The sequence below is a fragment of the Pteropus medius genome, unplaced genomic scaffold (assembly GCF_902729225.1).
Source record: "Pteropus medius unplaced genomic scaffold, Ma_sr-lr_union100, whole genome shotgun sequence".
In the NCBI taxonomy this organism is placed as follows: Eukaryota; Metazoa; Chordata; class Mammalia; order Chiroptera; family Pteropodidae; genus Pteropus; species Pteropus medius.
Genome location: NW_024349519.1, coordinates 3597756 through 3669844, shown reverse-complemented (window position 1 = coordinate 3669844; position 72089 = coordinate 3597756). Strand labels below are relative to the sequence as shown.

The 72089-nt window shown below is 38.0% G+C and overlaps 2 pseudogenes; both read left to right on the top strand.

Annotated features, from left to right (window-relative positions):
* Window positions 1–14646: 14646 nt before the first annotated feature.
* On the top strand, window positions 14647–41787 carry LOC120618592 (piggyBac transposable element-derived protein 4-like; annotated as a pseudogene).
* LOC120618824 (uncharacterized) lies at window positions 28417–28535 on the top strand (annotated as a pseudogene).
* Window positions 41788–72089: the final 30302 nt, after the last annotated feature.

Sequence of the window (72089 nt, the reverse complement as noted above, 5' to 3'; positions counted from 1 at the left end):
ACAAGTGATAACTTATAAGTGCAATTTGATTTTCTCCATAACTTGTCTCATCAACCAAGACTGTTCACAAAATAAAAAATTAAATTTATAAGCTAATTTTCTATAAGATATGACATCTAAATTCACTAATTCATGAGTAGGCTACCTTCTAAATATTAACCAGTTTTATCTAAGAGCTACTGTCACATCTTTTTTCATTTTTCAAAAGTCTGGCCTCTATCTTCCTTTTTGTTTTCATATAGTCCTCTGTTTTGATAGAAAAGATTAAATGTCATACTTAATTTAAAATCAATATTTTCTGAGGCCGTGTTGTAGACAGATCTGGACCTGGACTTATAGTACAGCATTTAATAAGAGCATCCTTCCAAATATGCATCTTCAAAAATAATTTATCATAACCACGGCTATCATAACAGTTTTGTTAGCATCTGTGAATATTACATGTCAAAGTCCATCGATTTTATTAGTCAAGCCAGGAGAGAATGTTATTAAAGAACTGATGAAGATATTTATAATAATTGTAACTGGTAGAAATGGCAAAGCTCTGATTCATTTTGATCTTCATGTAACCATATATATAGTAGGAAGTCTGGGTAATCTTGTCTATTTCCATGGTGGTAAGGATAACAACATTATCTGGTGTTTTTTTGTATTTATTTTCAGAGTAAGGTAGATCAGGAAATACAAGGAGAAAATAGTAGTAACCAGAAGCTTTTAAAAAATTCTGTCAAGTAGCCTGGCCTCAAAGGAAAATGCCCAGCCTGGTTCATAGACATCATCATATTCTAATTGATAAACCAGTGAAGATTAAAAAAAAAAAAATCTACTCTGGGCATGAAACAATTTTTTATCTACATATTCCCAGGCCCTCAGAGAAAATTAGAAATATTTTCACGATAATCATCTACTATAAAATTAATAAAGTTGTAACCTTATTTTCTACATTTTTCATAAGAATCTATGCTGGAGAGGACATTCTTGATCATTTGCTACAGCTGGCAAATGTGCCTGAGGCCCCCTGAGGCCCTCATCAGTAAAACACTATCTGATGAGTGTGGTATCCGTGAGGCCTGTGTCTAGAGGTCTGTGAGTCTTACATCATGTCCTCAATTCCACACGTAGGTGGGCATGACTGGAGGACATCATTACGTCTGACTTTATGAGTCAGTTCAAATGTTCCAGATGTATAAGGAAAGAGGTGCCTTTCCAGAAGATTCTCATTTTCCAGATGCTCAGCATCTTAGGTACACCAACATCCTCTCAAAAATAAATGGCCTTCCCCTTACAAATCCTGGGATGCCACTTTTAAATTACCATTTCTACCAAAGATCTCAATCTCTTCAAACTCTAGAATTAACCCACTCACACTCCTCCCAGGCTCATTCTTTCCCACATCTTCTATGTAGTCTTCAGTCAGGTAGGGAAGACTGTTCTCTTAGACACTGCTTCCTCAACTTCAAGTGTGCACCCAAATCACCTGGAAAACCAGAAACTCACCACCAGAGATTCTGATTCATTAGGTCCAGTTTCAGGTCTGAAAATGTGCATTTCCACCAGCTCACAAATCATATTTCGAGTAGCACCACTTCGAGTCACAGTAAGAGCATCTGGATTGCCAAGTTTCGAATTTCCATTCCCTCAGTTACCATTTACTTTGCTACAGGAAGATAAGCCTTTTCTCCATCCATGATGACTCTTATAGTAATCAAGACAATGCAGTATTGGCAAAAGAATAAACAGATCAGTGGAACAGAATAGAGAACCCAGGAGTAGATCCGTATACATATAGGAGCAAGGAGTAAGGTAATACAATGGAGCAAAGATAGTCCTTTTAAAAAATATGCTGGAACAACTGGACATCTACATGCAAAATAAATAAATAAATTTAGACACAGTTCTAATACTCTTCACAAAAATAACTCAAAATAGATCATAGAAGATGACATAGGAGAAAAACTAGATGACCTTGAGTATGGCAATGACTTTTTAGATATAACACCAAAAGCATAAATTATGAAAAAAATAATTGATAATCTGGACTTCACTAAAATTAAAAACTTCTGCTCTATGAAAGACAGTGTCAAGAGAATGAGAGACAAGATGCAGACTGGGAGAAAATATTTGCAAAAAACATATCTGATAAATGACTGCTATCCAAAATATACAAAGAACTCTTAAAACTCAACTATAAAAAAAAAAAACCCATTTGGACTGATGCTTTCTGTTTGGGGAGATTAGTAATTATTGATTCAATTTCTTTCATAGATATAGGCCTATTAAGATTGTCTATTTCTTCTTGTGTGAGTTTTGACAGATACATCTTTCAAAGAATTTGCCCATTCACCTACATTGTCGTTTGTGGGCATATAGTTGTTCATAGTATTCATTTATTTTTCTTTTAATGTCCATGGGCTCTGTAGTAATATCTCCTCTTTCATTTCTGATATTACTAATTTATGTTCTCATTCTCTCGTTCTCTCATTCTCTCTCTCTCTCTCCCTCCCTCTCTGATAGTCTGGCTAAAGGCTTACCGATTTCACTAATCTTTTCAAAGAATCAGCTTTTGGTTTCATTGATTTTCTTTATTCATTTCCTATTCTCAATTTCATTGATTTCACCTCTGGTTCTTATTATTTATTTTCTTCTGCCTACTTTGGATTTAATTAGTTCTTTTTAGTTCCCTAAGGTGGAAACTTAGATGATTGATTTAGATCATTCTCCTTTAACTGCTGTTAATTACCCTCTAACTACTGCTTTTGCTGCATCATACAAATTTGATCAGTTGTTTTCATCTTCATTTAGCCTAATGTTTTCATTTTTTTTCTAGATTTCTTCCTTGACCTCTGTGTTATTCAGAAGTGTGTTGTTTAATCTCCTCCTATTTTGAAATTTTTCCAGTTATCTTTCCATTATTGATTTCTAGGTTAATTTTATTGTCATCTGAGAGCAGATACTGTATAATTTCTATTCTTTTAAATTTGTTAAGGTGTATATTATCTCCCAGAATGTGGTCTATCTTGGTGAGTATTCCATGTGAGCTTAAGAATAATGTGTATTCTGCTGTTTTTGAATGAAGAAAAGATATCTATTTAGTTGATTGAGGGTATTGTTGAATTAAACGATGTCCTTACTGATTTTCTGCCTGTTGTATCTGTTCATTTCTGATAGAGGGATATTGAAGTCTCCAACTATGGTAGCTAATTCATCTATTTCTTCTTACAGTTTTATCAATTTTTCCCTCACGTAGATAGACAGCCTATTATTAGGTACATACATAAGGATTGTTATGTCTTCTTGGAGAAGTAAATTCTTTATCCCTGATAACTTTCCTTGCTTTGAAGTCTACTCTGTTTGAAATTAATATAGCTATTCTTGCTTCCTTTTGATTAATATTAGCATGGCATATTTTTATTCACCCATTCACTTCTAATCTATACGTGTCTTTATATTTAAAGATAGTTTCTTGTAGACAACATATAGTTAAATCTTGTTTGTTTTTTTTAACACACTCTGACAATCACTGTCTTTGAATTGGTGCATTTAGACCATTGATGTGCAAAGTGATTATTTATATAGTTGGATTAATATATACAAATTATAGTTCAGATTTTCCTACCCCAGCACTGGTTCCTGTGGCAGTTTCCACTTGTGAGTCTCAGCTCCAGTGAGCCACTTCTCCCTATTTTTATCTGTCTGTCTCTCCAACCTTGAGGCAGAAGTTTGCCCTGTGTCTTCTTTTCTTATAGATCCTAGAAGAGTTATGAATTTTCAATGTGTTTTTTTCAATCTGCTTTTTACTTGTGGTTAGAATAGAGTAGTGACTTCCAAGCTTCTTACATGTGGAACTAGAAACCAGAAGTCTTTGTTCTGTTTTTGAACAAAGAAACACAGAAGTTCAAGTCTGTAGTAGACACTTAAGCAAATAAGTTACAGAAACAGGCCAAGGCAGCCATGCTGGTCAATGTGCGAGATAAGTAATAATAGGAGTAGGGGAAGGTGGTCGATTACAAGGATGGATCAGATAGTGAAGTTCCCTGCAGCAACTGAGAGAATAGATTTCAGGTGATTTTGGACAGGCGGCCTTGGGCAGGACCCAACCAAGTCAGCAGCACTGCCAACACAAGTTTTTTTGATGACAGGACTATAGGAATAGGCTGGGAATACTTTGCCAGTAGATACATATTGAGATAAAAGATACTACTGAATGCAGAGAAATGTTCTAAGATAGAATTTAAGGAATGGCACAAGAACAGATACTATGGTTTTCCATAGAATCATAGGTTCATGGTTAAGGGTAGAGAAATGCATATTTGGGGAATCTGAGAATTATGGAATACAAACCAAGCCAATTTGTCCTCTCATTAAAGTCAGAGTTTTTTTTTTTTTTAAGTATTCTAAGTTACCTAAATGTTTAACAGTGTGTATAACCTTGACCTGTCTTTCACAAAAATAACTATAACTCACTCGTATGTATGTTTGTCTGAAAAGTCACCTAGTATGTGCTAGTTTCTGTTCTCTATGCTAAAGACACAATGGGAAATAATCTAATTTCCAATTTTATAAATTTAACTTTTCATCACTATATAAATAAGTAAAAACAATACGGAAAAACTAACACTAGGAAAGTTTTGTCTCATAGAATACAAGCTATAAATATGATGTGTTTCTTGATTTATTTGTACATTTTTTTCCTAATCCATATTTTGGTTCCACTTCCTTGTTGTCCTAGGTCTATTAATTATTTTAATATTATGCCAGCTATTTCAGAGTGAAGTAGAAGAGAAAGGTAAAACAAACAGTCATGAATTAGCTTCTAGTAATCATCATGCCCATTTGTGACTTTTCCTATAACAACCTTAGGGTATTCAAGAAATAAGGTAATGGCCCAGTGACGTTTATAAATAGCCATTGCATGCCATCTTTTAGATCTTAGGAATCAAGTAGCCCAGTAACTTTTCTTCTTTTGCCATAAAGATGAAAAAAAAAAATACCTGACAATTTTGTAGAGGGTAAGTTTTTTAAATCTTTAAGAGAACATGGTCTAAGGGAATTAACATATTTAAAGCTTCACAGAGAGGTGATCCATAAAATATGTCATCACACGCTGCTCACTGTAAATTGTGCTACTCTTTGGGATTTTAGAAAAGAGCTTTATGTGTGGATTACACTATAAAAGACTCTCTTTACAGCTGAAGCAAATGGAAAATTAATGTAATTCTTGTACCATATATTTTAAGAATTACAAAGTCAAATACTTGCAGGGGCCAGGCAGATAATGTAGAAATATGACAAGGGCCATTTTGGGACTCTGGCACACTGGTGAGCATGTGCCATGTGTATGGACTCCACTCAGCAAGAGCAACGGGGCCATCTAGGAAGATAGGTGCTGGACTCCCAGGGCATCCCAGTTTTCAATGAAAGATACAGATACTAATGTATAGTGTTTTAATTTTAAGTGTTACAAATTATTCATGAAACTCTAAACCTTTTGCTGGACAAATCAAAAGTATTCGGCAGATCAAATATACGCCACAGTACCATGGTCATCCAGTTGCAACATCTGATCTGGTTTATTACATCAATTTTCTGCTTCATCTGATCAAATTTTTGTATTGCTTCCTCTATGCAAAGAGAAGATAAGCTCTAGAGAGGAAGAATTGGAGAAGTGGGGAATTGAAGAGTCGAACTATAAAAAAGATTTTTAAAATCCACTGTGCCTTCAGAAATGATATAAAGGAAAAAGCTTTGACATCTGTTAGGATAGTAGTCTTCTTGACAGGGAATTATCTGCTCTGTTCTGTGGCACTTCAGTTATGCTAAAGTGGGTTATTCATTTGATATCCTCATCTTTTTTTAAAATTTGAAATCTGAGTACTCTTTCCAGAGTACCCCAGAGCTTAAGTCTAATTTTAACTAACCCAGCATATAGATGCTTGTTTTTTTTAGGATTCTTTCCTCATAATGAATATCTGGGGAATGGTTAATACTGTGTCATGTTTTTATAATTAAATTCTTATAAAGAGTGGTTAAAAGAAAAGCAAGTCAAAGTTTCCCTTCTTATACACAATCTAAAAAGATCTTCCTACAGACTACCTTTCCTCATCTTCGCTGAAGAGTCAGCCCTAAAACATGCCATTTGGCCACTCAGAGCAGTTTTCAGATGATCCTCATGGAAAGAAAAAAAACTTCCATACACTATGACTTTTCACAATCTATTTCCTTCACGTTCTAAATCATGTCAGATGTCTTATTGCCATGACACACAATGCCCAGTAGAGACAGTTTGGTATGGCTCCCATCACTTCTGATAACACATCACTGAGAGCAATTATGCATCAGCTTCAAGTGTTTTTTAAAAAGAAGTCTCAGGAAAACCACTTCTGTTCTTTCAACTCCATCTTTAAGTTGAAAATATCATCTATATCCTAAAACAAGACTGGCACTTATTCACTCATTCGACCTATATTTATTGAAGGCTACCATATTTATTGAGGCACTTTGCTAGGAATTAGAAACATAATGTGAGTCAAATAGACACAGTCTTGCTTTCATGGATCTCAGGTAGCAGAAATTAATCACACAAATAAGCATATAATCACAAACTTTGATAAGTGCACTGAAGGAAGATCATGAAATGATATGGGAATTTAAAACAAGGAACTTGACCTGATCTGGAGCTAGAGGGGAAGGCTTCCATGAGGAAGTGAGGCTTAAGCTGATGGCTCCAGAGTGGTTGAGTAGCAACATGGGGAAGAGGAAGTGAAGAAGAATGTTCCACTCAGAGAGAACTGCAGATATAAACGTCCAGGGAGGGAACATGCCCCTTTAAAGAGCTGAAATCTGGGAAGGGGGTGTGAAATGCAGTAGGCTCAATAGGTAGGCAGGGACCAGATCATTCAGGGCCTTCTAGAAAGAGCAATGAGAAGCTACTGATGGATTTCAACTGAGCAGTAAATGTTTTCATATTTGTATTTTTAAAGGATCTCTTATTCTGGTAGGGGAGAATAGTTACTCCCCTAGAATAGGAAACTAGTTAAGGGTATTTCTGATGTTTTGACATTTGGAGCCATGATGACCCTGGAAAGACTGCCTCTCACAGGGCTAGCCAATTTCTAGAGATAGAAAAGGACTTGGCCTACAAGTGCTCCTTTCATATGCAAACCAACCAATCCAAAATCCAAACCCCCAACGACCTCCTTTATTCAGGCCACTATCTACCTGCCCTAATTACCCCAGGGCCTGGTACCAAATAGCTAAGGACAGCCCCCATCCCCTACAACCCACCAAAATTATTCAATAATTATTCACAATTATTCACAATTATTCCTAAGCCTGCTTACACTGCCTCACTCATTCCTTCCCACAGAAACCACAGTAAAGACTCTTGCCCACATTTTCCCCTCACTCTCACCCTCCCTCTGCCTCCTGACCAATCCTGGTGCTTCCCATGTGGGCCCCTTGGGTGGTATGCCATGCTTCTTGTTTCTAGAGATCTATGGCTATAAACTTCTTCCTTCATGATAGTCATGTCAGTGTCTGCAGGTCTTACCATACCTAATTAAAACAAATCCCGGTACATTTTAAAACACAAGGCCATGGCGGTAAAACACGTGACTTCTGATGGTGACTTGAACTAGGATGGTCTCAGTGGCAAGGAAGAAAAGTGGAGAGTTACAGAAGAGGTAGGATGGATTAGATGAGTGGGTGAGGAAGAGGGGAAGCATCTAGGATGTCTGGGTTTATGCTTTGTTCAATTAAATGGACGATGGTTCCATGTACAAAGAGAGGAAATACAGGAAGAGCACCAAGTTTGGAAGAGGGGATGATAATAAAATGTGCTTTTAAGATAACCAAATGGAAATGTTGCATGGATGGTTAGATTTAAGCTCATATTCAGGGAATGGAAACCCCACACACTTGTCCATCTACCCACAGATAAGAACGCCAAGGCAGTACTATTTATAGACTGTGAATTTTCTCCCTAATATATCACATTTCAGGTTGATGTAAATGACACTTTAAAATGAGAAACATTACTATCTTTATATCTTACTGGTCGTGAAAAATTAATTTTCATATGCTACAGATGCTATCTGATACACATCTGTCTGCCTGCTGTCCTTGTCAAACTAAAATCCATTCTCATAGTGAAATATTCTCCAAACTTGAGCCAAATTGCTTTAAAGTACCCTTCATTCTATGAACCATAAGGATAGTACTTCCTTTAATGCGACAAGAAATCACACTGTCAGGTTCTCCTGACTCGCCCTAATAATCGCACTTACTTGACTCATACTGCAACACAAGCTGTTCTCAGACTGATCTCTAAATTTACGAGATGAAGAAGATAATAGTTATGGGGGGAAATTCCAAGTTTGCTGTTGTTTTTGTAATCGGCCAGTCTTTCACAGTTTCAGGATAAAAATAGGGAGACCAACAGGATGACATAAGATATTTCCCCCTCCCTTGAAACACAGACTACAGAGGTACTAAAATAATGGCTCTGCTACTGTTGTTATTACGGGGAGGTTTAAGGGTTGTTTTCTCTTTATTGGTGTTTTGAGAAGTTTTAACAAAAGTGACTTCTGAAGTTGTTATCTAGTTCAATTTTGCCTAAGGGGCTAAATTGAAAGAAGTCTATACTCTTTCAGAAGGAGGCAAGACTATTTCATGGTAACTAATCATACAGCATCCTGATCTTGGATTGTGTGAGAAGTTTAAACAGCCTATAAGCAGTAGCTGTTACTGAGGAAATATAGGTGTCTGAACGTGGCAAGATAAGGAAGGATGTAAGCAGTTTTTACAGTGCCCTAATGGGACATCAGCAGAAGGATGCAAATGGTGGTCACCTCCATTATGCATTAAGGACCTCAATGAAATCCTCTGACAGCTGTGAGGAAGCTAGAGTCAAAACAAGCCTGACATCTAATCCACAACTGGAGAAAGAAGAATTCCGAACGTGTTTTATCTTGTTTCTCACTTACTGTGGAGCAAGAAGGTGACAGCTACAACATCCTGTCACATTGCTTATTAATGATAAAATAATTAACCTCTTAGAGCCCTTACCATGTATCAGCACTGTACCAATGGATGTACTTAAATTATCTCACTTAATCTTCATCACAACCCGATGAGGTAATTACTGCCATTATCCCCATAAGACATATCCAAATATGTGTCTAAATATATTTTTCCCAAAATTATTTATCAGAAAAAAAGTTGTTTTATATTCAATTCTATAGAAAGTCCTCCCATATTATAAGGCACTGTTTTAGTTACTAAATTTTGAACACTGGAATATGAGAAACATATTTACCTGAAATGATTCTAATGTACTAGTTTGGGATGCTTATGAAAGTAATCTGGTAGAATTGATTTATAAAAAAAAAAAAAGAAGAAACAAAGAAATTTAACCCAGATTTATTATCCCAGGGTTGGGAGAGGCAGTTCATGATTCAAATCTTTTAAAATCACTTTAAGAGTTTATATCGTAAACAGAATGATTGTTCACCTAATGAATTTAAAAATCCACTTCCTAATGTTATACAAACATATACTTATAAAGTGGGATAAAATCTCTAGTGATGGCATCAATCACAGATTCAAAAGTTTAGATTCTCACATAATTTGGATGGATGTGAAGATATACTCCAAAAAACTGTGTAGTAACTGAGAAAGCAGCCAAAGGAACAACACTGATATTAAAGATGTTTGAGAAGAATCTGAATCAAAAGTATTTCATGAAGAATGAGACTGAAAAAAAAAAAAACACCCAATACTTCTGTTATTTCATATATAATAGAATTTTAAATATATACATGTGACTAAATGTGTAGATATTACAAATTATATTTTATATATAAATCTTTTTTCTTTTGTTTTTTTTTAAATTGGCTAAAAATTTTTTTTTGCATTCCTCTCACTGGAAATGTAAAAACTCACTTTATTTCCAGGTTGCCTAATTTGAGCATCTGTGGTATTTTCCTCAAAGACCCCTCCAACTTACCAAGGTGTGGAAGTGAGATTTGATCTCAAGTCTTCTGAATCTAAAATTTACCCTTATTCATTCTTTTTTATTACTTTGTATGTGACCCTGAGCTTTTTCTCTTCATATACTTTAAGACAATGCATGGTTAATTTTACGTGTAATTGTCTGGGCCACAGCCACGAAATATGTGGTCAAAGATGATTCTGGATGTTTCTATGAGGGTGTTTTTGGGTAAGATTAACATTTAAATTGGTGGAGTTTGAGTAAAGCAGATGTCTTCCATAATGTGGGTGGGTCTCGCTCAATCAGTTGAAGGCCTGACTAGAACAAAAGATTGACCTCCCCTGAGCAAGAGGGACTTGTACTTGAACTACAACAAGGACTTTTTCCTGAGTCTTCAGCCTAATGGATTTTGGACTTGTACCACAGCCATTGGCCCTTTTCTGGGTCTCCAGCCTGCCAGTCCATTCTGTAGCTTTTGGACTTGCTAGCCTCCATAATCATGTGAATCAATTCCTTAAAACAAATTTTATTCTATATATACACATCCTGTTGGTTCTGTTTCTCTGGAGAATCCTGACTCATACAGATAGAAAACAAGTTCTCAATTTCTTTGGGATTCTCTGCTTTAATCCTGTTGCCCCATAGTAATTTCTGAATATAAAAAGTATTCAAAATGTTTGTTTGTATAATTATATTTAGTAAATATTAAAAATACATTTTCTCTTAGACTACTTAAAACTTTTGTGATGCTGACTATCTACTCTCCTCCCTCTCCACAGGTATTTTTTTAAAAAGCAGTTTGGTTAATGCACAGACATGAACCTTCCTAGTTTTTTTCCTCCACTCCAAGAACACACCGGCTTGGTTCCCAAACCTGCTGGTTACTTATAGATCCAATAGAATACCCAAGACTGAGTTAAAAGAAGGTAGGCAATTTGAATCAGAGGATAAAAAAGGACTTTCAGGAGTTCAACACAGATTCAATTGTGTCCCACTCAACAAATATTTATGAAATTCCTCTGATGGGCAAGGCACTGGGGTAGGCCTGCCTATACAAGAGTGAAAGGCGAATAGTCAGGACATCATTATTCACTCAACCCTTTAAGTTGGATACCTGAGAGATTTAGTAAAAAAAATTTTTAAATGGAATTACACCCTTGATGCTAGGAATCATTCTATGTGCTTTTTGCTTTTTAATGTTCTTTAATTTTCAAAATAACCCTACGATGTATAAAAGATTACTAGTATCACTCCCATTTTACAAAAACTGAGGCTAATAACCTATCAAAGTTTACATGGTTATTAAATGGCCAAGTCAGGGTTCAAAATCCAGAGAATGTAATGCCCAAGTTCATGCTCTTTATCACTGAGCCACTTGTCTCTGTTCACTGTCTTCCTCTGCTATCCCTCTTCCCTGAGCTTATCTGTCCCCACCTTTCATAGAAAAGAGCCACACCTCCAGGAGTTCCAGCTAATCCATTGGTGAAATAGCAAATAGAAGTGTAAACAATTGGAGTATTAACTTTTATCTTTTCAACAAATCCAAACTTCTTTCAGTATATGGTGAAAACTACAAACCCTCTCCACAAGCACAGATTTTATATAAAACTTTAGGAGATTCACAGCCTATCCACAGATCAGCACCAAAAAATCCTCAAACCAAACAAGGAAGAGGAAATTCTGCCAGAAGACTGCCTTTGGACTTGAACTGCAATATCAGCTCTTCCCTGAGTCTCCGGCCTGCCAGCCAACCTGGAAGATTTTGAACTTTGGACTTTCCAGTCTCCATAATCATGAAAATCAATTCCTTAAAATCAATTTCTCTCTCTCTCTCTCTGGAGAACCTTAACTAATATAGGTGGTATGCTATAGAAAGATATTAAGACATCTACTTATATTTATTTGTTACTCTCATTTATAAAGAAATTATCTTAGTGCAACTTTTATAATGCATGTAATCTATTAATCTAGTTTATATGATATAATTTAAAATTAAGCATATGTGTGTGCTCATGCTCAAGTTTTTTTCACTAATATGGACACATGATCAAAGAAATTTGCAGATCACTGGTCTAAACAATGACTAAGTAATCTATGCAGAAAAATACATAACAAAAAGTATAGTAAATACTGGCAGGGAAGGGAGGTGGGGGAGAGAAGTTGAGACCAATGGGAAGGAAAGCAAGCTAAGGTATCTATTTTATTTTGAGAAAAGCTCATATTGATGAGCTTAAGACATTGATAGGGGAAAATTAAACTTTATCAAAATCTATATCCAATTCATTCTAAAGTAATTAATTTAAAGATTTCAATGATTTTTTTGCTTTATAAAATCAAAAGCTCCTTCAGGTATTGATAAATATGTATAGATGCCCATAAATGAGTCCCAGTGTTAACACGGCCACCACTGAAGTGGTTGCAAAATGAAGCATAAAACATTTGAGTGAAAGAAGGAAATATATAAACTTTGATTAATATTTAATTTTATCCCATATATTAAATTCAATCTTTGTGGGTGTTTTATAACATAAAACATTAGTAAAACAGAATAAATAGGAAATGTATTAATAAACATGCACATGTTTAAAGTGGGTGGCTTTTTGGTATTGTTTTTGTTTTGTTTTGTTTTGTCTTGTTTTGTTTTGTTTTGTCTGAAAGAGGTACATCTTTTTTAAATGTAGAGACTACTACTGCCTTGAAGAGGCTATTCCTATCCAAGTGTGCAACTCATTACATTTTCTTTTCCTGGCAAATTCTGACTCATCCTTTATGTCGGTGTAATGTAGGAGCTATGCTCGGTCATAGAAGGTCTCTGCCAGGAAACCTGGCCAGCAGGTCACTTCAATCCCCCTTTCCATTCACAGGGACAGGTTGCACAGCACATTGTGCTAGCTAAAAGGCTCCAAACACCTTGGTTACTGATGATTAATCCAGAACTTGATTAAATTTAAACCAAAGTTAGATTAACTAGATTCTGTCTCTCAGAAATTTTGATTAAACTCTTCATCAATAGAAGCAAAGACTTGCAAATTTGGGAACGATGGGGTAGGCCTCTTCTTCCTAGAACCAGGGTAAGAAATTTCATCTTTGCTTAGCTTTGCTGCTGGAGGTATTACTTTACCAAGCTTTATTTAGTTGGTAAAGAAAATTTCAAACACACAAAAATTTGAGAAAATAATACAATGACACCTGTATACCCTTCTCATAGATTGGTTTGCTACATTTGCTTGTTTAATCAATCAGTCTGTCTCTCTCTCATATATATATATATGTGTGTGTGTGTGTATATACATATATATATATATGTATATACACACACATGTATGTGAATAGATAATATATTATTTATGCATATATACATATGTATACATATATACAGATGCGTATACATAGAAATGCTGCATTAATTTCTAATGCAGCAATTCTAACGCTGCATTAGAAATTATAGTCATCCTCACATGTGACATATTGTCCCTAAATACTTCTGCATGTTTACCTTAAGATATTCTTCTTCATAACCCCACGATGCCATTATTACAACCAAGAAACTTAATTCAATATTATCATCTAATATACAGTCCAAATTCAAATTTTCCCACTTGATGACAAAATGTCTTTTATAATTGTTTTTAATTTTTGATCCAGAATCCAATCCAAGCTTTTAGCATTGTATTTGGTTGTTACATCTCTTTAGTTTAACATGGAATAAATAGCCTGTCTCTTTATTTTTGTTTTTCATGAGGTAGATTTTTGAAAAGAGCACAGGCCAGTTATCTTGTAGAATGTCTTTTCTACATTCTGAACTTGTTTCCTCATGATTAGAGTTAGAATAATGCAGTGTTGTGTATTCATTATTGTATCGCATAAAGTGAGCTTGTCTTATTAATGGAGATGCTAAATTTGATCCATTGTAAACGAACTTTTTTCATTTTAACTAATAAGTAATCTGTGAGGTGATACTTTGAGACTGTATGAATAACAAGGTCTCCAAAAACTTTTACCCAGTATAAGTTTCAGGATCTATTATTAATCCTTGCCTTAATCAATTATTAAATTGGGGGTTACAAAATAGTGATTTTCTATTTCCATAATTCTTTCTACACATTCTTGGCATTCTTCTTTAAAGAAGAGCTTTATTTTCCTTCCATCCCATCCCTGTTTATGACTCATGGATTTTTTTTATTATTATTATTCAATTTATTACAACTCATACCAACACTATGCTTTATGGTACTCGGAATGCCCCACATTTAGCTTGTATTATTGAATCACAAAGATGCTAGTTGTTAAACCAAGGAAGAAAACAAAGTATAATGGGCAGAACATGGGCTTTCAAGTCAAACAGCTCTCCAGGAAGTTGCCACTTACCAACAAACAACGTGGCAATAAGCAAGCTAACCTATTTCTCCGTTGCCCTGAGAATTCTCACTGGTAGCGCTTGCAGCTGTAGCATTTACCCCAAGATAACTCGCAGATTACAATCCTAACCTTACCCCCAAAGTTTGCCACAAAATAACTCACTTTTATTACTATCTTCACATTACTCTAATACATTGATAGTCTTTGGAAACAAATGATATTATTCTGTTTACAGCATTCCATTTTTAGTAGCAGTATTTCCACTTACAAAATATAGTAATTCTCGATAGATGAAAATGTCAAATCCTAGAAAACATACTGTTCCTATTCATGAAGTTAACATCATTCTCGAACAGTTGTTAGCCGAAGATTTATTTGATGAATCTGATTTTTCCAAAATAGACAATTCTGATGATTTTTCAAATAGTGCTTTGGAAGACTATACAGACAGGCCTTCGTCTGATTTGGAATCTGATGAAAATAGCCCTACATTAGCTAACTCAGGTTGCTCTCTGAAATGGTCAACTCGTTATGATTCTACATCAAAGATATGACTTTACTAGCACACCTGGCAGAAAAGTTGATATCAGTGATACCACTGACCCATTGCTGTATTTTCAACTGTTCTTTACTGAGGAATTCGTTTCAAAAATTACCAGCAAAATGAATGCCCAAGTTGCCTTGCAGGCTTCAAAGCCATCTGGTCCAAAAGGATTTTCACAAATGGATAAATGGAGAGATAATGACAATGACGAAGTGAAAGGTTTTTTTGTTTTGTTTGTTTGTTTGTTTGTTTGTTTGTTTCGCAGTAATCTTACTGCAAGGTATTGTGCAGAAACCTGAGCTGGAGATGTTTTGGTTGACAAGGCTTCTTTTGAAAATACTTTATCTCAGGCAAATTATGACTAGTGAAAGATTTTTATTTTTGCTTCAGTGCCTGCATTTTGTCAAAAATTCTTACATATCTGCTGTTCAATCAAAGGCCCAGATTTCTTTGCAGAAGATCAAACCTGTGTTCAAATTTCTCATAAGTAAATTTTCAATTGTATATACTCCAAACAGAATCATTGCAGTCAATGAATCACCAATGCCGTTCAAGGGGTGGTTAGCTACACAGCAGTACATTGCGATGAAATCTTTGTGGTTTGGTGTCAGGTACTCTGTGAAAGTCAATCTGGTTATGTGTAATCTGGAATGCATTTATTCACTTATTCACACAGGGTCCAAATTTGATTCAGTTGATGGCCTGAAATCATCACATATTGTCCTTACCTTGGTCAATGACCTTTTTGGCCAAGGATATTGTGTATTCCTGGATAACTTTTATATATTTCCCATGCTTTTCAGAGAATTACATCAAAACAGGACTGATGCAGTTGGGACAGCTCATTTGAACAGAAAACAGATGCCAAATGATCTGAAAAAAAGGATTACAAAGGGGATGACTGTAGCCAGATTCTGTGGTGAACTTATATAGCACTGAAATGGTGTGACTAGGAGGTGACAATGTTATCAACATTCCACAATGATACTATGATTGAAGTAGACAACAGAAATGGAAAGAAAACTAAGAAGCCACGTGTCATTGTGGGTTATAACAAGAATATGGCAGCAGTGGACTCGGCTAGTCAGATGCTCACTTCTTATTCAACTGAGAGCAAAAGGCACGAGTTTTGGTGAAAGAAATGCCTTTGCCACCTTCTAAACATTGCAGTGCTGAACTCCTGCATCCTAGTCAGGAAGGATAATCCTGAGTACACGATCTGCCATGTAAACTTCAGACTGATGTTGGTTGAAGGAATGCTGGAAAAGTATCCCAAGCCAAGGCAGCAACGTCTTCAAGGTCGTCTATGCTCTGATGATGTCACACCTCTTCGCCTGTCTGGAAGACACTTCCCCAAGAGCATATCACCAACACCAGGGAAACAGAATCCAACTGGTTGCTGTAGAGTTTGCTGCTCGCACGACAAGGATGGCAAGAAGACCCGGAGAAAAACGTGACATTTTTGTGCGGAATGGGATGTTCAGCTTTGTGTTGTTCCATGCTTTGAAATTTACCACACAAAAAAATTATTCGATACTGATCATCATATACATTTCCGTTACATTAGGATTAGAGACAAGTTCTGTTTAGAAATAACTCCAAGAATAGTTTTTATATTTTATTTTCACATTGAAAACTAGTCAGATTTTCTTCAGCCTCAAAAAGCGTGTTTATGTAAAATTAAATTAACGTTGACAGTGAATTGCACTTTTTTTTCTAAACAGAAAATGGGTTAAATCTATGGAGCTTCTATTTCTTCACTTACAAAATAGTACTAATAATAATTACTTCATAAGGCAGAAACCAAGTCTGTTTGGTTTACTACTGCATCCCCAATTATCTTAGTTATCTAAGAGACAAGGAATACCGGTTGACTGTGTAAAGCATCTAGAACAGTGCCTGCTATATCATAGTAGCACAATAAATGAGTTGTTTTTATTGTTAATTATTACTGTTGTTAATTTATATGATTTGATTTATTAGTTAACTATTACCGAGATCTTTTTATGTGTATTGTGCTGGCCAATCAAGAAAGAACTAGAGGTTGAGACTACATTCAATTCTATTTAGTAATAAAAATAATAATTATTATTGTTACAGTGATGACTGACATTACTGTGTGACAAGCAGTGTTCAAAGCTCTTAATTAACTTATTTTTTTCTCTCAATAACCATACGGGTTAAATACAATTATATTTCCATTTTAAGGCTGGAAAACTGAGGCCCAAAAGGAGTAAGCAATCTGCCACATAGCTAGCAAGTGGTGGGGCCAGGGTTCACGCACTGGAATGTGGAATCAAAGGTGTTCTTGCAGCCACTATGCTCTGAAAGAAAGAGAGAGAGAGAGAGAGAGAGAGAGAGAGAGAGCGCGCGCGTGCGCGAGCTTTTAAAAATAAGATGAATAAAAACAGGACAGTGTATAGTAGAGCACGACATTTATTTGACAAAAGACACACTTCGCTGGCACAGAATTGACCATGAAGATGTAAAGTCTACTAGCATCATAATTTGTTTAAAATGATCGCATTTAGGAAGATGCTGAGACCATTGCAAATGAAGTCCTCATTTCCAGAACTTAAGGAACTAACGGCAATTTAAGCCTTGGAAAATGAGAAGTAGATGCCAGCTCTTATCTTCATCTGGTGTTTTATGGCAGCCACTCAGTGATATACACTGTTATATCTGAATAACCCACCAGATGGTCCAGCTGTGAGAATGTTATTGTTTTCTACCAATTTGTAATATTCCCATGGTTTCACAAGTTCTAGTTCTTGAACCATCAAAAGATACCACAGCTTTTTCCTTGAGCTATGACAAAATAATAGATTTCCCAAATCTATCACAAAAGTTTCATCAGATCTGTAGGTGAATTCACAGGCAAATCTCAATGCTTTTTATAATCTCTTTAAAAGGCTGCATGATTAGTTTATAGGCCCTTTTCCTTACAAAAGGGACTAAAGATTTGATAGAAAGTTTTCATATGAGCAGGCCATGGGCCATTTCTACCACTATCAATTAGTTAATGCACTTTGTGAAAAACAATCTTTGTTTCTCAAGGGCCGTTTTGTTATTTCTCTTCACATTCTTACCTTCTTCAGTGTTATGTGGAATCGCTTGCCTAATGTTATCTGAGTGAGCATACTGGTCATTCACAGGCACTATATGTTCCTAGCTATCTGTATCCTACAAGAGAGATAAGCAATAAGAACTCACACAGTGTGAATTATAGTCTAATAATTAGTATCTTGTGCATTAGGAGATGCAGGGCTGAGGGCTATGCAGCCATTCAAACACTTAAGCATAAATTACAACACTATAATTCAGGGCCTGAAGCCTCTTCTATACATAGAAGCAGATGTCTCTTTTACTAGAAGAAGGAAACCAGTAGTAATCTGAAGGGGGAAAAAAGTATTTTAAAAAATGCCGGAGTGACCTCATTATTTCTATATTGTGCACCTAGAACTAAGGCATTTAATATTCATCTACCTCCCCCTGAAGCAGCCCTTACATTGATTCCAGCCTTTATCAGCCTTCCTGAGGTATGTGGAAGGCCAGCAATGGATTCCTACATTTATCCAGCTCATGTAATTACCTCTTGTACCAGCATTAAAAAGTCCCTCTAATAATAAAAACTGCAACAGAAACTATGACGTCCCTCCAAAGATTTTACTGGAGGCCATATTTGAGTGTGCCCCTGTGTGTATGTGTGTGTGTGTGCACATGTGTGTCCAACAGTAAGTCCCCATAGCATTTCAGGGAAGGTAGGCACTCTAGAAACTTCTTACCACAGTCTACAAGGTCCTATAGCATCTGGCCTCAGCCTGTGTTTCAGACCCCATCACCCTCCACTCTCTCTCATTGTTCCAGCCACACTTGCGATGTTGCCGTCTCTCACACAAGCCAAGTATACAAACATATACCAAGTATACGCTTCGGGGTATGTGTCCTTCCTTCTGCCTGGAAGAACCTTCAATCAGACATCTGCATGGCTGACTACCTCACTTCATTCAGGTCTCTGCTCAAATGTCAATCCCTTAGAGATGAAGGAAAGGAAAATAAATGAAAGCCACGGAATAAGCAATAGAATAAGGACTATGCTCAGAAAGAGAGAGAGAGAGAGAGAGAGAGAGAGAGAGAGAGAGAGAGAGAGAGAGAGAGAGAGAAGGCCTAGAGAGAGTCAGTCTTTTCTAGACCATAATTCATAATAGCTACTCATGCCATCTTCATTTGTTTACCTGAATTATTTTTCTTTCAAACGTGTATCATTACCTGGTATTTAATTATATATTTATGTGTTTGGGTCTGTCTATTTCACTATAACGTAAGCTCCACAAAGCCAGTTCCTTTATTGTTTTATTCACTGCTTTTAAGCCTCATCACCTCAGCCCTTAAAAAAGTGCCTGACACATAGTAGGCCCTAAAATATTTGTTGGATGGAAGAATGATTTAATACACTCCTAGTTTCGAGGATAGAAAGATTGGTATTTTCTTCTTGTTTTCTCTTAAAGAAGTAGAAACACTGTCCTTCAACTCAGCCCTGAGTGCTCTTCTAACACATACCCCCTTTCCACTTGAATGGCCACTAGTTTGTGATGTAATGGTGGGGGCATAACTTCAAGGATTTGCTCTAGAAATGGACAAATTTTTCTGGTGTCCCCTTCCACTTACAGAGACTATAGGTTGGCTGAGAAGCAAAAGTTCTCTGATCTGAGCCCTTTCTAAAATGCGATCTTGAATTGTGAGGTATTAAAGAAAAGCTGTCACTTCAAAGCTTCCACCGGTTCTTTATTGAAGTTTATGTTCCAGAATATAGTTTATCTTGATGAGTGTTCCTTGTGCAATTGAAAAGAATGTATATTCCGCTGTTGTTGGGTTTACAGTTCTGTAAATGTTAATTAGGTCAAGTCAGTTGCTCGAGTTCTTCAGGTCTTCTATATCCTTAATGATTTTTCTGCCACCTTGTTCTATCAATTATTGAGAGAGCAGTACTAAAGCCTCCAGCTATAATTGTGTGTTTGTCTAATTCTCCTTCCAGTTCTATCAGTTTTTGAGGAGGTTCTGTTGTTAGATGCATCTACATTTAGGATTATGTCTCCTTGGTGAACTGACCCCTTATCATGAGGTAATGTCCTTCTTTATTCCTGGTAGTAGTCCTTGGGCTGAATTTTACTTAGTTTGATATTCATATAACTACTCCCACTGTCTTTTATGCATGATATATCATTTTCCATTCTTTCACTTTCAACCTACCTATGTCATTATTATTTAAATGAGTTTCTTGTAGACAGTTAAGTCATTTTTTTATCCATTCTGCCAATCCCTGTTTTTTTAATTGGTATGTTTAGACCATTTAATATAATTAGTGGTATGACTGGGCTATAGTCAATAAGCTTGCTAGCTGTTTTCTATTTGTTCCATCTACTATTTTTCCTTTTTTGCCTGCTTTTTTCTTCTTGCTTTATATCTCTACTATTGGCTAATTTTTTAAAAATCTCTTTTTAAACATTTTTAGTGGTTACCCTAGAATTTATAATGTACTACTCCAAATAATACTACTTCATATTTAGTATAAGAACCTAATCTTACAAGTATATATTCCCAATTTCTTCCTCCCATCTTTTGTGCTATTATTTTCATATATCTTACTTTGATATATATTTTATATATCTATACGTGCTTTTAAACCAAGCTACATTGCTGCTCCTTTACAGACATTCACTTAACTTTTGGAGCAATTACTTACGTGGAGGCTGGCTTGGCAGAGGAATTTTTTCAACATTCCTGCTCCATCTTCAGCTTTATGTCTTACCTGTGCACCTGTACCTTAGAAAGAACCTGCTCTTCCCCCAAAATACTGCTGTTGCTTGTTATTCAGCTTGGTGAGAGTGAAGGCTGGGGACAAGGGAAGGACTGTCTGTGGTCTTAGCCTAGCCTCAGTCTTAGGTAGGCTCTGTGTCCGTTGGTCTCAGAGGTAACACCTTAATGGTCTTACCTCTCACCCAAGTGAAAAAGGTATGAGAGACTTCTAATGTCCTGGGTCTTAGATGGTTTCTTGTCCCACCTCCTGAAATAGTTTTTTGTTTATTTGTTTCCTTTCACAGCCATACCCCTCAGCCACACAGGTCTTCACAATGCATTAGGGGTTTCAGGGTTTGCTGCTCTCCCCTCAGTGTTGTAAGGCCTTCATTCTTCAAAGAAAAAAAGGATCCAGGCAAAGTTTCATGTCTCTTCCACAAAGGCAGTTGGTTCCCTCCTCTAAGCCTGTATCACTGAGGTAGGCTTTTGCTAGACAACCACCCTGCCCCAATCTTCCTTGTGAACATTGGTGAAGAAGGGCCTATGAGTAGACATGGATCTTCTTTGCGTGAGTGGCACCTAGACGTTATATATTCTCACTCTGGCCCACCCCTCATCTTCAGCAATTCATTGCTGAAAAAATTTATGATTTTGTCAGTTAAGTTTTTCTTGTCGGTAGGGAGGGAGCAACACTCTTTCCAGCTTTCCACATCCTGGTTGGAAACCAGAAATTCTAATATTCATTTCTGGATTGCTTCCTGTTCTAGGCTGTAATTTCTGACTGAGTCCTAACTTTCATTAAAAGTCTATTATATTCTATAGCTTTGTTAGAGAATCTTTTACAAAGGAGGAAAGAAGAACATCTTGGGATGAAACAGTAGAGAGATCAGTAGCTGGCAGATGACCACGAGATCAAGAATTGTGTTGACAGCAAATACTTACAATCAAGGATGACAGGCAACCACCTGGAAAATACAAGCACTTCTTTCCACACTGCGGAGAATTTGGGAAGGATCTTTGACTTTCCACAGTTATGTGTAAAGGAGAGCTCACCTAATTTTATGTAGCTGTTATAGGAAAGTGATTAGGCACTGCCACAGGACTTGGGCCATTCAAATTATAGGGATATAGGACAAATCACTGCAGTTGCTTGTCATCAAACCTAAGTAAGTGTGGTGTAAAGATGGGAAATTAAGCTCTTTGCGTAGAGAAAGCTAACACTGAACTCATGTGTTATCTGAATCTCACCACAATGGGGAAAAAGGCTCAGAACTTTTGGATGCCTTCTTTCACTAAAAGAAATAATACAATTTTGCTTCCTGTGTTACCCTATCTTTAGATATTTGGATAAGGGAACCCAAGGTTTAATTTTTATCATATCATGAGGGGAAAAAGGATCAAATTTTAGAGACCATCTCAGCACCTGAGTAATTTTTTTCCTGTCCAACAAGATCAGATAGTCTGATTTCCTTGTTCAGGTTGCCAGTAGAAAGGGTAATTTTCAAGACTGAAATAGCAATTTCTTAGCCATCACTGAGGCTCTTAAAGTCCATTTTTTTAAACTCCCATAGACTTCCATGTGTAAATGAAAGACGACTACTGGAAATACACATTTTTCTATTTTGAGAGATAGCTCACTCAAGCATAAAGTTAATACAATTTATTACACCAAAACTAAAGTCGCATTAGAGTGAGCTCATAACAGATGAGTAAACACACTTCACAAGAACTGTGTTGGCATGTCTGCTTTCCTGAGTGTGTCTCCTTCAGCTTCAATGCCTCTTTCAATATCTCATTCCTATGTCGGCCCTGCTGACACAGACAGGCCTGTCCTCCTTAGAGAGGTTTTTAAAACACCATTAAGACCCTTGAAACTTCAGAGCTAACCCTTAGATGGGTAACTAGCCTTTGATTAGTCTTAGTAAGACAACATATTTAATCAGTTCTCTAGAATGAAAGCGACAAAATCAAATTTAAGGGCTCCTGAGCCAGGCTGCTCAGGTTCACATACTAGATTTAATGAAAACTTACTAGCTATATGACTCCAGGCAAGGGATTAATTTCTGAGGCTCGATTGCTTCATATTAGGATGAAAATGATAACAATAGTGCCTAATTCATAGAGCTATGAGAATTATATGCAAAGCACTTAGCAGAGTGTCCAGCATGTAATATACATTCAGTAAAGGCTGGAAATTTATTATCATCATCATTACTACTACTACTACTACATCAACTACCAGGCCAACTTGCTACCCAACCTACCACCTTGGTTTATTCTTTTGACAAATTCTTGAGCATCAGCTGTGTGTCACGCTCTGCTCTAATAGCTTGTGGATAGTAAAATAAGAATATAGGTTTTGTCCCCTCTGTCACCTGCCAGCAAGACACTTCATATCCCTGAGCCTGGGTTTCCTATTCAATAAAATGGGGCTAATCAGGATCAGGACTAGGGTGAGGACTCATACAAACCTAATGATGAATATGCCTCCTTAAATTTTGTACTCAAGGCAACTTGCTTGCCTCATTCTCATCCAAGCCTCTAGGAATTAGCTACTTCACCTAGCTATTACAATAAATCATGAAGCTGAGGAAGCAGAAAGAGAGAGTAGATTATATTTGCCTGATGTGAGAGTGGGATTTGGGAAGCTTTGTCCAGTGAAGGGATGTTAAACTGAGCCGTAAAGAATAAGGTTTACTAGGCAGGCACTGGGTTGTTCCCTGTAAGTAATTAAAGAGTGAATAATAAGTTATCCTTAGAAAGGTCAATATAGCTTAGAAAGAAATGATGATGAGCTAAAAGTTATTATTTATTCAGTACCTACTATGTGTGGGATATGACTAGGCATTTTGCAAATTCTTTAATCCTCACTATAGCCTTAAAAGGTTAGTATCATTTATTCCCATTTTACAGTGTAGCCTTGAAAAAGCTAAGCCCAAAGAGGAAAAACATTATATAGTATGCTGGTTTTCTATTGCTGCTATAAAAAATTACCCAAAGTTTGGTGGCTTAAATAAAACAAATTATTATCTTACAGTTCTGGAGGTCAGATGTCTGACACAGATGTCACTCAGTTAAAATCAAGGTTAGTAAGGCAGTGTTTTCTTCTGGAGACTCTAAGATTGTTCTAGAATCCATTTCCTTGCCTTTCAACTCCTAGAAAGTTTGCACCTGCTTTGCAGTTCATTTTAACCATTCATTTATTCACCAAACATTTGTTCAGTGCCTACTACATGCCTAGCTATTGTTGTAGCACTTAGATGTATCAATGAACCCAAAACACAAAAATCCTTGCCCTCCAGGAATTTACCTCCTGGTTGGAGAGAAATACATAAACAATAATCATGATAAATAAGTAAATATAGAGTATATTTGAAGGTGGTGAGAGCTAGTAAAATGAATAAAAAGGCAGAGTAAGTGGTATCAGGAATACTGGGGGAGACGAGGTGGGTGCAAGTATTACAGGGTGGTCATAATAATTCCCAAGTAGGAGGTGATATTTGAAGAAAAATCTGTAGGAGGTAAAAGAATTAGCTGAAGGACATCTGGGGAATAGCATTCCTGGTAAAGAGCTAGTGCAGAGACATGATGGTGGAAGTGTGCCTGGTGTGTCTGAGGAAAAGCAAGGAGCAAAGTGAGCAAGGCAACAAGTAGGAATAGTTGAATCTTCCCCTAACCAACAGGAAGAAAATGGGCTGTCACAAGAAGGGGAGGGTGAGAGGGAGAGAGAGGGCAGTACAACCCCTGTGCCCGGTCACAGATGAAAATTGTCCTCAAGGCTCCACTTTTCCACGGTACGTACATGTCTGTTGAGTTCTAATTATATGGCAGACTCTACATGAATTAATTCATTTTATCCTCAAAACAACTTTATGAAGTAGATAGGATGATTAGCCCCATTTCACAGCTGAGGAAAATGCTCAAGATGACACAGCTAGAAAGTGGCAGACTGAGATTCAATCCTAGACAGTGCAGTGCCAGAGTCTGCTCACTTAGCCATCCCTCCCCAAAAGATGTCCTTTCTATCTAAAAACATCTCCTCACTGATCCCTAAAATCCCATCATTAACACTTCATGCCTGTCATAAGCACTGTCCAAAATTTAAATGGGTGCTAAGATAAGCTCCTTGTACCTTACAGTGAGTGAGTCCATCTATCCATTCAATAAGAGCTATTGATCACCTATTAAGGGTTAGGTCTCTGGGCTCAGACTTTTCTCCATGCAGGAAGGACTTGGCAGGGGGAAAGTGTATGCCAAAAAAGAAAAGTGGAGCCGTGAGGACAATTTTCATTTATTTGAAGTTTTGACTCTGAGAAGTCCCCATTCATCACTTAGTAACCATTAAGTCACCACCCGGTATGATGATGCTCATCCTTTCTGCTGGATAGCTCTCCCTCCACAGCTAATTGCCTTATATCTATAGTCTAGTCCTTGTCAGTTTTGTCACACTGTTATTACATACAGTAATGGTGTGTAAGATATTAGCCTGTCATTATATATAAATGGGTCTAAGGAAAACTCATTTCCAAGAATCATTTTCGAAAATGAATCCAGAAGAGAGGTAAAAGCTTATTTTCTGTCTCCAAGGACAACATAAAGTAACTCTGAGACTTGTACAAGGATCATTTAAGGTGGACTTTATGGCCCCTAGGAACACCAAAGCCACACATACACATTGTGGGTTTATGTAAAGCCCACGAAAGAGTTAAGCTGAAAAGTAGCAGCATTTTTCCTCTCCTGCTAACTGTGTCTGCCTTGAGGGTATGAACAACCCAGTCTTTTCTCCCCTCACCATTCCCCTATTTATTTTATTATGGTTAATAACACGTGACCAGAAAATCATTTTTATCATTTTCCCTCTGGTGTCATTAAGTTTAATTTCTTTGTTTTAATAATACAGCACCAGTGACTTGTCTGACATTAGAACTTTTCTCTTTCAGTTATCTATTAAAGTAACACTTTATTACAAAATATGCATTTCATACAACTCTCAAAACCCCAGGTTTGTGATATCCTTAAGGGTCGAACACTATCTGTGTCTCCAGTGTTTTCTCAATTTACTTGTTTCTGACAACTTTCACCACTGAGACATAAACTCTATGAAAGCCAAGACATCGTACGCTTTGTGTCCCCAGAACACTGCCGACACGTGGCAGGTGTTCAAGAAGGCACGTTCAATGATCAACGAAATGCACACCTTCTCTAACCTCATACCCTCTCACCGCTGACCATACACAAAACAACCAAACTCCTTTCCACGTGAAGAGTTTGTTTATGAAATGAAGTAGAAATGGTGTCTAACCACATTAAGAAAACTAATTCATCTTAGGATATCTAAAAACTTTAAATGCAACAAGTATGTGTCAAAGACCTGATTCTGGTGGCTGAGAAAAAAAATCAAGGTGCCTCAGACTCTGTGTTTGCCCACAGGGGCTCAGAGCCTGGTAGGGTCCTGATGATTACCTCAGAGAGAACCCAGAGTGACCTCAAGTTCTCAAGTCCGCCCCCTTAAAGCCCTCCGGTAGTCACTGGGACCCTTCATCTGGCATTTCCGAATGAAGATTCAGCCTATGGGCTCTGGAGCCAGATTGCCTGAGTTTAAGTCCTGACTCAATCAAATACTACCTCTGTGACTCTGGATAACTTATTTACCTTTTCTGTGCCTTGGTGATGATTAAATGAGTTCATGTATATAAAATGCTTAGAACCATACCAGGTACAAAGTAAGTATTCAATTAATATTAGCCATTATTTGGTTTATTACTTCCACTTTGTGACAAATTATATTTTCCATGGCTATCTTGAACTACTATTAATTTCTATGGTTGTGTATTTTAAATATCTTTATTGCTCTTTGAAAAGATATATGATCATTACAAAAGATTTAAATTATGTAGAGAAAGAAAACACTTCTCTATAGTCTTACCCACAAAGGTAAAAACATACTTCACAATCTGACAAAACTTCTTCCATGTGATAATTTTCCTACTTAAGAATGTATAATTATTTTCAACATAAATGTATTATGTTATACATATTGTTCCACCAACAGCTTATTTGTTAAACTCACTGTACTGAGATCATTTATCTGTGTCAATATATAAACATCTATAAATAACCATTACCTTTCAGCAAACATTTGGACCATTTACTGGTTATATAGTATTTATAAAGATTTGGGCTATACTCTTCAAGCTAAAGCTCATGTTTCTTAAAGGAAATATTACCGAATTCTCAAAGAGCTCTGCAGATAGAAACTCTTAAGTAAAATATTTATTTATTTATTGACCATTTTAGGAGAACTGAAGAAGCAGCAGAAACAAGCTTCAACTACAGAAAGTTGGGTTTCTAAACTCTTCTAAAAGTTCTAAAATAGATTTTGACTAGTACGATATAACTATCTATTTTTTGGGGTTGTTGTGAAGACAAGAAAAGGTCATGTATGTAAAGTACCCCATAAATGCTCAATAGATGCTGGTTATCATTGCTATTAGGATGGCAATTAACAAAGAGAGATTAGACACCATCTGTCTGGCAAGGTGAAACAGATACCTCTGGCAACCACCCTAGGTTCTAGGATTCTGTTCTTTAATAACTAAATTGTACCTAGATAAACTAGAGCATGGAAATAAAAACATAGACTAACTGCTCATCCTGATCCTTCCAGCAACTAAAAATTATCTCCAAGATGTCTGTTAATTTATAAGAAAGGTTAAAAATAGTGTTTATTAAAGTTGCTTTTTCTGTCTAATGACCTGTAGAAGGAGTGGCAATTTTGATTAGCATTTCATTACCTCATTCAGCTTGCCCACAGTTGGACACAGAAAAGGAACAGGAGGGAAGATGATTATTGAACAAGACTATTTCCGTTTTGTGTATCATATTCGGTGTTTCCCAACCTTGGCGTTGTTGACATTTAGGGCGAGGTGATTCTTTGGGTTTTTGTTGATGTTGTCGTTGTTGTTGTTTGTGGGGGAGGGGAGGCTTCTGTGTATTATAGGATATTTAGCAGCATCCCTGGCCTCTACCCACTAAATGCTAGTAGCATATTCTCCCACCAAGTTTTAAGCCCCTAAAATGTCTACGGACATTGCCCCTGGGGTTTGAGCAGCAAAAGCACCCCTAAATAAGACCCACTGATGAATGTGTATATATATATATATATATATATATATATATACACACACACACACATGTTCTGTATGGCATTTTATACTTTGCGAATTCATTTAATATTCACAATAGTTGTGTGAGTAGGCTGGGTGGATATTCTCCATTTTATAGATAGGGAAAAAACATCATCCTATAACACTAAATATTATAAAATCAAAATTTAAATTATGAACCACTGAGATGACATCATGGATCAGACCACAAAAAAATAGTCTGTGAGTTCTTTTTTTTTTAAAGTATTTTAGTAAAAATTCAGGGTTTTCCTCCTTACTGAGGACCACAAAAGAAATGATCAGGCAGCCAGCCTCAAAGAGGACCCTCTAAATAAAAAACAAGTGTGAGACAAAGCCATATAATTCAGAGTTAATTTTGGGTTCAATTCATTAGCTGTAGAGATAATGGTTTGAAGAAAAATTTGCCTTTTCCTGCAGAGATAGAAAATGGGAGAGCATGTGAATAAATGATTCTAATGGCTGTGACGATATATCTTTAAGAGGCACGAGCATTCCATCTATGAAGAAAGTCTGCCCATTAATTAAAACTGTTATGAAGAGACTACGGCCATGCTACCCTGAACAAGCCCTATCCCCTCTGATCTCGGAAGCTAAGCAAGGTTGGGCCTGGTTAGTACTTGGATGGGAGACCACCTAGGAAGACCAGGTGCTGTAGGCGTAAAAAATAAAAAAATAAGGGATTGTAAACTGACAAGGTCCTTGCAATCTGTGAGGTGAACCAAAGGTTGCCTCGCCTTAAAAAAAAAAATGTTATGGAGAGATACAAAGATTAGAATAGATAAAAACATAGCGCCGACAGGTCTAAAAATCGGTATCTTCAAAAATAAAGAAACTGCCTGAGAGATTGTGGCTGAGTGAGACAGAGGGCAGCAGGAGTCCCATATGACACTCTTTTTTTAAAAATAATTTTATTTTTCAATTATACTTGTCATATAAGATTATATTAGTTTCAGGTGTACAGCATGGTGACTGGACAGTTGTATGGCGTGCGGAGCCATCATCCTGATGAATCTAGTGCCCACCTGACACCATATCTAGTTGTTACAATATTGACTATATCCTTTATGCTATAAAAACAAAAGAAATCATCTGAAGACAGAGACTTACAATCTATAGACATTAAAAGAAGAGAGATTTCTAGATGCCAGGAAGAGCTGGAATCCAAAGGAGATGGGGAATAAGATGAGGAACCAGTGGAAATTCACCAAAGTCATCAACTTTCAAACTAAACCCCTAAGTGGCACAAGCAGACATCTATTAATTTACACATGTCATTTCACTGATTGTGTAGATATCAACCCAGCTGCTTATTTCTCCTTATGTCTGCTGAGGTTTTTTACTACATCAGAACTCAGGTTTGTAGACAGTGAAAATGTCATCACATTAAAAACAATCTGCTTCACATGTGTGAGATAATAGGCTTTGGGGTTAATGCGCTCATGTCTGGGACATCAATCCAAATGTAATTGGCCATCACTCAAAGCCAGCTTATAACCCATCCAGGCTATATGAATGGCATACTTTATTCATTGAAATAACTACAGAACCACAAAAACCAAAACTTGCTCACAGAACTGGCCAGTCTCCAAACAATATCTCTCCCTTCCCTTTCCCCTCACTCTCCTACTTTCAGTTAAACACTAAATTGCTTGGAAAATATAAGACAATACATAGGCCCATCATAAATTATTGGCCTGGCAGACCTCACATGTAGAACGAAACAGCTGTGATTTATGATATAACAAGAGGTCTCCTTGTTCAGTAGCAAGCATCACTTCTATTATTTTGCCATCACAATCCCAGCTTTTGAAAGATTTGATCACCAAATATTAAGGTCATTTAAAGCAAAGTTGTTTTAAATAATGCCCTATCTGGTTCTAACTTCCTACAATTCTAAGGTACCAACCACCCTTTGGGGTAAATACACTCTCTAAGACTATTAACTATAAACCAAAATATTATTCATGAATAGTAACAGTGGCAATTTATCAGGTTAACTATCAAAGTACTGAGTCCCCAAAGCTATGGATACTAGGATTGGTAAGTTAACTGAAAGAAGGAAAGAATTCAGAGAAACATGAGGTGTCAGCCTCTATTCAGTGGATGCTAGAACTGAGTCACTCTCATAAGCCTCCTGAGAGGCCAAGGGCTGTAGGCTGAGCAGAAAAGTGTAAAGAAGAGAGCATGGGCTTTGAAGCTGGGTTTGAAGACTATATTCTTTTTCTATATTCAATGTATAATAATTGAGTTATCCCCTAAAGCTCTCTGAGACTCAGTCCTCATTCCTGGCCTTACAAGTTATTACATGAAGTGGAAAGATGATGGTCATTAAGGAACTTGTTCATAGATACCCAATGAAAACTAGTTTCTTTTCTTTACTTACTCCAGTATTGCTCAAGTTAACCTTGAACTGGATTGTAGAGTAATTACTATTAACTCTGAACTGATAAAGCGTCAAATATCTTAAAACTAAATGATTTTATTTTTAAAATGGGCAGAACATCTGTGAATACATAGGTACTTAACAGTATATGGTTACATTCATCCATAGCTTACATATACCACTTAAAATGCTAGATAAATCCCCATTTCTACTGCTGTAGAATTGGGACTCTGAACTCTTAGCTCCAAAAGTCTCACTCCAGTCAACAGAATCAGTCTAAACTGAAAAGCCCTCATGAAGAGCTGGAAGCACGTTCAGATCCTTCTGGATAAAGACCAACACTAGGGGGAGACTCTCCCTTCTGTAAATCCCCTTGCTCAGTCACCACCCCAATGCTCTATGAACATTTCCTGAATAGTATCAAGTTTAATAATTGATAAATAGAGCCAAGCAGGCAGCAAATGTCACTTATGGGATCGGGGAATTAAGCCCAACTAAGTGCCAAGAAATTACCTTCCCAAAGTCATTCAAAAAAGTTGAGAATAAGAAGTCACAGATTCTAAATTAAATATATAATTTAATATTATCAATTACCCAGCAATATGTTTTTGTAATCATAATATTTGATTTTTCTTGGTAGAAAAATTGAATGGTCTCACAATATTAGTGATAACATATTAATGATATGAATGATAACAATAAAAGTAAGCATACCTATGTGTATAAAGCTTTATGTGTACTTCTTTTTGTTTTTTCATTCATCCAATAATCCAGTCAATAGAGACATTAATCCATTTTTCTGTTTGAAAAATTACGATATAGAGAGATTAAATGACTTAAAATTCACTGTAGAATAGTGATTAAGAGCACAGATCTCAGAATCAGATTGACTGGGTTCAAGTCTCAACTCTACCACTCACTAGCTGTGTGACCTGCCAAGTTAATTAACCTCACTGTTCTTTATTTTCTTCATGTATGAAATAAGAATAATAATAGTACCTACCCCATTGGGTTGCTGGAGAATTAAATGAGTTAATATATGTAAAACATTTAGAATTGTGCTTGATACACGGTAAGCAGTTAATATGGTTAGCCATTATATGACCCAAAGTCACATACTTATTTATTAATTTATACATCAATTGTTTAATTACCACTTGTGTCAGGTACTGTCAGGCATTTGGGAAAAGCGATGGAAAAGGTCTTCTAATTTAATGTAAAATATAGACATTATATAATTCTAGTTAAGATGTGATGAGTATAATGACAGAGGAAGTAGGAAATACACAGCATACAGGGGAGAGAGGTTAGCGGCCAGGTGAGTGATGAGGCATGCCAGAGCCCAGACTGGACACCAGCTGCATTTGAAACATTAGTAGCAGCAAAAAGGAAGGTTCATCAACAGCTCTGAATCTATTTTCAAGGTTTATGAGTAAAGAAGACTAAGAATTTTAATACCTAACCCAAATTCTGAAACTTTCTGGGCAAATCATTTGACCTTTCAGTTTCCACTTCCAGACACATAAAATGCCAATATATTAGGGTTACTCTGGGAAAAAATTAATATCACTGTGTGGGTTTCCATGGTTTGTGAAGAGCCTACAAAGTCATAAAACCCTGGCAGCGAGATCAATGGATAACTGTCAGATCGACCACTCACCTTTTCATACAAGAGATAATGACAGAGTGGGACACACAGGGGAATACCATGGCCTTTCTCCATAGAATCCTAGAGCCAGAAAACATCTTTGGGTTCTTGTCTGGTGGCTTCCAAACCTTTCACCACTTAGGATATCTTTTACTACTTGTCTATCATGAACTCCGTGTTTTTAAAAATGTTGACCATATTAAGTACAAATTGATAAATCCCTCACTTTGCTTCATTACAGAATATTTCATGCATGAAACATGGAATTCTAGCTGACATAATCCAAACAAAATAAAGATTTCCTATTATGCCCTCATTGGAAATTAAATAAAGAGAAAAAAAGGGTAAAGAAGAGGAAACACCACCCATAATTCTAACACCACTGTCAAGATTTAGCCATATTTCCTTCCAATCTTTATTTTGGGCACTATTTTCTTTAATAGTTGAGGGCATATTGCATATCGCTAAGGCAAATAAAATGGACATGTCTTTAGGTGAGGTGGAGGGCTATTGAATATCATTTATCCTTCCCTAACTCTGCCCCTTCACCACACTCTGAGACCCTATACCATTTGGGTAGCACTTCCTTCATGGCACTAAGTTAATGTTATTAGATGTGACTCTTCCTCTGCTATGGTCTGAATGTTGTGTCCACCCAAAATTCATATGTTGAAACTTAATCCCCAATGTAATGGTATTTGGAGATGGGGTCCTTGGGAGGCAATTAGGTCATGAGAGTAGAACCCTCATGAATAGGATTAGCGCCCTTATAAGAGACCCCGGAGAGATCCCTCACACCTTCCACCATGTGAAGTTAGAGAAAAGACAGCATCTATGAACCAGGAAATGGTTCTGCACTAGACGCTTAGTCTGCCAGCACCATAATCTTGAATTTTCCAGGCTCCATAACCATGAGCAATAAATGTATGTTGTCTGTATGCCACCAGTTTATGGTATTTTTGTTATAACAGCTTGACTAATATACTATAAAACTCTCTTATTCATTGCTATACTCCAGCACTCTGCAACTTACCTAGCACATAGTACACATTTATTACTTTTTTTTTGCTATACTGAATTAAACTATTTAAATTAAACTTAAATATTAAAGCTCCATTATTGCCTTTGCACATCACAGAAGTCTTGGTTCAGTTCTCTTATTTCGCAGATGAAAATACTGAAAACCAGAGTAGATAAAGGACAGAGGTTTCCATGTGTATGACTGAGTGATTGCCAAAAAGCAACAGATGGCCACAGAAGCTGGCATATTTTAGAATTCTATCACTTTACGATAACCACTACTCATGTTTTAGTGGCCATCTTTCATGCAATTTGTACAAATGGGATAATATTCTTTTTCACCAGGGACAGTTTTTAAAAATGCAGTCTTTAAAAAAAAACCAAAAAACAAAAAACCTCTTCCTGCTCTCTGCCCTACCCACTCTCTACTAGACACCCACCCCTCTGCTCCATGCCAACTGCCATGTAATCAGTGTTAATGACCTGGCTGTATCATTTCATAATATTTCCATGCTGCTAGAATCATAAGCAAACATAAATACATGTATGAGGTGGGGTAGTCATTGTTTTTCAAAAATGGGATCATACTATATATACATTTCTATAGAGTTTGCCTTTTTGCACTTAACAATACATTGCAGAAATACATCCAAATCAGCTGATTTTGACCTACCTCTTGTGAGGTGGTCGGGTGCTACGTTGTTTGGGATTTCACCCCTATGGATCAGGTGTTCATAAGCCCCTGAATGAGTTTTGGCTGCAGCTTTGCAGATAGGAAAGGCAAACTCATACCGAGAATAGGTATCTATCCATGTGAGGACAACCCAGCCCTTCCAGGATGGAAGGGACCCAAGGCACTGGTGGTCTCCTTGAGGAACAGTGCCCATCCTTTTCCTTCCAGGCCCTTGACCAGCCAGTTAGGCCACTGGCCACAGCCCATGTTTCTAAAAGCCACCCTAAGCAGCAAGTTTGCCCCATCCATGGGTCTTTAAATTCCATGTCCTGAGAAAGTGAGTGAATTTTTGCTTATCCAGTTTTATGTTCTACCTCCTTGATTAAGCCCATAAAAATTTATACCTCCCTGGCTCCTGCCAATATGTGCTAATCTTTGCAGTTCCTTTGAGTTGTAATCTCTTTCCTCCCTTATCAGGCCTCACACATCCCCAGCTGGCTTCTGCTGGGAGTTTACCTTAGTTATCATACTGGCATTCAGGAGAGGCAGCAGGGGCAACTACTTAGAGGGACACCTGTTATCTTGTGGAGGCGACATCTGCAGTGTCTTCCCACATGAGGGAAGTGTTGACACGTCATAGACAGGGATGAGTTAAAAGTTCTGGGAGTTCAGAGGAGTCTACAGAACCACAATCCTGTGGCATCCACTTAGATGTCCTCATTCTGTAGGTCCATAGATAAGAGTAGAGATTTGGACATTCTGGGAACATGAGAATTTTGGGACACAAACCAAGCCGATTTACCCAAGCTTTTATTTTTTTACCCAGGGTCCTAAACTTTCCCAGCCAGAGCCCTGCCCTTAGCACTACAGACCTGGCTGGCTTGTTGAGAATCTAAAAGTCTCTGGAGCTCCTTGATTCTAACTACTAAGTCCTGCACTTGCTCCTCAGCTACATCCATGCTTCCACTGAGGAGACAAGGTGTCTTTGTAAACTCCCAAAGAGCCCCTACAGAGAGGCTCTCTACCTCTCACACTTTGCCTTTAGAGGTTTATTAACAGTCTTCAGCTTCTCATTATCTCTCTGCAGAGCATTAATACAACCTCTAAACACCAACTGACAGCAAAGCCCTTATATGTATTTGTTCTCCCCATTGTATTTCAAATATCTGAAGCATCAAGTATGTTTACATCCACCCAGGTCACCAACAGTGAAAGTTTTAGCAATTAGCCTGCCACCTTATACCAGGGACTATCTGTGCCCTATATATCACATGGTATGATAGGTAGGAGAATAATGCCCGGTACCAAAGATGTGTGTGACCTAATCACCAGAATCTGTGAATAAGTTTTCTTATATGGCAAAAGGGACCTTTCAGATGTGATTAAGCTAAGAATCTTGAGATGCGGAGATTATCCTGCATTATATATTGGTGGGTCTAAAGCAGTGGTCTCCAACCTTTTTGGCACCAGGGACCAGTGCTCCTATGAGAACCTAATGCCTGATGATCTGAGGTGGAGCTGAGCAGCAGCTGCAAATACAGATGAAGCTTCGCTCACCTGCCCGCCATTCATTCCCTGCTGTGCATTCTGGTTCCTAACCACAGACTGGTACTGGTCCATGGCCCAGGGGTTGGGGACTCCTGATCTAAAGTAATCATCAGAGTTCTATATAAGTGAGAAAGGGAGATAGAAGAATCAGAGTCAGAGAGATATTTGAAGATATTACACTACCAGCTTTGAAGATAAAAGAAGGAACTACAAGCCAATGAATACTGGTGTGGTGACCTGTGAAGGATGTAAAAGAAAGGGTGATTCTCCACTAGAACCTCCAAAAGGTACAGAGCCCTGCCAACACCTTGTTTTATCCAGTGAAACCCATTTGGGACTTCTAGCTTTCAGAACTTTAAGATAATAAATTTGCGTGTTTTAAGTTTGTGATAATTTTTACAGGAGCAATAGGAAACTGATACATATAGGGTGAGGGCTTCTTTGCCAGCAGCAAATGATCCAACCCCAACCTCATCGTACTGCCTGCTTTCTCACTGAGAAGCAGTCACCAAGACAGAACTCAACTTGCAAATAACTTATTGCCGAAAACACGTCTGAAGCAAAAAATGGAAAGAGAGGAATAAGCAAGGACAGCCTGCAGATTATAATGTAGATCTGATTCCTGTGCAAGGAAAGTGAGAAGGAAGGCTTGGACTGGAAAAGCTGCAGACTGCAGTGTAGCTGTGAGACAGTCTCATCCAGGCTATTGGAGGGCCCCAGAATAAAGACTGTCCAACCCAGAGAGAGCATGGCCTCAGAATGAGTGCCGTGGCAGATCTGAAAGTGTAGCAGCTGGAGGCTGTGAATCAGTGGGCATCTCATAGCAAGTTATTTTACTGGGAGATGTAAGGAGCCCATCTCCATAGTCACCACACTCACCCACTGGCTTCCCCTCTGCCCCCCCAATCCAGGCTCTCATAATGCTGATTAACCACAGGCCTCTTACAGGGGCAGAGCTTTTACCTGAGTTTACCATATAGCCAAGAAAATATCAGAGCACATGGTCTCTGCAGGTTAGGCAGACCTCAGAGGGGCAAGGAGAGGGGCTGAACTACACAAACCCAAGTCCTGATCCTCAAATTTACCAATTAGATAATTCGTTACTCCTTGACTGCTGAAGAGTTTGGAGGGGTGGAGAGAAGCCAGGATTGGTCCTCAAATGAAGCTCTCTCCACATGGAAAAAATATTAGAAGAGAGAAGTATTGTGCCCCGCACCACATCAGATTGCTGGAACAAATGTCTCAATTTTATTTTATTGCCAGATTGCTTTCCAAAAAAGTTAAAACATTTTTCACATTTACTAAGCAATGTTCAGAGGACTGTTTTCTTGTATTTCTGTACAGTATTAGGCATTGTCACTCTTTTTTATTTCTGCCATTCTAATGGGTGTCAAGTATTTCATTTTTATTTAATCTGCATTTGCCTAACTTCTAGGAAGACAGAACACCTTTTCACGTACCATTTGTCTTTACAGTTGTGTAGACTGCCTATCCAAATGCCTAGGCCATTCCACTATTAGGTTGTTTGGTGCTCGGGTTCCTTTTGTTAATGTGTTTGTAGAGGTTGTATGTATAGCAACCCCTTATCTGCTATATGCATTGCAACTATTTTTCAGCCTACTTTTTTGTGCCTGTATTTAGGGTATCTTTTATCAGACAAAACATTTTAGATTTTGTAAAGTTAGACATATTTTCTTTTATGGTTTCTGGGTTTTCTATATTTGTCTGCAGGATATCCCTGTTCTCACATTTTATATAGTCTCTTAAATTTTCTTCTAAGATTTTTACTATTTTATTTTTATGTGAACTATTTCATCTATCTGAAATTTGTTTTTGTATTGTTTCCTTTCTTATCAAAATAATACTTTTCTTATACACATTTTAGGAAGCTTTAGATGATAAACAAGAAAAATATTTTAATTACTCATCATTCCTTATCGAATACATAGTCCTTGTGAATGTTTCTGGCTATATGTACCCTTTCAGTCCTTTTCTCAATGCATTATACACAACCTTAAAATTAAAAATTTTTATGTTATAAATTTTGTTGTACAATCTGCTTTTGTCATTTAAAAATTAAGACATACTTTTAATAGCACAAGAATAATCCAACCATATAAATGCACCACCATTTGTTTAATCAAATCTCTACTTTTAGACATTTACATGGTTTCCAATTTTTGCTATGAAGATAACATACCATGATGTTGCCTCCCATTTGTTAGACTATATTTTGTACTTTATTAAAGAGTTCACTCACTTCCAAGTATGTTTGTTCAACTTTAATAGCATCTAAAATTATCTCCTTTAAAAGTCAGATAAGGAGAGGAAAAGAAGATCATGTGTTTTTTCTGGGTTGCTATATTGAAATATCTCTGAACTAAATAAAAGATTTGGAACAACCTTTAAAAAAGAACTGGATCTTCAGAGTGCAAATGATAGGTTTAGAAATTACATTTCTAAAGATCAAGAAGAGTTTAGAATCGAAGAGTTCGAACATTAAAAAATAAACAGTAACCATAGCACGGGGAAAATCACCAGGTGGAAGGATCAAAAAATCCTAAAATACCAGCAAGCAGGTGAAGGACCAATATGGTAACAATGCCAGTTCTCTTAATACTATAACTACACACCGACAAGCCACCTCCAAGCTCTTTTAGAAAGAGACAAATCAATAATCATTTCATTTCAAGATTTTACTAGAATCTCAAGACAAAGAAATTAATAGTAGAAAGTCTAAGAATGAGTGAAATTAAAAAAAATACATGAACACAGACCACATTTTAATTAAAATATAATTTAAAAATAAATCTGAATATTTAAAAAATATTTTAAGTAGAGCAAAAGTATATACATTAATTTACTATCGAACATATTTCTATTGGCTTTGAATTCATTATGGTTTGGGAATTTCTCGGTCATTGCTCTTTTCCATAACTAACAATATTCCAAACAAGAAGAGAAAAAATATTGAACTGTACACAATAAACTATGGAATGTGATGTTAGGAGGGAGCTTACATCTCAGCTAGTCTTGTCCTGATAATTTCCTTTGGGAAAGCTAAGGCCGGAAAATGGGAAGTAAACTTGTTAAAGATCAGATATCCAGTTACCTGCTGAGCTGGGAGCAGAAATGCAGATCTCCTGCCTCTCAGCACAGTGCTCCTGCCACTAGCACCACAAATCTGTAATGCAGTCATACTTGTTCTTGTGTCTGTGATCAAACAAATCAAACCAGGAAGGCAGCAAGATGAAATCTACATGTATGTGTGTAATCACAAGTATTTGAGTACTGATATCAGTTTTCTAGCTGTTCCATGCTATGGTTCTGAAAAGGAGCTACCAGATTTAAATCGGGCCAGGATGCCTGTGGAGCCCACTCCAGAGCACAGGTTTCTTAGAGCACCACCACACCTGCCATTTCCCCAACTGCCAACCTTGAATGGAAGGGGCCCAATCTGACTCTTGCTTCAATTTATTCCCAGGGTAGAAGATCCTTCAATATTTCCTCCAAGCGAATTTGATAGTTAACAGCCAAGTGGAAAATGTTCAAAATTATTGGATCTAATACACTTCTTGCTAGCAAATTAAAAATACGTGATATTACAAAGAACATTTCTTGTCTTTAAGGTTAAAAAAATTAGGAAGGTATAGCCTACAGTAAAAATTCTTGACTTTTCTCCAACATAACATGTCTTAGCTGTAATAGTCACAACAGGTTACATGTTTCTGCACAGAATATGGCTTGTTAGATATAACTCCACCCTCTTTTCCCCACTACCACTGAAACACCGTAACTAGGTAATATTTGGATATTTTAAAGTGGAATCTGACCCAGGAGTTATGATCCTTTTTAATCCAGAATCTGAAGTTGTTTTGACTGTGTGCATAGTATTTATTGTTACTAGTAATAATAATGACAAAAATGGCCAAAATTATTCTAGTTGGAAATTCATTACATGCAACTGTAGTTATTTTAATAACCATAATAATGAATTACCTGGAGGAAATCTTCTTTAAATGCTTGCTACAGAGACTGGCACACCCATAAAAGCAGAACTTCCATCTAATGGGTGCCTCTAGTGTCCTTATTACATGCTCTCTGCCATCTCTCATGTCAGCTCCAGCTGCAATGGACAGTTATGTGTGAGCTCCCCACCTCACCAATAGCCCTCCTCGAATATACTGCACTCAGCATTCTGCCCCACACCTTGAAGCTTACTGGCCTGGGCATGAGGCAAAAAGCTTGGGAGTGCAGGGCCGGTAGAGCTGTGGGAAAACTCTCCATTGATGGGGGACAAGAGCCACAGCCTTTCAGGAGGACAATTCTAGGTGTTCTATAAACTGCTCAGGTAATCTCAGCAGAATTGCCTTCTCCATGAGCTCCCAGATTATTCTTCCCTGCTCATCCCTTGGCTCCCTCAAGCACCTCTTAAATGAATCACCTGCACCCAACTCCCTGTCTCAGCCTCTGCTTTCAAGGGAACCCAAACTAAGGCATTCCACTCCCTGAGTCTAGAGGATTTCCAGAAATATAAACTAGAAATACTTCAGATGGTTGCTCCCCAACACAAGGAAATATCAGATTATTTTTGTCTTGCATTAAAAATATTTAAACATTATCAGATAGGAACTTTTGGAAATTAAATTCATAATATTTTATTGTGGGAACAATACTTTGATGATTATTCCCATGCTCTGCTTTGATGAGCCACGTGCTCATTGTACCTATTCAGTTCTGATGCAGGCCCTCCAGATCATTTACTGTGTAACTACTTGAGTGTCTGATTGATTCAAGCCTGAGCTCTTAGCCTGAATGAGATCCTGGCAAAGTTCCAGAACTTAATGGATAATTTGTAGAGGCCATACCCTGGGTATTTGGCAGTATGTCCAATGATGTGGGGGGAATAGCCAACATTCATTACAACAGTTTAAGGCCCTTAACAATTGTTGTGAGTGACACAACCAATGTACTGACCACAAAAATTTAATTCAATAGGTACATTTAGAGCACTTACTATGACAATTAACAGTTATAGAGCAGTTTCGCACCTATTACTTCATTTGAGCCCAACATAATCTGTAAAATGGGTATTATTTACTCTCTCCACTTCATAGATGATGCAACTGCAATTCAAAGAGGTGATTAAAACCAGAAAGGTGCTCCATGAACATGGGTGAACTGAATTACTTACCTGAGGTTAGACCTCAGACATGAATCTAGATCTTCTAATTCCCAACTCTTTGCTCTTTCCCCTACTTCCTGCTGCCTAGTGGGACAGCACTAAGTACTACCTCTAATGCAAAAGGCAAATGAATAGTCCTTGTTCTCTGCCTTAAGGACTCTTACCATTGGAGAGAAAAACAGCATTGTATTTTATTAAATGAATTGACCCCAAGTCACATAAATTTAAAAGAGAGAGAGAGATGAGTGCTGGCTTGCGAGGTAAGGGAAGGCTCTCTAAAGGGGAATGGAAGTAGAGTTGGGCCCCGAAGGGTGATCAGGAATTTCATGGGACAAAAGGAGAAACGGAATGCACTGCATCCAGTAAGGAGGACACTGAGGAGATAACGGCTTTAGGTTTGGAAAATCTCACACGTCTTGGTGACTCATTAACCATATAACATTCTTTAATTTAAAGTTTTTATTAACTACAATATTCTTAGTAAAGTTTTTATTAACTACAATATTCTTAAATTCTACACTTCAAAGTAAAGTTTTTATTAACTACAATATTCTTAAATTCTACACTTAAATCATTTTTTTGGTATTTAGAACCAATTAGCTCAATTTAGTGATTTATCAACATATTGGGTCCTATAGACCCAGAATCTTACATGGAAGCCAAATATTTAAACAGGGGCTATTGCTGGTGGAAGCAGAGGTGATACAGGTGAAGAGGGGCTAAGGGAAAGAGGATTGTTCACACTAGGCAAGTCCATATCAGCCAAAATTCTGCTATGTGAGTCAACAAAGTACACATGTCACTCAGGATTTGGCCAGAAAAACAGAAACGACCTCAATTATTTTAACAGAGAAAGTAAGACATGAGAACTGAATGGATGGTGTTGGAGGACTGAAAGGCTAAAAGGGAGCATGAAGAGAGAGTAGCCTCTCCATTGGGGGCTGGGTAAACAAAGGGAAAGAGGTTGGAATTTTTAAAACCTCTGAGGTTAAAAGAGATGTCACACTGCGCTGGTATTAAGCCCTCATGGAAGGGGATACTGCCCAGCTTGTAATGGTAATTCTGATGGGGGACGATGAGACAGACTGGTTCTGGGTGTACTAAGGAAAAAGCTAGGGGCTGGGACAACTCACACACACACACACACACACACACACACACACACACACACACACACACACACACACACAAATGGGTCATTGCTCGAGTGACGCTGGTGGTAGCAACAAATAACCAGGAAGGACCAAGTTCCCCACTCGTCCCCCTGCCTTTCAGTTTTCCTACCAACTCCTATTGGTAGGACTCAACTGGAGCCAGCTGGCGAAGAAAAGATGGAGTGCATTCTCCTAGCCCCACCATCACAGAGCAGATTGTGAAAGGTGGAGCTGAGGAACAAGAGCTTCATAACCAATACTGTGCTTCGGACCACAAGAAGGAGCAGACAAGAGAATAAGAAAATGAGAATAATTCTGCCCTGAATTTTCATGATTGTTGAGAAAATAACTCAGAGTTTATATCTTACAGATAGCAGACCAGTTTGTCTATACCTCTGAAGGACAAGGCGATGGTATGTTAAATTGAGTATGAACCACAAGTTAATATGTACAACTTAGAGGAAAAGACCAATGGAATAGGATGAAAACACAAAGTAGATCCTCAAATTCTGAAATACCTCACTTTGCCATTTCCTGGTTTAGAAATTATTATTAAATAATGATTTGTTTTCTTCTTTACATATGTTCTTTCTCTTCAGATTCATTTTCTCTTCTATAATTTACTTGATAAAGTCTATACATCATAATGGATAAGTGATACAGCCACTAACTGCAAGTACATTAAATGTCTGCAGCGTTTTTCCCATCTGTGAGATGGCAATGATTAGATTATATGCAGAAATTGGGATTCTCTTGTTAGTGATTAACATTCATTCATTCATTCAACAACTACATTTAATGTCTGCTATATGACAGGCAATGTTTTAGGGGCAAGGGTTAAAACACTGAATAAAATAGACGGAACACCCATATCAGTTAGGAACCCTTACTGACCTAAGAAATGGAAAATCCCACGCCAATAGCTTTACCAAATAGGGTTTTTAAAACCTACGAGGTTGGAAGAGATGTCACACTGAGCTGGTATTAAGCCCTCATGGAAGGGGACACTGACCAGCTCGTAATGATAATTAATAAGAAATCATGATGGAGGCAGCCATGGTTGGGGAGAGGGGGGCGGGTAGGGATGTGCTAAGATGCCATCACAGACCCAGTTTCTCTCTACTTTTCTGCTCAACCTCCTTCAAGGGCTGCTTTTCATACTCTTACTTGTCATTTCGTGATCACAAGTCACGTATTCCACTGCCAGGAAGCATACCTGCATTCCTAACAAACAGGAGGAGAAAAAAGAGAAGAGGCAATGCCAGTGTTGGGAAAGCAAAGACTTCCCAGAAATCCTCAACAGACTTCTGCCCCTGTCACCGACCAGAGCTATAGCACATTGCTACCACTAGCTACAAACCAGAATGTGAGGGTGAGCATGTTTAGCTGGACATATTTCTACCCCAAGTCAAACCGAGAGTCTGTTAGTAAAGAAGAAAGGGCACTGAGTGGTTCTCTAGCAGTCTCTATCATGGCCCCCGCACCATGGAGCTCATTCTATTCCAGTGGGTTGTATTCCTATGGCTCAATGGTTGCAGCAACTGAAACCAACACAAAAAGAATTTGTTGGAAGGACGTAAACCAGTTCACGTAATCAAAGGGAATTTGGAGAGTCGGGCTATGGAAGGATGAGAACCAGGGTAGCCTCTGAGTGGTCTCATTAGATAAATCAACCCCAATCACAGTAGAGGTGGTGCAGTCTTAGAGAGGAGTCCTACTGCAGGCTTGGGTCCTAGCAGTCTCATCAAGTCTGCACACAAGAGATGACTCCCCAAAAGGAAGTCAGGTAGCGCTTAAGAAGAGGCCAGGCTACTGAGCAGTCCGCCAGGGTCAGGGCATTGACCAAGGGGCTGATATTTGTGGAACGATTTAAGTTTTCCAGATGACAAGTTCTCAAGTGATATTAAGCACTGTAAAATTCTTAATAGGGTACCTGAATCTTAAAAACACATTTTGCTCCAACTCTTTAATACCTCAGAAAAATCCAATTTTCGCTTTGCTAAACTGAACCAGAACTGTAAAAAAAAATAAAAAATAAAAAAATTACACTAAAAGAAAAATAGACAGCAGAAGATTAGATGGTTTTGTTAATAAGACTATCTTCTGGTCACATTTTATATAGAGCTTCTTCTGAATGTAGGTTAGGGAGCTATTAAAAAATTAAAGAAGAGTAGAGCATCACTTGTTATTTGACTTGAAGATGTTCACAGCGGGGCAATGTAAAATCAGATTTTTATAGTATTGCCTGAAAATAATACCATATACTGAACTAGAAGCCCATAGGCAAATCAGGCTGTTAAAGACTATTACCCATGTTATTACTGTTAAAATATTTATGTATTATAATTTTGCAATAAGGAATTTTCAAAGAAAATAATGTTGGCTTAAAATGCTCATATTAGTAAATCCATTCCAAGATAGCACTGTTTGAAAATCTCTGCTGGAGCAAAAGCCAAAAACATCAGTTATTGTTTGAATTTTTACCCCCTAAACGCCTTTTTCCTGACCCTCAAAAACAGTTATAGCAAATGAAGACCAATAAAATTAAGCACAAGAGTAAAATTTATTTAAAATTTAAAAAAATGATATAGGTTCAGGTACCATTGTTATTCACATTCTTTTTATATAGTAGAATTATTTCAACTTCCAATTAGTTTTGAGGTAATTTGATTATTCAAAAAATATTGAACCTGCCTAGCAGGGCAGATACTACTACTCGTCTATTCAATAGCCATTCTCCTAATACTCGTTATTAATATAATCCCATTTTTTTCAAGATGTCAGTATATTCTGCTAAAATAGTAACTTCCCAGATATTCTTACAGCTAGGGGTTGCTATGTGACCTGGTGTAGATGAAGTGATGTAAAGGAAAGAGGTGTTTTTTGTTTTTTTTTTAAAGGAGAGAGACTCATTTAGTGGTATCTTTGACTTTTCTGTCTGGAATGCAGGTGCAATTCCTGGTACTGTGGCAGCCATTTTGCAACCATGAGGATACTGAGCAAAAAAACAAAGATGGATCATAGAGATCTGATGACATTGTGAAGATACTGTACCAGCTCTGGATTGTCTATCTTCAGCCTTTCTCGTGTGATAAAAATAAACCTCTATTTGATTCAGCTATTGCAATCGGGTTCTGTTATTTGCAGCCAGACATACTACTAAATGTTATATGTACTATGCATCAGGCTCTGTGTTGGACCTAGGAGATATACCAGTGAACAAAATGTGGTCCTTCATCTCAGAAAATTTACTGACACATTTAATGAGAGAAACATTAAATAGTAATTACAGAATTAAGTATTTAATTACAACTGTTATGAAGGGTAAGTAATGGGTCTGTGTGGGTAAGATATAATTTGTTGAGAACTTATGCAGAGCTTTTGGGATTAGCCCATCCTCTGTATTCTTTTAAATGACCATATTTATCTGTCAAAATCTAGGACACAAGGTTTGACAAAAAAGTTTGTAATTGTGGAAGTCCAAGAAAATATCAGAAGTATGGTAGTCATGTATTTTTATGCCAGATCCTAAAGCATAGGAAATGCCCAAATTTCTACTTGTCCCCTGTGAAAGGTCAGGCCTCAAGCACAGAAGGGAAAATAATCAACTGTCATGGGAAACGGTGTGGTCCAACTTTTGAAATAAGACACTTTGGTGCTGTTCTTTGAATTTTTAGAAGTGTTTGGCAATATGAATAAACGATATGCTTGGTGAGACCTCCTATTGAGGGGGAAAAAAAGCAAGTCTTCCAAAATGTAATAATCAGGATAATACTTGACCCATACTCTTTTGCTTAGAACTTCTTTGCAGCTGTTACACTAGTTTGGAGAGCTGTAGGAATCTCTTGAGAGCTACCTCACAAATTTTCATTGTTGTAAATTGCTCCATATATATATTGTTATATATATAGATATAGTATATATATACATATATATATATATATTATATATTTTTTTTTTTGGCAAAACATGCTAGAATGTGTTCCTTGTACCTTAAGGATAAGACTATTTCTTTTGTAACGCACACATTGAGATGTGGGGAAGAAAATATCCGAGGCAGAGAATGTAGAATTTATGGGTTTAATGAAACGGGAAAATTGGAAAAGACATCTCTTCAGAAGATGGCCTTAACTCATTAGCAAACTGAGTTAATTAAAAAGTATTCAAGTCAGACAGTTGCCTTTAAATTTGATAATTTCTTTTTTTAATTACTATGTTCAAACAGGGGAGGTTTTGTTTTCACTCTTTTTTTGGTGCTGTCTTCCCTGGATGAAGCAAGGCATTCCCAGCCAAACGGTGTTGAGCTAATGCTCAGAAAGCAAGGTTTCCTCCTCCCTCCTGAATCCACCTGCTCGTGACCATAAGCCCAGCTCCAGGTGGGAAAGTGTTTGGAGCAGCAGCTGGAGCAGAAGAGACTTTGGAACAGCCACAGCATGGATTTTGATCCTCATAATTTCATTCACACCCGCTTTCTTCAGGAGGCCTGTAAAGTGGTGCTTTTTAATCGAAGTATAATTGACAAATAGTAAAATTCATCTTCTAAAATGTACAGTTCTATGTATTTTGAAAAGTTTATACAGGCATACCTCATTTTATTGCACTTCACTTTATTGTGCTTCACTGATGTTGTGCTTTTTACAAATGACAGGCAAGACCCTCTACCTGAAAAAGGTTATAACTTGCTTTATTGTGATCCTCACTTTATTGCGTTGGTCTGGGACCGAAACTACAATATCTCCGAGGTATGCCTGTATATCATGTAACCACTTCCACAATTAAGTCAGAGAATATTTTCATCTCTTTAAAAAAATCCTCCATGCCATTTTGTAGTCAATCCCCTACCCCAGCCCCTGGTACCTAGCAACCACAGATCTAATTTCTATTTCTGCTTTTTCCAGAAATATCATGTAAATAGAAGCATACAGTATGTAGCCTTTTGAATCAGACTTATTTCACTTAGCAAAATCCCTGTAAATTCAGCAATGTTGTGCATGTATTAGTAGTTCACTCCTTTTTTATTGCTGAATAGTATTCCATGATGATTATGTGGATGTACCACAACTTATTTATTCATTCAGTATTTGGTTGTTTCTAGTTTGGAATAATGATGAATAAAACTGCTATAAATACACTCATGCACAAGTTTCTGGACCTCTAAGAAACTGTCAAACTCTTTCCCTAAGTGGCTATACCACTTTTCATTCCCAATAATAAAAGTATGAGAGTTCCAGTTATTCAACACTCTTACCAGCATTTTGTGTCAGTTTGTTGTTGTTTTTGAGACATTATAACAGGTGTGTGTTCCATTGTGCTTTTAATTTACATTTCTCTACTGACTAATGATACTGAGCATCTTTTCATGTGCTTATTTGCTATGCGTAGTTCTTCTTTAATGAAGTATCTGTTCCAATCTTTTGCCCACTTTAATGGTCAGTTGCTTTTTCCATTATTGAGTTTTGAAAGTTCTGAGAATATATATTCTGATTACCAGGTCTTTATCAGATGGATGTTTTGCAAGTATTTCTCCCTGTGGCTTGTCCTCTCATTCTCTTCACAATATCACCTGAAGAGTAGAAGTTTAAAATTTTAATGAAATCAATTTTGTCAACTTTATTTTATGGATCATGCTTTTTGTGTCCTTTCTAAGTAAAAAATCTTTGCCTAACCCAACGTCACAAAAATTTCCTGTTTTCTTCCAGATATTTGATAGTTTTAAGTTTAAAATTAGGTCTTTTATCCATTTGTAGTTAACTTTTGAATGCAGTATGAGGCAAACATTGATTTTTACATATGAGTGTCACTTTTTACAAATGGATGTCCAAATACTCTAGCACCATTTATTGAAAAGGCTATCCTTTCTGTAAGTCATTGCCTTGGAACCTTTGCCAAAAACCAATTAATATCTGTGAGGTCTATTCTGGTATTTTCTATGTTGTCTTTAATACTATAGCTTTCTAGTGAATCTTGAAATCAGGGTTAGTCCTTCTACTTTGTTCTTTTAAAAAAATTTTTGGCTATTCTAGATCTTTTGCTCTTCCTTATACTTTTTAGAATCAGCTTATTAATTTCTACAAAAAGCCTCCTGGGATTTTCATTGAACTTACACTTAATTTACATCTCAATTTGAGGGAAATTGACATCTTAAGAGTAATGAGATATTCTATTAGGTTTAACTTTAAGTATTCCATGTTTTGGATGCTTTTTTAAATGGTACTTTCAAAAAATTTCTGTTTCCAATTGTCCCTTACTAGTATCTAAAGATACAATTGATTTTTTTGTATATTGCTCTTGTATCCTGAAACTTGGGATCGTCTATGTAGATAATACAGCTTAAAATTTTCCTTTCCAAAATGTATGGCTTTTATTTTTTTGTTGCCTTATTATACTTGCTAGTACCACCAATGCAATGAAAATCTCTTCTTGTTGCTCAATGTGAAGATCTAAGACTCAATCAATCACCATTAAGTTTTCATGTAGATTTTTTTGATAGAAGGCATTCCTTTCTATTCCTAGTTTGCTAAGAGTATTTTGATGCATGAATCTTGAATGTTGTCAAAGTCTTTTTTGCACTCCTTGAAATAATCATATGGCTTTTCTTTTTCAAGCTATCTATATACTGAATTACACTGATTTTTGAATGTTGAACCAACCTTACATTCCTGGAATAAATCTCACTTGGTCATGTTTTATTATTCACTTTATATATTGCTGGATTCAATTTGCAAATACGTTGTTAAGGTCTTTTGCATTTGTGTTAATGAAGAATATTGAATAGCTCTCGAGATAATGCTGATCTCACAAATGAGTTGGGAAGTATTCCTTTCTCTTCAATTTCCTGGAAGACTTTTGAGAATTAATTTTTTTTTTTTTAATGTAATGTTTGGTAGAATGCACCAATGAAGCCACCTAGACGTAGGGGATTTTTTCATTTTTTTATTTTTTGGAGGTGAGTGGAGGATTAATTATGGATTAAATTTATTTAATAGATATAGCACTATTCCATTTATTTTGTTTTCTTTTGAGGTTTTTTAGTTTGTAGTGTTCTTGCTTTTTTCACCTATTAGTTTGTATTTTTCGAAGGGTTTTTTTGGGGGGTTTTTTGTGGGGTTTTTTTTTGGCATGTTTAGCTTTAACAGATGGACTAAGGAAATTTGATTCTTCTCTCTCACTGGATACTTTCTTTACGAAATCTGAGCTTTTAAAAAAACCACTCCATCATTAGTCTGTGTGTCAAATAAGACAAAGTAAAGACTAAAAGTAGCTGTATCATAACCTCAATATGAGCTCCTTCTTTCTGTTTAAAATGGCCATGGCTGAAACTTACAACTGTGGCCTGAAACAAATATGATTAGAACAACTTTTACTTCCTAGACAGGCTGAGCAAATTAATTAACTCAACAATTGATTAAGACTCCGCTTGTCCACTTTGTACTAGACACTTTGCAGCATACAAAACAAAGGAATCACCTCCAGGAAATTGTAATCTATCAACTGAATAACATACATAAAGCCAGGTATAATCAAACACAAATCCATAGAGAGTGAATTTTCTATTGAAATGCTGAAGAAACAGAAACAAGCATATTGGAAGGTTTATTTTAAAAAGTGAGTTTTTAATCGAATATTCAGAAAATGGACGTATGTTGCAAGAAAACATAGGGATAATATCTGTGGTTAAGAGAGAGGCACAGGTAGAACTATTATTTTTAAGGTCTGGGAAAGATAAAGTGGGAAAAGTGCAGAAAGTAAGATTGCTGCAGAGAGATTCCTGGGCAGTAGCCCAAGGAAGAGAACTAACATTACACGACAATCTCCAGGCCAATTCTTGGAGGTCATTTTTCTTCCCGGTTTACTGATGGGAAGATTAATGTTCGAGCATTTAGATAACTTGCCCACAGTCACCCATATCAATGACAATCTGGCATCTGAACTCAGGTGCAAGATTAAAGCCCAGGCTTCTCTCACTGCCGTACATACTTTGCCAGCTAAAGGAGTTCAGCGATGTCCAATAAGAGAGTCTCCACTGCAGCATTTTAATCAGCAGTGAAGTCTAAATGATTTGTTGCTAGTAATATGCATTCATCCACTCAGTCAATAAATGTGTATTGACTGTCTTGCTCCGTGTCAGGCACTGGGTTAAGGTGCCACAGATACAACAGTGAACAAAATAAACATTCTTACTGCCACCATGAAGCTTATTTTCTAATGATGAAAACAGATATTGAACAAGTCAATATAAGTATGATTGATAGGTGTTTAAAAATAAAAAGATGTACATCACCTGGCAGAAGCATTAAAATGGGGCACCTAACTCAGTTTGGAGGTCTCTGCAAAGAAATAACAGTTAAGCTGAAATTTGCAGTAGTCAGCTAAGTTAGAATGTGTGTGTGATAAAAAGACCTTATTTCATGGAAAATGAAAAATGATTACAGGGTTTTTACTAAGGGAGTAACATCCTATTCTTCAGATATATATTCTTAGAATTTATTCTGACTGCATTTTGGAAAATGTCTACAGAGATCATTGAAGGGGACATTGCTGTGCCAACGGGAGAAATGAGGGTGGTGAGGTCAGCCTTGAGAGTGAGCTTGGATTGCATGCGGAAGTTGAGGAAAATTTCCAACATTTGTAACCAGGTATCTGGTAATATGCCATTTACCCAAATTTGAAATAACAGACAGAGCCAATGTAGTGTTAGGGGACCGTGGTAGGCAGAGGAAGAGCTCAGTTTTGGGAAGTCGAATACGATGTACACAATGCAGTAGTTAACTGTGTGGCCAATGAAGTCAGACTGCCTAGCTGCAAATCCCAGCTCTGCCTTTTCACAGCTATATAACCACAACAAGATTTTCACCCTCTCTGTATTTATTTCAGTTTCTATACCTTTAAAATGGGGATATTAGTATCTCCCTCATAAAATTATTGTTAAGATTAAAATTAGTTATACACATAAAGCTCTGTCTTAATACAGTATGTAGGCTTGGTAAGCATCTATATACTTGAACTACAACTATTATGTGACTGAGATGTTCAATATACAGCTGAATGTATTGTTTCAAATCTCAAGAAAAGGAGAGGATCATTGAAAGATTGAAATTCCTAAACTCCTTTGTGTGTGTGCGGGGGACACGTAACTTAGTTGAAAGCACTTGATGGGCAATGCAAGAACTTCTGGCACTCTCTTGTCCTCTGACATACAGGCTGACAACCTTTGAGAATTTAACAACTCCAGCCTGGGTCTCTAAGTAATTACAACAAGCAAGCCTCACGGCAACCTTAGGCAGAAATACAGCATAAGTGGGAAAGAAATTTTTGTTATTTTAAGCCACTTGAAATTTGAGGATTGTTTATTATTGTGGCATAACCTAGTCTGTACTGACTGATGCATCGATGAGCTATTTAATTATGCAAATGACATGGAAAGTTTGAAAAACTGTGGATGTAAAGTAAAAGACTTTATATGTTTAAAGCAGATTTATAATCTGCAAATTATTTTCTTCTAGGTATGGGTCTAGATTGTACCTTGCAATCCAAAGAAGAAACTGCTTGTCTTATAGAGATATGTGGGCTTCTGACTGAGTAGCTGCTACTGGGACATTAGAAATTGAGACCACAGGAAGAATGTGCAGGCACAATTTTCACTTCATACTGGGAAAATGCATAAAAAAAAGCTTGACTAGATTTGGCAAAATTCAACATTACTGATGTTATTTAAAACTACTAAACCCAAACTTTAAGAAATTCGAAAATAAGGAACTGTAGTTCTTTTGTAATTTGGAAGAGGGAAACGTAAAAAAGTGACCCTCCTTCATCTGCCTGACCATTGTATGAAGCTGGTGGTTGAGTTCTATTATGGTTTCTTGGAAGGCAAGGCCTCAGCTATGGAAAGGAAATGAGGTCTAATAGCAGTGGACCTTTCTACTCACAGTCACCCTGGGAAGAGGCAGACTTGGGGACTGGGAGTAACAACTGGGAAGGCAGAGTTTAAACTGGAGATGAGGAGGGAATTCCTTTTATCTTGGGGCATTACTCTCTGAAGCTTGGAACCCAAAATATCCAGGCTGCCTGAGTGGTGATAAGAGTAGCTGCCATCCTCGGCAGGGCAGCAGGTTGGTGGCTTGTTGGATAGGGAATCCTACGGCCAAGAAATCACTCAGCAAGACACCCCAAAATGGTGGGCTGCAATGGACAGCTCCAAAAGTCTCCATATTTAAAAAACAGTTGTAAGTTTCTTTGCTCTGATTTCTTCTGTTTCCCTGAGCCTTCAGTAAAGTTTTGGGTAACATCAAAGCCTGGTCTCAGTAGGGCTGGGTAGATTTCTGGAAAGGGTCTTTGTCTGTGCTCAGTCCTGGAATAAAGGAGTAACTCACTTTGAAGTCAGCATGGCAGAGGCAGCATCGAATCTTGGCCAGCACAGGTATCAACAGGCTGGAACTGAGGAACAGCATAGGCACATGCAGAGGGCTGGAAGCCTGTGTGAAACACCCGCCAGAGATTCCCTAAAAGAAATTAGAAGGAACCTGAGAAGGTCATCCTGCTCTTATGCAAGTGGAGACTATCAATCAGCACAGGTTAAAGTGTGACCTCATTTGCACTGGTGAAGCCAGAGGGATACGGGTTACAAATATAATCCAAAGTGTACGCCTCTTGGGGAGTATGATGCTCGTGGGAGTTTGTCTGCCAAGTGGAAATCATTAGGACATGTTTGGTGATAAAAGCTTGAAACATTCTCTTCTAGACAATGGGGAGCCTCTGTAGGCCTTTGGTTAGGGAAGTGAGAATGAAAACAAAAAGATTTTGAATTTTTACTACTTTCTAATACCATTATAGTAAATACGAACTTGTTTTCCCATAACTATCCTATTAAGAAAGTTATAAATATTGTAAGGGAAATGTGTTTTCTGTTGAAACAAGACAGTAAATCAAGCTTGAAGCTTGTGTATTTAGTTAAGTGAAATGTAGGTGAAAAAAAAATCTCAATAAATCAAGAATCTAACCTTAATGTAAGCAGTTCATTAGTTAAAACTCACAGCCAAGTATAAGTTTACACAAATCTGAAGTGACAATACTGAAATAGCATCTGTTTTCAAGCATCTGCTTCCAAGAAACTGTTCTTCTTATTGAACAATGGGATAAATCGTGATCCTCCTATAATCCTTTTAGGATTGGGGGTGTTTCCCGTGAAGTTTTCAGATGGCCTGGGCACGCTCATGTTTCTTCAGTAACAAAATCTGTGGCTATAATTTGCTCAGTTTACGACTCTGAAGTAGCAATCACGCAAAGCTCAATCGTAGATGTTGGGGACACAAGGTGAAAACTGTAGGGAGGAGGCCTGAGAAAATTCAGGGGAAGGAGAGGAAAAGAGTAGAATGGCGTTTTCTACAGAACAAGGACACCCAGGAGTGAAATAACTGAGGGCAGAGAGTCATCAGTACTAAAACAGGAAATGAAATGAAGAAAATGTCTGATGAAGAAGCCAATGTGCTTACAGTGGAGTTGTATTAAATGTGGATTTAATTTACTTAAATGCAACCCATGCGATAAAGGAAACCACAACAAGGAAAAGAGAGAGAAATAACCTAAATAGGTATGGTTGATTTCACATGCTATTCCCACTCAATGAAACATGCTCTGTAGTGAAATTCAGAGGGCAACGTGAATTTGTTTTTCTCTCAGCTTGTACTATGTGGGCACATTACTGCACTGAATATGAATCTAGGGTTTTAAGACGCATATTTTTCCACCAACATGGTTCTTAAACTCAAGCCAACTACTTTATCAGGTGCCCTATGGGATGGGGGTCAAGGATGGAGTGGCAAGACACAGGGGAATCCTGTCATTGGATTAATTAAAAGATGTATGTTAGTCTCTGTATTGGTGGGAGTTCAGGCAGATAAGCAGAAGCACTAGGAGAGATATGGGATAAGGAATACAAAAACCTTACACAATTATGTAAGTTGGTGAAAAGTGTGTGGAAAGCTATTGCCTAGGCATCTGTAAGTGGGTCTGAAGTTTCTGTAGGTCAGCATGACTGGTATTGAGAAAAAAAGCTGGATGTGACATGAGGAAGGGCAAAGATATACTGGAACCCACAAGAACAAACTGAAACCCGGAAAGCAAAGTGAAACTTGCATCTTTCTCTTACTATCTCCAGACCTGATGAGGCTTGTGACATATAGAAGTAAACAGTGCCTTTTACCACAGAGCTACACACACACTTGGTCCAGGACTTAGAGAAGCTAAAGGAGATCTGGCAGGAGCTGAAGGAGCCACAGGCCCACCTGTAGCTCCACAGCCATCAAGGTAAAGTAGTAGATAAGCAACAATATGCACAAGCTGCTACAGCAACTAGTGCCTTAGACCAAACTTACAAGCATAATGGCTGCCACTTCCCCTGTGCCTTCCAAATCACATGCAAGCTTTTCTCGTGGCCAGCCCTAATCCAGAACCAGACATGGAAGGGAATACTAGGCAAAGTAGTTCCAATTTTGCTAAACTGACACACTACAAAGCCACTGTAGCCTCCGACATTAGGCTTCCAAGGGATTTCCAGGGATAATGCTGATGAAATGTTTACCTATGTGCTGTACTTAGAACTCAACCCTTGTGTAAGATGTAACTCCACCATTCAGATTGACATATACTAACATTCTAGGAGGGAAAATTGCTTCCAACTTCTAGTGCCAACATTCTGGCTGGTATATTCTTCTCTTCCATTGTTAGGGCAGTTACGGTCTGCCTGCTGAGAAGAATACAATTGAGTCTACAATATCATGTTAACAGCATTCTTCTCAGAAATCCTGTTTGTAAAAGTTATTATTAAATACAAACATTCCTACATACGTGTTGTGATTTTTTTAAAAAAATACTCGAAAAGCCTTTATTTGCTGCCACGAACCTGCCAACCTGGCATTGGATCTTCAAAAAAAAAAGAAAACATTTCTTTTTAAGTGTAGGTAGCCCAAAACTATATATTTCTTATTTCTTTCTGTTTACTAAAAGCAAATATAAAGTGTTTATATTGGTAAAAATTTCAATATTCATAACTCTGATATTTGACATTTCTTCTGAAAAACAATTCCATTACGGGAAAAGGTTATGGTGCTTTATTCCCTTTAAGGAATGGTTTACACAAATATGTGTTCCATCCCAGTAATTTCTCAGAGTGCCCAAGAGCTTAGTGATAGCTGAATTCTTAGTAAAACTATTAGCTTAGGTGACCATTAACTAATAACTGCTGCTATATGCTATTTAATGATACGGTGAGCTCATTGAGGTCAGAGCCGTGTCTCATTCATATCTGTACTCAAAGCACCTGGCACATACTAAGCACTCAATAAATATTTATCAAAAGATTGAATGTTTTTTGTGTGACTTGAAATGTTTGGGTTTAAAAGCCTGACTTTAGATGAGAGACTCAGATCCAGAACTGGGTGAGCATAGAAAACACAAATCAGGTTAGTGGACAAAGAAAGGGAGTTATTTTCAATCTATTTGCCCTTATTCGTTTCCATCAAAAACTGCTTATTAATTATACACTATATAGCAAGCATTCCATCAGGCAATAGAAATATAAAAATAAATGACAGAGGCCTCACCCTCAAGTATTTCAGTCTTGTCTGGCCTCAGGCACAGAGGCAAATAACTGCAGGGTAAGTTCTTTTAATAGAGATGTGTATATAGAGCAAGAAGTGAGCAAATATATTCTCTAATGAGAAACTCAAACTAACCAAAAGAGATGGCTGGAGTTCTAGGTCTGAAAGGTGCATAAACGGTATGGTTCCAATTTTTTACTACTTAAATTAAAATGCTCATTTAGGGGTAGGAGAGGGGAGTGTACAAGGCTCCACTTCACTGGTAGTTCAGGGCCACCCACAGCTTAAGGAAATTACTGTTTATTAACATACCTGAGCTTGTAGAACCAGAAAAGTCACTTAGATATGGTTTTCCAAACTGAAATCAGAAGGCATCCATTCACTCCAGTAACATAGTTCTCAGGTGCACAGAGTATTGCACAAGTATACTATATCTTCGAGAAGTGAGTTTAAGTTATATTATTATTCAGTTATTTAACTAATCCTTACAGAGTATCTGATAAGGCCTTACTGATTCCATATTGGTTGCCAAGCATGAAACCAAGGACCAGTAATTGCTAATATCAAGTTGAACATCAAAGAGCTTGAGTCAGATGACAAAATAATTTCAAAACAATATGATAACATCTAAGCAGATAATTATGGCACCATACATATCAGGAGCCACAGAGTATTATTTGGACACTGTGTAGGAGCCATTTACTTGGTTTAGACAGGAATTTGGGAGAACTTCGGAAAGCAGATATTTCTACTGAATCTTGAAGAATGACTGGGGGTCTACCAAATACAGAAAAGCAAAGGCTTCCATAAATACTTAGTAAAATTTAATCGAGCATATTTTAGGCAACACTTTTAATGACTTCCTAATCATCTTTAGGTACCGACTATCTCTAAAGGTAGCACTGAAGCAAATTATCCAGCATTGCTCTGAAGCTTCTTTGGAATGTTGTATGGCTCCAAAAGAACTGGGGGAAAGTGAGACATCCAAATGCACGTATTAAATCGCTTTGTTAACTGACTAAATATATAAAAAGTGAAACTACAGCTAAGAGAGCATGAGCAGGTCAAGTCTGACCTACCTTCAAACGCCATTTGTATTTCAGTAGCAAAAGATGAGCATCCTCAAGAAAGCGTTCGGATCCATCAAATCAACACTTACTTACTTGATGGCTACTCTGTGCTAATCACTTTGCTAGGCTCAATGAGCATGGAGTTTGGTTAAAAAAGTTTTCAAATGACAAAAGTATCTATACTTCTAGAGGACAGGGCCAGGCCTTCCATTTGGTCTTTATAAGACCAATAAAAAGGATGGTTCGATTCCCAATTGTTTTCCATCTAACGCAACTCATTCGCATATTCTCTTATATATCTTGTTCCTGACTTTGTGCTCTATAAGGCTTTCCTGTTGTTTTAGAAAAATTCATTGGACTTGAATCATATAGTGAAAGGCCTTCATTTGGCTTAATTATGTTTTATGATTTTTTTCTCACCATCCTCTGGTTTTAAAATCTCAGAAGCTCAGTAAGTATAATCTAGGGAGCATTAGCACCTCAGGAATCCATTACTGTTATTTATCATTTTGTTTTCATTAAAATTTCCATTAACCTTTTCTCCATCAGAGTATAGATTATAAATTGCAATCAACTGTCTATTGAACAGAAGGAAATCTTGCTTGTAACTGATTAAACAACTAAATAAATGATTTTGCCCTCACTGTTCATCCTGTTGGTTCTTAAGAGCTACTTTCTAATCATTTCACAAACAGGTTAGTAACTTTTTACTAAAGGTTATAAAAGTAACTTCTGTAAAAGTAAAACTTTTCAAAAAAGTTAGGTCTCCAAATATGTAGATCAAATTCTACAGTACAGTTAACTCCCAATTATTTATATCTAAGCACACCAAGACACATAATTGAGAGAGCAGCTAAATTAGGCAGTGCGTAAAAGATTTGTCTAAAGTCCCTTTTGTGATACATATAAGTGGAAATCATAGAAGCTATTATTTGCATAACATATCTAAAGTCGAATAGCACAATAGAGAGTATTTCAATTCCAGTAACTCTTCTATTAACAAAGGAGATATATTTCAACTATTTGACTTTGTGCTCAGAGATCTCATTGCCAGAGGTAAAAGTACTAGAAATCTTAGGAATGTATTCCAGAACATTTCTTTCTGTGTAGCAGAGTACTTCCTCTTATGCCGCATTTTAGGCAAAGCTAGAGCGAATACCCGGGCTCTCTTGGCTTTTTAGAAGGGTACACATGCCTGTCTTAAAAAAATTACTTAAATTGCGACAATAATAAAAATTAAGAGCTAAAATTATTGAGCTATAATTATGTTCCAGGAACTTCAGGTGCATTGTCATATTTAATTATGACAATAACCCTCTAAAACAGATATTATTCCCATTTTATAGGTGAGATCATTAATGTCCCCAAAAGTTTAAATAATTTGCCAAAGACCCATACCTAGAACATGTCAGAGCCAAAACCCAAACCCTGGTCTGATTCATAAGCCCAAGTACTCAACATTTCTCCAAACCATAAGGGCTGACATTTTACAGCCCAGACATTACTGATATCCAATGCCACCCATCTTGAAGTGCATGAGGACTCAGCAAGGCCTGAGCTCTCTCTATGTTATCTGCAAGAGATCTGGATATGTCACAGTGCTACTTACTTTTTCTGGTTAGCAGTGCCCAGCACTGAGGTTTTAGAGGTTCAATAAATAAAATCCCCCTTTCCTACGCTCTCAAGTTTGGAACCAGTTTAGAGGACAGATTCAGGAATCGGTCAAGATTGAGACATCGGTTTTACTGCTGCTATGACTACATTAGAGGATGTGACTAAGAGACTCACTTGAATTAAGCTCTTTGTCCCAAGTGATGCTCAAGCCTGGATGGGGTGTGGGGAGGAAGGTTTGGAACTATAAAGCCCATGTACTTACTCAGGGTTGTTTTGCACTGCTCCAGGGCAAACGGGAGGAACAAACCAAATCTCCGCTCACTGCCTTTTAATTGATTAGTTCTATCCACTCAGGAATCATGGACTAAGGCGGTGGTCCAACAATCTAGTAGTGCACACATTCTGCACAAGGAAAGGTGAGCAAGGGCCACAGAGAGTCGTTCTGTGGAACAGTCACCAATGGAAACGTGAGAAGTGGAGGCAATGAGTTCCCACCTAAGGACTTCTTTATACTCCTGCCAGCAGCTTGGTGGTTTATGCGAAAAAGACTTCATAGGATATTGTCAAACCAAATATTAATGTAGTCAAAAAGGAGAAAAGCAAAGAAAAGACTTATTGTTCCAAAGGGTGAACACTACCTACCACATTCCACCAGACATGTAATGAGTTAAGGAAGAGAAAATTTCCACCTACAAGGAATTTATCATTTCATTGGTGGTGGCAGGGGGACTGTGAGGTTAGAAGAAAAAATGCAAAATCTTTATGGTATTGCAAAACAACTGTGCACCCCAGAGATCCACTTTCCACCCTCCTCCACCAAGAGGCAGCACCAACAGGCTCCTCCTTGCCCCACTTCTCGTTGTGTTTGCCAATCAGAACACCACCAGATGGTGGAGGGCAGGCAACAGCAAGGTTGGGATATTTTATCCTTCCCTGCTGGTCATGTGGGTTGGCTGTGTCCCTCTACTGAAGGCCGCAGCTCCTGTCCAGTGGTGCCTCTGAATTCAGGTGCACTTGTCCCCTCCCCAGGCGCCTTCGGTCCTAGTAGTGGAAATGGGTTACTGCACCCTATTCATTTCCCTAGCCCCTTCAGAAGTCATCCCATTATTAAATGCTGTTCAAATTACCCCGTTTGATTGTGAGATCTCCTTCTTGCCAAGAACCCTAACAGATAAAAGCCTATCTTTGCAGCTTCCATACCTTTTTTTACCTTTCAAATCCAAGCTCACCTGGACTCCTGTATTGGCCTCCTAAATGATCACTCACTTCTCCCAGTTCTACCCTTCTCAGCCCATCCTCCACAGGGCACCTAGAAAATCTTTTTAAAATGCTAACAAGATCAAGACACCACCCCCATCCTGTTTAAAACCCATCATAGGCTTCTGATCACACTCAAAATAAAATCTAAATACCTTGCAGAGTCCCTGGAGACCACTCTCATCTGACCAGGCCGTCCTCTCCAGCCTGACCACAGACTATCCTTTCTTGTCTTCTCTGCAACACTCATGCCCTTCAACGGCCAGGTTGCCTCCTGCCTCAGGGTCTTTTTAAGTGCTGGAGTCCTAGCCACGTCCCCTTTCCACTTAGCTAGTGCCTACTGATTTCAAACACCGCTTCCTCAGGAAATCCTTCCCTTCCTCTCCCCAACATCCTATATACCTTCCCCCATGTGCCCCACCCCCAACCAGATCAAGCACACTCGTTATATGCTCCCACGGCACCCTATGATTTCCTTCTAGACACTTGCACATTTTTAAACTATATGTGTGTGTGGCTATTTTTTAAAATGTCTCTTTTTCTTTCTGATCATAAGCTTTATGAGGGCAAAGTCTGGGATGGTTGTGATCACCATGTAGTCATTCATGCCTCACATGGGCCTGACACAAAACACTCAGCAGATGTTTGCTGAATGAACAAATGATCTCATTTCAGCTCACATCAGTCTTGGTTGATAGGAGAGGAAGGAAGTAGGAGGGAAAGCACGGGACCCTATGTCAGAAGGTCTTAGTACACAGGCCCGGGACCACCTCTCGACTACCGAACCGAAAGACCCAGCTAACCCCTCAAAGCCTCCGCTGCTTCACGTTTAAAATAACGATACTCGCTTCACAGGGCCATTGTCCTGTGAGACCATCATCCAGGCATGAGAACCTTGTAAGCTGTAAAGTGCAGGGCACGTGTCGTTGTTATTATCCCAGTTCCCAATAGAGAAACTTGCTCACGTGAGTACAAAGGGACAGACATACCACTACACTTGTTCCCAGGAGGGAAGCACGAGTGGTTCCACGGAGGGCCAGGGCTGCCTGGGGTGTTAGTGAAACCCGGTGAATTTAGTACAGAAAAATTCCTCGGAGAATATGATGTAAGCGGAAATTCAAACAAAGATAAGTTGGTGATTCTGTTCTGAGAAAAGGGAGGTTATTGTCTTTGAGTAGAGAGGCAAGCCATGTAGGCCATCCAGAGCTATGCGGTCAGAGAAAGTGTTTTCTCTCAACAAATAAACATGTGTCAGGGTAACAGTATGCTGATTTTTGCCTTCAGTGAATTCAACTCTGAAACATGGGGAAAAAAGATATGATTTTTAAAAGAAAAATGTGATGGGACGATGTTTAGGGATTTACACTGTGATTTCTCCTACTATTAACCCATTTCATGTCCTAGTACCCCTTGCTATTTTTCTCACATTTGGTGAGAAGTATTTATTCCCTCGGGGATAAGAAGATTCAGCTAAAATCCCAGGCTTTTGAGTTTCAGATGTTTTGTTTTTTGAATTGCATAAACCTAAGCCCTAAGAAAACTCAGGGCATAAGACAAAAGCTTTGGAAGAATACATAATGATCTAAAGGTAAGGTTAAGGTCGGGGTGTGGCGGGGGTGGGGGGGTGTCGGAAGGAGTTATCAAGAGAGGGACCCTAGGGAAGTCAAAAAATATTCTACTCCTAAGAAAGAGGCCTGAGCCCTGGGCTTGGCTATGCTCCACCTTCTGCTACTTGCCTGAGCCCAGGTATTGGATGAGGAGGGAGGGAGAGTTGAGACACATGGCAATGGCACGAGCTCCAGAAAGGCTCTGCAACTCCATGTACCACTTTCCCAGGTGGGGCTCAGATGTCCCTCTGCCAAACTGATAGGGTAGCAGAAAGAAGATCTGTATGAGGGAGCTAAGCAAGGGCACCCAAGACAGTCTTAGAATGTTTCTCAGGAGCCCAATAGTAAGGCAGACCTGGCCTGGGAGCTGCGGCGGTGACCTATGTGGACCCACTAAAAGCCTTGATGGGAACGAGGATGTCAGCTCAAGGGATGCTGACAACATAGAGACCAAGTGACTCTCAGCAGCCAACACAGCAACAATTTAAAGCCTACCTAGGGAAAAGGGCAGAGTTTCCGAGATTAAACTTCAGTAGGGTTATAGAGAAGTGATGATAGGTTTATTTCTATACACCAGAGTGAACTGAAAATTTAACCCAGTTCAGAAATAGTAACATAGTGGAATATGCATTAAAGTGTCAAATAAGCTAGAGAAGTGTGGACTGGGGAAGCTCGTGGGTCCTACCTCCCTTATATATACACACATGCATGTGCGCACGCACATACACATGCACACACACGCACACACACATTTTCAGGGCGTTTTTCTTCACATCATATTGATTTCATCTCCTCATTTAAATAAACTCACACAATAGGGACTTCCTGCATCTCTTTCTGAGAACAGTCCCATAGTTCAGCACCCTTGAATTGCTTAGCCTCTAAATTATGTAGGTTTACTCCAATGTCCCTTAGAGCCTCCACGGATAGTCTTTCATGTCAAATATTTTTTTCATGGTAATAAAAAAACAACTCTAGATGTGTTTAACACAGCATCCAAGGTGTACCCAAGGGGTATAATTAGTACTTACTATGCTAGAAAGAAAAGGCAAGATATAATGCAGCAGCATTTTCCTGAAAGAAAACAGTAAGGTACGGGGGTAACGCATGGCTTCAAAATTGTCTTTCTTCCTCAGGTACTAAGAAGTGATATTTACTGTGCTTCTGTTAATTATGGAATAAGACAAGGGGTTACTCAACATATGCCAGGCATCCACTCTCTCACTGAGGGAGTAAAATAGGCTGCCTGTGATTGCTAATGTTGTTTGCAAGGACCAGCACCACCGAGATTTCCAGATTCCCAGTCAGGTGCAGGGTAATGATGACAACTGATACTATTAACAGCACTTAACTTTTTTTTTTTTTTTTTTAAATAAACGTGGGTGTGTGTGGAGACATATTTTAGACTTCTGGGCTTTGTTTCAGTTTCACCCACTCCTTCTTCAAGAGTGGCTGAATAACTGGATCTTTGCCTTTATAATAAAGGATTCCAAACTCTCTTGTTGTTTTGTCTTGTTCCTTTCCTCAAACTACATTTTTAAAAGCACTGCGGGTCACGGTGTTTCTAATTTTGCCTGACTGGTGGCACCTTTCTATCACTTGCATTCTATTCTTGGATTTAAGTAATTATTCCCAAACATTATGCTGTTTTAAGACTTAATTTTCTATTAGATGAAAGAAGTTTTGTGGACCAAGAGTTTAAAAATGCCACCAAAATGATAATGTCATGGGCCATCTTGAATTCGAAAGCTCAGATATTTTTCTATAAATCTCACACACATTTTAACAACCTTACTGAAGTCCAAGGCATTGGAGAATGTGGGGTGAATTTCAGAACCAAAATGATTTTATTTGATTTAAATTACTTATTAATTTGTTGCAGCTGGTAAAGTACAGGGCATTTTCCTTGCATCTTAAGAAATACAATGAAAGCATTAAATAGGAATGTATTAGGACTTAATGCTCTAAATATTAAAAGACATGCCACTTGAGTTAAAATGGCTTCAAAGTTTGAGATGGTTTTAGTGATATAAGCCAGATTTATGACTTGGTTTTTAAGATGTCTCCAAAATTGAAGGTGGCATCACAGAGGACCTCCATAAAGTGTGGAGAACAAGGTTAGATAAATGTAAGAATTTTTTTCAAACTGCTTTTAACTAAAGATGAAAAATTTAAAAAACTTAAAAACCTTTAAAGATGATGCTACCACAATATCACAAGGAAAATAATATATCACAACTTACTTCTGAAGTTAGTTGCATTCTATATTAACCACGCCACACACTCTAGCACACAGACAAGACATACAACGTACTGAACAAAAGAAACAGCAAAAGTAAGTGAAAAGGTGTTAGGGAGAATTAAGTAAAAAATATAATAAATGCCAACATATCTAGCCCTTCCCATAGTATTAACATATGTGTTGTCATTTCTTGATCATTTTAGGAACAATCTGTTACTGTTTTTGGTTGTTATTTCAATTCCTACTGCCAGGTATTGTACCTGAAAAATTAAGCTGAACTAGAAATGGTACTGCCCAGTCCTAACTCCCAATGATAATAGTGACCTAAATCAAACTAGAACCTAAAAAAAAAAAAAAAAAAAAAAAAAAAAAAAAGACATTTAAAAATTATCCCTGAATTAAATAACCAAAAGACTATCAACACAAGAGCATGCCCATATAATAATGATAGATGGTGAGCATTTTTCATGGATTCTAAGATTAATTTTTCACATTTTTAAATCTCTGAAATTGGGATGTGTCTGATAAACGATGGTGCCTTTCCATTATTGCTGACATATTTTCCTTAGTGCATAAAATAATAATGTATCTTAAAGTTGTTGATGTTTTACATTTACAAAATATGGTAGATTTTGGTCATGGGTATTCTCACAGCCAAATGAAGGAATGAAAAACCTTCCCTGATTTTATCAGATAGTATTTACCTAGGTTATCTAGAGTTGCATGGTTTTCTAGAGCTGTACTGCCAATTATGGTAGCCACTAGCCACATGTAGTCATTTAAAATACATTGATTAAAATAAATAAAAATCACTTCCTTAGTGGTACCAGCCAAATTTCAAGTCCTAAGTATAGCCACATGTGGCTATTGGCTACCATACTGGACAATGTGGATTTTTTAAAAATTTTAATTAGTTTCAAGGATACAGTACATTGGTTACACATCTATATAGTTCATAAAACGATCCCCCAATTGCTCCCTCCTTCCCCTGGCCCTCCACCTAGCCAACATATTAATGCTAACTGTATTCCCTGTGCCGTGCTCCCCATCCCCATGACCATCTATCAACTACTAATTTGTACTTCTTTAACCCTTCACCCCATTCTCCCAGCTCCTCAACCCTCCTCCCCTCTGGACAATGTGGATTTATAGGACATCTTCATCACCACAGAATGTTTTATTGGGCAATGACAGTCTAGAGTGCTGACTTCATCTCATAAATCCTTCGGATTTGAGCAACAGTACAGAAAGGCCAGCGAAATGCTAGTATCTGTCTCAGGGGGAGCAGTTTGGTGTAGTTAATTTAAGTATAGGCTTTGAAATCAAGCAGACCTAAGTTTGAATCTTGAATGTTGAACTTACTTGCTAGTGGGGCTATGGTCAGGTTGCTTGACCTAAGACTCAGTTTTTCATCTGTAGATAAGAGATAACTGTTGTAACTACTTCGTAGGGCTATTTAAAGACAAAGCATTATCCATGATGCGTACACTAAGCATTTAATAAATACTAACTTTCATGATTAGTCTTTTAGAATTTTAGTGACTACACTGCAGTCAAATTGCAGTATGATGGTGTGTGATAAGTGCTAAAGTATACTCACAAATAAGGTGGTCGGGAGCAAAGAGAAGGGAATTTGTTCAGTCAACCAGGGGAGACAGGGAAGATTTACCAGAGGAAGTGACACTTGAGCTACATCTTGTAGGATGACCAGGAGTTCCTCACACTGAAGACAGCTAAGGTTGGAATTTTTGCAAGAGAACCAGCATGTATGATATTACAGAAGCTTGAGAGAACTCTTGGCACTAGAAGAAAAGGATCCGATTTAGGAATAGGGTCAAGAATAGAAATTATCAGAAGCTGAGGCTATGAAAGTTTGTTGAAGGCAAATTGGGAAGGGCCCAAGTGCCATGCTAAGGATTTTATTAAGACTTGAGGCAGGGAACCTATGGTGATAGTCTGGGTGAGTGCTGAGCAAGACTCTAACAGAGGAAGTGGAGTTGTCTGTACTCACTTCCAATTTGTCTGCCCTCATTTATTCGGCAGCCCACTCTATCATACCACCAAAGCTGCTCTTTTCAGGATCATAAGTGACCTCCATGTTGCTATGCCTGCTGAACAATGTTGGTACTTATCTTACTTGGCCTAAGAACAACATCTGACAGTTGATCATGCTCTCCCTCTTAAAATGCTTTCTTTACTTGATTTTCAGAAGATCGCACTCTCCTGGTTTTTCTCCTACTTCACTGATTTCTGTTTCTAAGTCTCCTTTGCTGGTTTCTCCCATCTTTCCAACACTTAAATGTTGGGGTCCCAGGGCTTAGCCCTTTGGGCCTCCTGACTTTCTTTTTTTCTTTTGACTCCTTTGCTGAGCTCATTCGGTCTATGGCTTTACATACACACTATCAAATTGAAATCTCCTGCCCAGAGCTATAGCCTGAAGTCTGCATTTCTCCCTGCAACAGCTTAGATTTGGATCAACAGACTTAGATGCCTAGAGGGCATCTTCACTTAACCATCAAAACAGAACTCTTAACCTGCCATTATAAACCACCTCCTCCTGCAGCTCCTCATTTGTGTTAATGGTAGCACTTCTTTCCAGCTGCTCAGATCGAAAACTTTGGAGTTTTCATCCTCTCCCTCTCTGTCTCCCTCTCTCAGTCTCTCAGTCTCTCTCTCTCTCTCTACCCGCTTCCCTCCTTCCCTCCCTGTCTTCCCCCACCCCCCCGCCACCCCCCACACCAATCTGTCAGCATATCTTTTTGACTTTACCTTCAAAATAAGTTCAGGGGACCTCCTCTTCTCACTCCTTTTCTCACCATATCAACTGCTACCTTCCTGTCTGAGCAAGCACCATATTTTTTTTCAAAAGCCTCCCGAATGCTCTCTCAGCTCTCACTCTAATTCCCCAAACTATCCCTTGCCACTCCCCACCCCTACCCCCCACCCCATCTAGTGTCAAAACAACGGAGTGATCCTCTTTTGCATGTAAATGAAGCCACTCCATACAAAATCCTTCAATGACTTTCCATCTTCAAGTCAGTCAGAGACATTTAACTTATCTGCATGTCTCAACATGATCTGCCTATCTCCTTCCTTCTCCCACCTCATCTCTCTCTCCTGCCCTTGCTCAATCCACTCCAGCCACACTGACCTCCTTTCCCTTTCCTGAACATAATAAACATGCTTCCATCTCAGAGCCTTTGTATTTGCTTTTCTCCATGCTAAGAATATCTCCCCCAACCCCTGCCCCACCCCAATATTTGCGTGGCTTTCTTTCTTACCTCCCCTAGGTGTTTAGGCAAATGTCGCTTTCTCAGTGAAGCCTTCCTTGACCTCCCTTTTTAACACTGAACACCACCCCTCAATGTACCCCCTGTGCCTTTACCTACAAAATGTCTTCTCATAGCATTTATCACCATTAAATACTATATATTTTACTCATGTATACAGTTTACTATCTGTCTCCTCTTGCTAGAATGTAAACTCAATGAAGGCAGAGATTTTTGTCTGCTTTTGTTCACTGCTGTATGACCCAGAGCTTACCTGGTACCTAAGTGCTCAGTAAATATTTGAACAAATTAATGCACATGTTTGCTTCTTTGTGGGTGCTGAGGGAGATGGAGGAGGTGAGAAGTCATTCGTGTATTTATTCTATAACATTTAGTGAGCATCTCCTATTTGCCCGAGTATTATGCTACATGCTAAAGATCCAAGTTGGTCGTGTGGTAATGCCAGCAACCAAGACAGTAAGTCTAGAAAATGAGCAGCAATACTGGTGACACTTGTTGAATTTGGGGGCTATGGGACATCCAGGTGTAGATTCTAATCAAAAGCTGGAACCAATTCCAAAGTCCATATCTCTCCACCATGCAAGAGCCAGACTGAGAGGCAAGGTTACAGGGCCTCCCAGAAGCACTAAGCTACATGCACACCTGGGCAGTAACACCATCCTCCGAGCTGCCTTTGACTACAAAGAAAGTAAGCATTCATAATACTGGCCTCTTAGCATTAATTGACCTCATGTGTGGAAAGCCCTCAGCTTCCCAGATGAAAAGTGCTACAGGACTACAAAGTTAACCTTGCTGACGCAGAGGGAAGGCTACCGCCCTGAATCACCAGTACCCTGAATTATCATGGCCCTTACCAGGGGCATCTGGGTTGTCTCATGTTCCTCTCCAAGAGTTGACCCAGCTGCTCCCTAATCTCCCAATGAGATCTAAAATCGCCTCGGAAAAAGAATCAAGAATACTTAAGAGTAAAATATTGTTATAACTATGGACCTCAGGGGGAAAAAATACTTCAAATAGATTAGTCAAAAGAGAAAGTTCTTTTGGAAAAAAAAAAAAAATTGGACGATTTCCAATAGTGCAAGACTTCAAACAGAAAGTAAGGAGGACGGTAAGAAAGCCTATTTTCTCCCATCCCAGTGGGCATTGTGGCTAAGAAGGTGAATAGTTTGCACAGAGAACTAAGACTAGGTTGTCAGTAGATGGTTTACCTATTCTAAGAAAGAACTATATTCAAGGAGCAAACATAAAAGTAGCAAATGGGTTGGATCTTCCATACTGACAAAAGAAGAATGGGTCTTTAAGGATCTGCTTCCCAGAACTTAAAGGTATTTGCAGCAAGAAAGCTTATTTGGGAGGAGGAAGGGTTCTTTGAGAATGGGTGGAAGGAAGAAGAAGGTGTCTGAATTCTGGAACCTTTATTGAAGCTTGTTTTCCTTGTGTGAATCTTTTGGTTCCTGTGTCTGTGACAGTATTCATAACTCATCCCCAGTGTGCCAACAAACCCCATATGTTTTGGTTTTCTCCTTATCTTTTAAGCCAAGATAAGGTTGTAATGAGTGTATTGCCAAAGATTCATGATAGAATACACGCGCGCACACACACACAGTGGCAGAGGGTGGGGACATGTCCTACTCGTCTTTGTTTTCTTCAACATAAGACTTACACAAATGAAAGTTTCTTAATTAAATATGCATGTCCTTTAAATAAAAAAGAAGAAAGTCTTCCGTGGGGAAGGTCTTTATTTACAGATTAAGGGGAAGTAGCTGTGAGTTAGATAACAGGACTCTGAGCAGAAAAACCATCTCCAGCCACACTGAGAAAAAAAGCATTGTTTTCTCTCTCCAGCCCTGCTTCTCATTTAACTCTTTGTCTAACAGATTTTCAATCAATATATAAATTTGAGTGGCTACCATCTGCCAAGCTCTGCTCTGGATGCTGGGGACATAAAGATAAATAGGACAAAGTTCTAATGTGGAACTGATACTGGAATGTGGGAGAAAGAGATTAATGGTAATAATATTTACTATCAGGTACTCTTTCACAAACATGATTTCCTTTAATCTAATTCTTCTCAGATTTTAACATACCTATGAATTACCTGAGAATTTTGTTAAGATGCAGATCTGATTCAGTAAGGCTGGGATGAAGCCTGGGATTCTGCCTTCCTAATAACAACTCATTGGTGGTCACACAGCTAGTCAACGCCAGAAACAGGTGCAAATCCAAATCTATTAACCATTCCTTTCCAAACTGCCTCTCTTAAGTCGTAGAGCTATAGAGCTATGGATACAGCAGAGCTACTCATTGTACACAGGGATAAAGTAGCATGAGGTTCAGAGGAGACTTCCAAAAGGAAGGAATAGAGCCAGCACTTGGACTTATCAGTGTAATGTGGAGTCTAGAACAGAGTTTCGTAACCTGTTTTTCAGTTTTGCTCACTGAGTCCCCACACCCAGCCTTTTGAGACTTTTTCTTCCTAATCCCCACCTGCCATAAACTTTTAATGCCACAGATATATTGTGTATCTGTGTATGTAATGTGGCCTTGGGGAGACCACAAAATCAATGTAATGTCTAAGATTTTCTTCACATATCCCCCTGAAACAATTTCTGTCTTACTGGGGGCAATATTGCTTCCACTGAGAAGGCATGATCTAGCACAACACTTGACTCACCTTGTAAGACATATCATTGATTTAAAAAAAAAAAATCACAAAATCTCAGGGTTGAAAATAACTTAAAGGCATTGACCCTTCTGCAAAAACCTTGACAACTGATCATCTATATTGTGTTTAGATACTTACAGTGATGGTGAATTCACTATCTTACGTGGCAGCTCCATTCATCTTTGGAGGGCTGTTTACTAGAAAGCTCTTTCTTATTTACAGCCTAGATATAGAAAGTCGAAATTTTCATTCACTAGTTGGAGTTCTACCCTTTGTTGCTGAACAGAAGGTACAAAGCTAGGTGCACTGAAGGGTAGAAATATGTAGAATATTTGGTTCCTTGTTCCTAGGGACCAGGCAGTAATCGTGTGCGTTTGGGAGCGTTATGGAAACTCTCTTGTGATCCACCTACTTCGAACTTTATGCTTATTGACTTTATATCTCTAACAGTACAGTGTAAAGTTTTTCTAGCCTCCGAAGAAGTCACATCACACTTTAATTCATCTTACTGTCAACTAAAATTTCTCAGTATTGGTGTTGTTTTTAGAGGTGCTGGAAGTGGTGCAATAGAAAAAGCAATGGTTAGGGGTGAGAAGATCATAATATGACAAGAAATATAGGGCTACATTTTTTACTTAAAATAATGTAGGTAATCAATTGTAGAACTAAAAATAATAATATAACTCGAAAACACACATGGAGGGAGAGGAAGGGAGGAGATAGGCAATAGTAAAAGGAAGCTAAGCCCTATCCTTTATAGTGGAGAGTTTTCTAAAAGTGATAAATTAAAGAGAGACAAGCATGATATTTTGAGTTATGGAAATAACTATGAAAGTCTAAAAACGGAAGCAGACAGAGGGATGAGATAAAGGGTGGGTGGGAGAGCCTTGATTTTCTTCATAACTTCTTCTAAACCATCTGACTTTTTTACCAAATACATATATGCATTAATTAAAATTAAAAACAAAAGAATGATGGAGTAAAAAATCAGAGTAGTGCCCTGTCACTAACTACTAGCCTAATTTAAGTAAGCCAACTAATCTTAGATTTAAATTTCTCATCTATAAAATGGGCTAAGTCGATGATTTTCAATGTTTTTAAAATAAAACATTACACAGAATCCCAATACATTAAAAAAATAATGGCGCTCCTCTGATGGGGTGATAAAGGAAGTACCCTCATCCTTATCCTTCACTTCCTCACTCTCATCTTCAGCACAAGCATCCCTGAGATACCTCATCATAGAACTGCAAGAAATCAGTTTGAAAACCATTAGCCTGCACGATTGTTTTTCAGCTTATGGTCATAACCCACTAATTTAGTGGCTTGTAATCAGAATAGAAAAGAATAGAAAAATTAGAATGTAATCCATTGTATTGTTTTGCACAACTCTTAATTCCGCCATACGTGTATATGCATTCACTACCTTTCTTGCCATCTGTGTGGAAAGAAGTTTCCGGGACAATTTGTCCTGTAGAGCAGGGGTTCCCAACCCCCAGGCCACAGACCAGTACCAGTCCACCACTGGTTAGTAACCGGGCCACACAGCAGGAGGTGAGCGGCTAGGAAGTGAGCGAAACTTCACCTGTATTTGTGGCTGCTCCCCAGTGCTAGAATCACCGTCTCACCTCCACCTCAGATCACCAGACATTAGATTCTCATAGAAGCCCCGGTTGCTCATGCCAAAAAGGTTGGGGACAGCTGCAATGTTGAGAACCTCGACGGAGGGGCAGGGCAGCATGTCTGCTATCGGGAGACCTGACCTGAGCATGCTGTTTAAAATGGGGGTGGGGCGCTCAGAGTGGACAGAGTTAGCCAAGTCCAGACTCCCACCCATAGGCCAGGCCTCCTGTGCAGGGCCATGTCCACCTCACCCTGAGCCACAAGGGCCATGTGGAAAGGGCTGCCGGCTCACATGGAAGCCAGGTGGGGCTCCTTCTTATCTCTTTTGCCATATACATCCTGATTCTGTGAGTTCACTGAACCATCTACCCTCTCTTAGAACACAAAATTGTAATAAACAGCACAAATTGTAATAGATTTTGTACCTTCCACTAGAAGTCTTCACATTCCACTAGGCGTCAGAAGGACTGCTGGTTGGTCTGCAACTCTGAGTCCTGTCTTGGGAGGAGGAACTAGAGAGGCTGCAATTTGAAAATCCAGCCAGGTAATTCTGATCCAGACTCATCCTCTACCACGTCACCGCCCCCCACCCTGCATCCCCTGGGCCAAGAGTAGAAACAGCTGGGAATGCAAATAGTAAAATGCATTTGGAAGGAATTTAAATAACTAAGCTTCAGTTGTTGAACAGGATGGCCAATGGTTTTTCTTAGTAAATTTTTTATGCGATAGAATCCTAAACTGATAAGGAATACCTCAGATGGATTTCATTTTTATGAATGCCAAAATAAATAGAGTTCTATCTTATGTTACCACAAACTCAGGAAGGCACTATGTCCCCGTACATGAAAGAAAACTAGAATAGATACATGAGAGGGAAGGGCTTTACTTTGGATCCTCTTGAACCCCTTAGGGCTTCAAGAAACCCTTGAAAGTATGCAAAATTTTGTTTGGATGTGCATATGTGCATTTTTTTTTCCTAAGGTAAAGGTTCAATCACTTTCATCAGCTTCCCAAAGGAATATGAAATCTAAGAAAGGTTTGAAAAAACTCAGGGTTAGAGGATCACGTTCTTTACAAGCTCAAGATAAACCACTGTCTCCAGGTGAAACAATTTCTGACTTCACCTTAATCAATAGAAGGCTTTGTTTTTACTCCTCTGGAAAGGCCTTGAAAAACTCGGCACATCTGCCTTCACTGAGGGTTCATCAATTCAGAGCAGAGAGCCTTAGATGACAAACGGCCCTGAGCAGGGAGGCCTCCACCTCAGTTACACCTGCTACCACTGGCAGCGAGCCCCTACACCCGCACCTATGAGGATCCCCTCCACGGATCACTGAAAGCCTCGATAGGGGGCAGCAGGGCACAGCGAGGAAACAACAAAGCCACCTTTATGATCGAAGATTATTTGCTGAGTATTTCACAAGATAAGGCTATTAAAAATAATGAATGTTAAATATCTTTCATCGTTATATTTATTTGAATTTCTAGTCACTTCCCTAGGTGAGATTTCCAGAATTCATGAACCAAAAGGAATGAATATATTCAAAGCTGTTGATACATACTGTCAAATCACTTTGCTTAAATAATAGCCTCTTAAAACTCCCTCCAGTAGTATGCCAGGGTGTTTCAACATACCTT